At 43.4% G+C, this 72,089-nt stretch overlaps 2 protein-coding genes across 3 annotated transcripts; one reads left to right on the forward strand and one right to left on the reverse strand.

Moving 5' to 3' along the window:
* Positions 1-8,162: 8,162 nt before the first annotated feature.
* EED (embryonic ectoderm development) lies at positions 8,163-25,751 on the forward strand (the record flags this gene model as incomplete). Its single annotated transcript, XM_080613110.1, has 12 exons — positions 8,163-8,291; positions 10,965-11,117; positions 16,419-16,511; positions 17,411-17,476; positions 18,675-18,800; positions 18,917-18,998; positions 20,521-20,612; positions 21,532-21,665; positions 22,942-23,047; positions 23,789-23,947; positions 24,358-24,431; positions 25,625-25,751. The coding sequence occupies 12 exons, from the start codon at positions 8,163-8,165 to the stop codon at positions 25,749-25,751; spliced, it is 1,341 nt and encodes a 446-aa protein (XP_080469236.1).
* A 2,903-nt stretch (positions 25,752-28,654) lies between these two features.
* Positions 28,655-37,370, reverse strand: HIKESHI (heat shock protein nuclear import factor hikeshi; the record flags this gene model as incomplete). 2 transcript variants are annotated; one of them, XM_080613226.1, is made up of 5 exons in its annotated part: positions 37,271-37,370; positions 36,244-36,481; positions 31,025-31,176; positions 30,578-30,636; positions 28,655-28,709 (listed from the first exon to the last, which is right to left on the reverse strand). In XM_080613226.1, the coding sequence occupies exons 1-5, from the start codon at positions 37,298-37,300 to the stop codon at positions 28,655-28,657; spliced, it is 534 nt and encodes a 177-aa protein (XP_080469352.1). In that variant the 5' UTR covers positions 37,301-37,370. The 2 variants fall into 2 exon arrangements, with proteins under 2 accessions (XP_080469352.1, XP_080469351.1); XM_080613225.1 differs by having other exon boundaries at positions 30,578-30,696.
* Between the last annotated feature and the right edge of the window lie 34,719 nt (positions 37,371-72,089).

Here is a 72,089-nt window from a genome sequence, read left to right on the forward strand (position 1 = left end):
TTTCCTTTACTGCACCTTCCACCAGCTCAGTGTGTGGCAGCATGACTGATAACAAGGACATAGCAGTGTGTCCTGGGGTTGTGGCACCAGGGCCTGAGGTGCCTTCTGTGCTGCTAAAGGCCTTCCATCCACAACTCCAAACCTGCTTCCCACCCCAGCTCTGTTTCCTCTCCCACCAGCTGCCTTGGGAATCTTTCCTGGAGCTCCTGGGGCAGTATCTTTCCCTTGTCGTTCCCATGCTGTTTGTCCCATGCTGTTGTTCCCATGACCTTGCACCTGCAAATCCCTGATAGTGTGCTCGGCAGGTTCCCATGGGAAGTGATGGCCACCAGCGTGAGAATCACCCTTTCTTCCCCCCTTTCCCTGCCCTTTGCTTGTAGCTTTGTGTTTACATTTTAGGGGGCATAGAGCTTAACAACCATCCTCCATGCAGCACCTGCAACACAAGTGGTTACAGCCAACAGCATTTGTGTGGGTCTCAATTAACATCATATCACTACTATGGGAAAGGCACTACAAAGGGGCTGGAGAGAAGTGAGGATTCCCCTCACTTTTTCCTCAGCTGCCCACTTAAAAGAGTTCTTCCTTTGCCTTCCCTTTCCCAGTCTCTGGGTTTAGTTTATTTTCAGTCTTAGACTCAATGTATGGCCTCAGCTATGAACTCCACTAATAAATCTTGGTGCACATGTACTTGTCCTTACACTCTATTTGTGACAAGGGAAAGAAATCCCCCCGACACTCCTCTTGCTCAAGCAACAACACAGACATCTATTGCAGTGTTGTACAGACAAGCGTGCAGCTCCACACCATTTAAATTAATGGGTTACATGTAATGCAGGGGGAAGAACACATGGCTGAGGTTGGAGGGAGGGTGACAGTGGAATGGCAGCTGTTTTGGATAGGAATAGTGTGAAACCATTCTCTAAGTGGGAAGAAAAGCCATTAATACTCAAAGATTTCCCCTGCATAGAGGGTTAGCAAGGTTACCTGAACTGGTGTGATCACAGGAACAGTTCAGGACCAGAAAGCTGCTCAGGAACAGAGATAGGTAGGTCCTGGTGAGCAGGAGAAAGGAACAACAACAGAGTTGAGAGGTGACAGGACATGGAAGCTGCTCCAGCAGTGGCTGGTGTGGACTATTGTCCCCTCAGAACCCTGTTACGAGGTTTCACAGTTCCTTTGGAGCTTTTCCAGTACAACTACTGAAAAATTAAACTGAAACATGAGCTGAGAGAATAACCCACTTATTTAAATATAGATTAACCTTCGACATCAGGCCATTTGTCCCAGCAAACAATCCCTGCACCATGCAGTGAAAGAAAGCCTGAATTAGAAAGCAGAAGTATGTCTCTAAGGCATTTCTAAATCATCAGGTTTTGTTGCAGCTAATCATTGCACTGATGTTTTAGCAGTGAGTAGTTTCTGAAGGTGATGCCAACACAGTCATCATGGCTCTGTGTGTTTCAGTGGAAAATATTTGGGGTTAAGCATTGTGTGTGGTTCTTTCAGTAGAAATATATTTAAGAGGAAGTGTATTTTCATGGTAAATTGCATAGAAAAATAAGGGTGGAACATAGAAAAAGAGGCAAAAGTTACAAAGAGAAAAAGGCAAAAGCCACATTTTGCAAAAATCAGTTCAATTATCTGTATATTTTTTGCATTAGCTGCTCCTCTGGTTAGTGCTGCTTACAATGTGGTGTAAGGCCTGAGGCTGTACTAATTTCCCCATGGAGTGGCTGTGTAACAGGGTTGTTCATCTGAGGGGATGCCCTGGTGCTGAGGAGAGAGCCAGGCACAAGTAGCCTGCTCTAGAGGTCATGGAAGCCAGGGGCTTCCCTGGATGGTCCTGACTCCTTGCTCCTTTCCCAAGCTGAATACAAATTCTTAGAGGGTTCTTTGGGAAGACATGGAGAAAATCCTAGGGAAGTACCTGCACAGACTGCTGTTCACTGTATAGGCAGGGCAAGCGAAACACAGTTTGTCTCAATGTTAGTTTCTTATAGTGGTCTTGCAGATCCTTTCATGACATGGTGACCATACCATTTCATGACAGATTTAGTACTTCGCTATTCCTGCTTCTGGGATGGTCAAAAGGATGGATGTCAGCCAGCCCATAGCATTTAGGACATTTTTAACTGCTGCTGATACTACTCTGACACAGCAGCAGTGGAATTCCTGCTGATGATTGAGGTTACGCTGTTATCCGAGAGCCCCTGTAGGGCTGCAGATCCCCCCTATTTCTTCCATAAACTGAGGTGTAAAGTCCCCTTGTAAATACGCTTCAGACACTATAAATGTGCCTGGTTCAGGGAGAGCTGCTTCACACACAGAACACACTATTGGAAGAAAGGTTACTTTAAACTAGACTAAAGGCTCTGTTCACATGAGCTTTGGGTCCATGAGGATTTATTTGGTGACGATATCAGCTTAAGTCATTCTGGCTTGTTTTCTCCCACTTCCCTCTCTTCCCACCAATTGTTCATGTGCCCCTCCCTGCATTGGCCAGGAGAACTGTTTGTGTAGCTACATCGTTAACAAACAAGGGAACTGATCTAATACAACTAAGCAAAATGAAGAAGTGTTGTTTGTTTTCCCAGATTCTGTGTGATTCCTTACCCAGATATATCAATCACTCCTTGGTGGAGACCAGGACAGGTGTAAGCATGTGGTGGAACGGGACTGCCTGAGCATCACTGCTGCTGACCATGAAACCACAGACTGAGTTTAGGATTTACGGATGGTAACTGCATGTTGTTGCCTTTCTGTCATCTTGGCAGCAAAGTTGTTAGAGTAGGATAGACAGACCGACACCTCAGGGCATAGAATCATGTCACAGAATGGTTTGGGTTGGAAGGGACCTTAAAGCTCACCCAGCTCCAACCCTCTGCCATGGGCAGGGACACCTTCCACTAGAGCTGGTTGCTCCAAGCCCCTGTGTCCAACCTGGCCTTGAACACTGCAGAGGATGGGGCAGCCACAGCTTCTCTGGGCACCCTGTGCCAGCGCCTCAGCACCCTCACAGGGAAGAGCTTCTGCCTAAGATCTTTTTCCAATTTCCCCTCTGGCAGGTTAAAGCCATTCCCCTTGTCCTGTCCCTACAGGCCCTTGTCCAAAGCCCCTCTCCACGTTTCTTGTAGCCCCTTCGACCTGTTGCTCACACTATGGGGACACAGGCCAGCACACAGGGGAGGTTTCTGGGCTCAACCATGCATAGATGGTTCATGTTGACGTCCAAGTCCTTCTCCTGAGGGCTGCTCTCAATCCAGTCTCTGTAATTGTGCTTGGGATTGCCCCAGTCAAACTCTTTCACCCCTGAAGACAAACCACAAATGAAAGTGGCACACAGGGAGGCTTCAGGAGAATGCTGAGATGTAGTTCACTACCACCATCAGGATGAGCACCAGCCTTCCTTTGCACCAATTCTGGTGGTCTTCAGAGAGTTTGCAGAAGTCTGGTCTTGTTGCAGAGAAAAGTTCAAATTACTTTGTGCTGGACCAGTTTTCTTCTGTATTAGGGAGCTGAACTGCCTCGTTGGTAGCCTTTTGGAAAGCAGAGCCCATGAAGAACAGTGGTGAAAACACAGAACTAGGATCATGGAGGTTTGGAAAGGGGCGTGGGTGAGATATCTTCTCTTCAGTACTGCTGTGTCCTTACATCAACTCAGCTGTCTCATCTGATTCAGATACTCATTTCATTTCCATGCAGGTTGTTAGTGCCAGCAGATGGATAAAATATATGACATTTATCCATATCATCTGGAACTTCTGCAGCAAGATTTGAAGGCGTGAGCCATTCCTTGCTTTCAGAGCGTGAGTCAGCTGAAGGTTTGACCCATCAATCTTTCACAAGCGAGAGGGGAAAAAAGCCTGCAGCCTTTTCTGGCTGTTGCATTCCCATTATGCAAAAGGGATGCTACAGGTTTCTGTGTTCATGCTTTTTCATTGGTTTCTAAATTTTCATGAGGCAAAAAGTGCAGCGTTAGCTGCCTTACCAACTCAACTGGTGCTCAGAGACCCCAGCTGTGTTTTCAGAGTCTTAACACCAGTAAAACAGCCTCTGTAATTGGAGATTAACTGGCAGGGCTCTCGACAATGCATGGAGCGGAACAGAACCCACCCCAGTTGCCATGGCTGTGTTTTCCTATTCAGCTAATAGAATTTAAGAAATTACTTTTTTCAGTTAATTCAGCAGTTCTGACCTATACACAGTGAAAAAACTAGTTTCTATATAATAAGAACAAGCAATTTTTATACAGCAGATGCCAGTAGCGGGTAATGTAGGTGCAAGGTTATCTCTGTACACAAGTAAAATAACTCCTACCTAGGGCAGCAGAATATCAGGACAGCACAAAGGCCAGGGCCACACTGAAAATGCTGCAGCTGTAAGAAGTCAGACTTGTAGTTGCTCCACTGAGCAATGGGAGACATTTGAGGGCAATATGTACTGTTGGAGGAGAAGACCTCTCCAGCCTTTTCCATGCTGCCTGCAGCAGTGGGAACAAGCAGCTTAGTTTTCCAGGGCTCTGCTCCTTGTTCTGTCTGCCTATTAGCTCTCTAATTCAAGTATCCTCCTCTCCCAACACGGCCCCTTCATCCTTAGGATGGCAAAATCCAGCGTTGCCTACACCACTGAGAAACCCTGAGCAAATTCTAAGTGTCTTTAAACCACCTCTAGTTCTTACATTCATCTTATGTTCTCTTGGAGAAAAAAGTACTGCGTTATGTGGACCAGCTGACTGCCAGAACCACCACCAGAAGGATGCAAGAGGGTGGAGGTCCTGTTTTATATAGAATCCCTGTAGCATATCGAAAAATAAAAATGCCAGGGGAGATTGTCTCGTTAGACCTGCTACCAACAAGAGAGAACTGGTCAAAGATGTGAAGGTGTAGTCTTGGCTGCACAAACACAAGACTGTAGAATTGAAAATCTTGAGAGAAATGGGCAAGAAATGCAGTAGAATTACAAGTCTGGGCTTCAGAGAAGCAGATTTTGGCTTACTTGGGGATCTTCTTGACAGGATCCAATGGGATACTGCCCTGGGGGTCAATGGGGCTCAGGGCAACTGGCTGATCTTCAAGGAGAATCTCCTGTAAGAAAAAGAGCAGTTTGTTCTGATGTGCAGAAAATCAAGCAAGTGTGGCAGGAGGCCAATATGGATGTACAAGGGACTCCCAGCTGAGCTCCAACACGAAAAGGAAGTGTACAGCAAGTAGAAGCACAGATGGGCTGCCCAGGCGGAATACAGAGACGTTGCTTGAGCATGCAGGGCTCGTGTTAGGAAAGCCAAAGCTCAGCTGGAGTTGAAACCAGACAGGGAAGTGAAGGTTAAGAGGAAAGACTTCTACAGGTACAGTGGCAGCTAAAGGAAGGCTGAGGAAAATACACATCTGCTGCTCCATGGAGAAGATGACACAGTGACAAAGGACACGGGAAAGGCTGAGGTACTTAGTAGTCTCTTTGCTATGGTTTTCACTGATACAGTCTGCCCTTAGGCCTCCTGGTTCCCCAACCTAGTAGCAGTGTGCAGGTCTGAAGCAGTACCCAGCAGAGCAGTTAGGAAGCACTGAAGCCAAAGGGCCATGCACAAGTGCACAAGGCCAAATGGGATGCAACTGGATGGAGGAGCTGGCCAAGCCCACTTTCTATCATCTTTGAAAGGTTATGGTGATCTGAGGAGGCACACGATGATTGGAGATGATTAAAGATTACACCTGTCTTCAAGGAGGGCAAGGAGAAAGATCCAGGAAACGACAGAGCAGTCTGCCTAACCTTAGGCCCTGGGAAGGTGATGGAGCAAATCCTCCTGGAAGTCATGTCCAAGCACATGAATACAGGTAATTGCCAGCATGCATTTACCAGGTCAAATTGATGGTTTGCTCATAGCAGCCTTTCAGTATCTAAAGGGGGCCTATAAGGATGCTGGAGAGGGACTCTTCATCAAGGACTGTAGTGACAAGACAAGGGGTGATGAGTTTAATTTAAAACAGGGTAAGTTCAGGTTAGATATAAGGAAGAAGTTTGTTACTGTGAGGGTGCTGAGGCACTGGCAGAGGTTGCCCAAAGAAGTGGTGAATGCTCCATCCCTGGCAGTGCTCAAGGCCAGGTTGGACAGAGCTTTGGGCAACATGGTCCAGTGTAAGATGTCCCTGCCCACGGCAGGGGGGTGGAACTGGATGATCTTAAGGTCCTTTCCAACCCAAACCATTCTGTGATTCTATGATTCTATGGTTGTCACCAGGTGAAGAAAGTCCTCTAGCATCCAGAAGATGGGAGAAGGCATACACCAATCTGGGCCCAGGAAGTTGGTGATGGAGACAGAACTGGTTGATGCTGGGTGTGGGCATGAAGCCCAGGCTAGCTGAGGCTTTCACTTTCTGTCTGTTCTGGATGAGCCAGTGGAACATGGTGGACATGGACATATCTCTGGCCATCTGGAGGGTGTGAGCTGGCAGCTGCTGAATAGAGGGGAGCTCTCTTCAGTAGCTCAAGGGCACCAGTGGGGAGAAGTTAGGAGCTCTCACCACTAAAAACTTGGCGCCTGCCCTTCTTTCAGCACAGTCTGATGTAGCCTTAACTAAGATGTCAAGCTTTAAAAACAAGCCTGTGTAATTCCCCACAAACATTCATATCACAACCTCGATCTTGCAGCACAGACCCAGGCAGAGCTTTTATTACTTGTAAGCTACAACCTTTTGCTACATATTATGCAATGCTTCACTGGAGCCTTCAGTTCTGCAGAGAAAGAAAAAGGGCTTTTTATTGCTAAAACCACTACAATACATGCACCGTTTTAAGTGTATCTCTTCCCCTTTATCTCAGCAGCTTATGAGAGATTAAATTTTACATACAGGGCATGGTTGTCTCTGTCACTGCCCTCAAAGCTATCACTTTTTAGGGCTGGAATGACTCCTGAGGGGAGGAAAGACTTGTTTCTGCCCCTAAGAGCAGATAAGGCACTGTGCCTGTGGGCAGATTACTCTTCCCTTTTGGTAGTTTCTTTAATGTTCATAATTATGATGAATTTAGGACCTGTGGGTTCTGAAATAAGTAAATAAAACCCTGGCAACTGCAGTTATTTCATTTAGAACTGTAGTAGGAACTTGCCAGGGAGTACAGGAGCAGAGCGGAACCTTCTCCAGAAACACCATTTTCACAGAATCACACAGAACCGTTCGGGTTGGAAGGGTTGAACTGTAGGAGATCCTATAGTCCAATCCCCCTGCCAAGGCAGGGGCATCCAAAGCAGGTTACACAGGGACGTGGCCAGGTGGGGTTTGAATGTCCCCAGACAGGGAGACTCCACAACCCCCTGGGCAGCCTGTTCCATTGCTCTGCCACCCTCAACATAAAGAAGTTCTTCCTCACGTTGAAGTGAAACTTGTGGTTTAGTTTATGGCCAAAGCTCCTTGTGCCGTCACTGGGCACCACTGAAGAATCTGGCACCATCCTCCTAGCATCCACCTTTGAGATATTTATATGCACTACTGAGATCCCCCCTCAGTCTCCTCTTCTCCAGACTAAATAGACTGAGCTCACCCAGTCTCTCCTCATGAGAGATGTGCCAGACCCCTGATCATCCTTGTGGCCTCTGCTGGACCCTCTCCAGTACCTCCTTGTCTTTCTTGTATGGAGAAGCCCAGAATTGGACACAGCTCTCCAGATGTGGCGGTTTGTTGATGGATTTTTGTTTGGATGCTTCCAGTTGACGGGAAGCATCCCCTCTTTTGCCCTCTGGCCACACTCCCCCTGAAGCAGACTAAAGGACTTCTGTAGAGCAAGAGAAGAGCAAAACTAAAACCCCTTTAGGCATGAAAAGCAGTAGTCAACCACCGCGCGAATATGGATTGAGGGACCGTTAACACCTGTGACAACCGGGACTGCTTGTTTCTACCTCAGCCGGCCGCAACTCGCTACAAACAGCGATATAAAGTGCCACTGCGCTCCTATGCAGTTAAAACTGGGTTAATTTAACTCCCGGGTCAGTCTGTCCCCTCAGCGAGAGGCCCCTGAGGCGCCGCGGCGGGAAAAGCGCTTTTTCAGCAGTGTGGCAGCCTTCCCCTGCCCTGCTAGCTAACTGGACGCTGGCTTGCTTTACGGCAAGGCGTTTTCGACCTCCCCGTCCGCGCTTTCCGGCTGCGTGGCGGTGCCGGGGGGCGGGGAAGATGTCTGAGCGGGGAGAAGCCCCGGCGGTGGTGGCAGCGGCGGGAGGGGGGGGTGAGATGCCGGCCAAGAAGCAGAAGCTGAGCAGCGACGAGAACAGTAACCCCGGGGACCTGTCCGGCGATGAGAACGTGAGGCCGGGCCGGGGGACGGCCGGATGGGGCGCGGGGTAGGGGCGGTGAGGCGGGAGCGGGGCCTCGCTGCCGGGGGCGGGCGGGAACGCTGAGCCGAGGAGTGTGTGTGGGGGGGCGGCCCGGCTGGACCCGCTGTGAGTTGAGCGGCGGGAGCGGCCGCTTCGGGTGTCCTGAGGGAACCGGCAGACCCTACCCGGGTCTGGCATCCCGGGTGGGAGACGGGAGAAGGGCGAGAAAGAGGGGGGGGTGCCAGCCCGTCCTCCCCGTCTCTGTGTCCGCTCCGGCTCGGTGCCTGAGTCTCAAAAGAGACGGGCCGCTGTAGGGAGGGAGGCCCCGGTGGGAGAGGGACCCATGTGAGTCTTGGAGGAGAGACGGTCACTTTGCCTCCACGTGGGTGAGAGAGAATTTGAGGCCCGAACTCTAAGCGTGCTCTGTCTCCAAGCCCCCTTCAAGATGCCAGATTTGCAAACCGGCGAGGTTTGATATCTTTCTGGAAGTTTTATTTGTGTCTGTGTTTACCATCCCGTTGCAGCATAAGTTGATCTGTGGGGAATGAGGAGTAGGGTCGTGCTCGAGCTTCTGTCAGCCGAAAGCGGCAGCAGGGCATGAGGAGGGTAATCTCTAAGTTTGGCTAAAATCTAGTGTTGGGAACAAAGGTAACGTGATTGATACAGAATAACTTTATACTTGAACGATAACACAAGGTATCTAGCAGTCATTTTATGTAGCTACTGGAGTGGGGATGATGTTTGTGTGTTAGCTTTGTGCAGGTTTATTCCTTTATCCAGAATGTGAAGGATCTGCACCACATCCCTGATGTCCTGTGGAAGTGCTGCTTGTGAGGTGACAGCCAGGTTCAAGGTGTTCTGCACCACTGCTCAGCAGCATTTGTGTGTTAACTGTAGTTTGGTGAGAGGTATTCAGGTTTGCTGTGGTGCCTATGTTAGGCTGTCAGTGACCACGGATGTGGGCTGTCTGATTGTTGAAAGTGTGACCTGTCTCAGTGATGAAAGGATTTCCTTTTCAAGGTTTGTTACTGGATTCCACTGCTTCTGTAAGACAGGGATTCTATTTAAAAGTAGGCAGAATAGTGCTGATTTGGAGAAAGGGTCTGTTTTGTTCCACAGGTTTCTTGGGTGCAAGTTTGTGGTTATGTTGTAGTTGCATTGTAGCAGGTACCTGCTGTTCTTCTATTGACAATATCTGACTAGTCCAAGGAAAACTTCAGTCTTGTGAAGCATTACAACTCTGGCTAGCAAGTGCTCTTGGGAGACGAGGATTTGGTAAGCTCTGACATTTTTTAGGGTAAAGGAAAAGAAACTGGAAAATGTAAAACTTGTTCAACTTGGTTACATGTGTTAGAAGAGGGTTTGTTCTTTTAGGAGTGCAACATGAAGGGAATGACTCCACGTCTGGGTAGTTTGCTTACGGGCTTGTGTGTTGTATTCCCTCCTTTTTCTTCCCTCAGTGTCCTGATTTTCAGAGTCGTTGGTCAAACGAAGACCAGTGCACATCTACTTGCTTCTGTTGATATGATGTGAAACTAGGACACAGAATAAATGTTTGATGGGAATTGGTGTACTAATATTTAGAGCTGACCTTATTCCGTATTCCTAGGGGAGTTCCTAATGCAGCTTCGTGCTTAACCTCCAGTGACAGGCTGTTGTCTGCCTCTGCCTACCTTAGTTCAGATCCAGAAATCCCAAAGCCTTGGGATGAGCTGCTCTCCCTCCACTGCTCTGATGGGAAGTGAACAGACTGCCTTGCCAGGATATAAATAAAGGTTGATTTTTAGATTTTTAAGTATTTTTAAGCTGAAGATAATCCTATGGAAGCACAGGGTTGCCAGTTACAGTGCAGGTGAAGGTTGAAGAGCGCTGTGGTGAGTGATGCAAAGAACAGAAATGCCCTTTTGAGTCATGTCCTGCAGTCACAGTATGTGTGAAACTGAAGTTTCTATGAATTGTCTAAAGCTGATCTAAAACTGCTCACCAGCTGTCTGGCTTGTTTTGCTCATTCCCTTCTCCCATCCTTACCTTAGGTCTGGCTGCTGATGGTTGGAGGCCAGTTGGATTAGTTACCTGGTCAGACAGCCAGCTAACTTAATTTTTGGCTTTGTGGTTTGGCTTTTTACCTTAGCTTTTAGTTGAAGCAAGTATCTAGGAAAGAGCAGGAGGGAGAGGTGGGACTTCCTCTTCTAGTGGCAGTACTGACTTACTGCAGAACTAACTGTGCTGTGCCTGGTGCTGCTGTGGGTGTACACAAGTCTTAGGTTAGATTCTTGGTATGGCAAAGCATAATGTTTTTACACAACCAATCTCTTCCTTCAGTACTCATTCCACCTACGTCAAAGCTGTTTTTTAGTGACCACTTTAGCATTTTCTTAAGCGCAACTACCAGTATTCTGATGAAACTTCACTAGATCACAGTTCACATCTCTCCCTCTGGGATTAGTCCTCATGTGACTTATGTTCTGTTTCGAGGGAGGAATGCTATGATGTTAGTAATAGATTTAAATATGTGAATCTAAATAACATCAAGTGCTAGGAGATCTTCTGTTCCTACAGAGGAGAAGAGGAAGTGAAAAGGCCAAGTGCTGCAAAATGAGTTGAATTTATACAACAGTTAATGAAACCTTTATTACATTTTATATAACTTGAATATTTTCAGGATGATGCTGTTAGTATTGAAAGTGGTACTAACACTGAACGCCCCGATACACCAACAAACACTCCTAATGCACCCGGAAGGAAAAGCTGGGGGAAAGGAAAATGGAAGTCAAAGAAGTGCAAATATTCCTTCAAATGTGTAAATAGCCTGAAGGTAGGTATGTGTAAGCTTCCTACCATCCCTACCGGTATGGGAATGCTGGCAGTAATGCTAATGTTGACTGTAAGACAGTGCCAAGATAGGTATTTTTGAGTATCTATATACAATTTTGCTCACCTTTCTTATTTGGTATAGCTGAAGTTTGGGAGAAAAAGGATACTGAGAAATAGGAAACAGCAGATAATGCTGCAATTGACCCACTTTCTGTACAGGTTTGCAAAGTTCTGTGTGATCTAATGAGGTATTTCACTGAAGATGTAGTTGTTTGAGATAAAAACCTGAATAAAGAAATTCAAATAAATCCAAACCTGTGACAGCTTGATGCAAAGCACCTACAGATTTTTCTGCCTGTTGAAATGTTTTTAAAACAAACAGAACAAAACAACTCAACACTCTGGGAGTAGATTTTTCTCACACTTATCAGATGTTTTTTTCTGTCCTTTGGCAGTTGTCATATAGTATAATTTGATTAATTTATCATGAGTGTTGTGATTGTGCTTGCACCTCATCTAGGTCATATTTATCTTCCCACCTAATACCTGATGCTATAAAGGGATGTAGATTCACTGTCTTTACTCCCTGTTGTTGTATTTTAGGGTAGTATTGTTCTCTTCTGCACTAGTAACAGACTGGTGGATTGAATGGATTTTCTCTTTGATTCTTTTACACTGTCAGGATGTTGTTTTTCATTCCCAGGCCTTGTGTGGGATATTTATGTGGCAAAAGATGTAAATATGCCGTCTCACTTGAGTTTTACAAGATCTCTAAATAAAGAAAAGATTGTGTCTGGAACAAGATGGGAGTTCTGTTAAATTTTATATTTAGCTAACAAGAGGATGTGTGCAGCTCCAGAGTGGATAGTTTGTGCGGAATTGCTTTAAGAGGGTTTTGCTGTTCCCTCACAGTTGACTGTTGAGCTGTGCTGGTGTAGCTGTGCCTGAACTTTGGCTTCAGGTTGCCTGGAAGAAATGCTGGGGTAGCTGAGTGGGAGGGGATGAGAGCCTTGGAACATGGAAATCTCCTAAATGAGCTTTGTCACTGCAGAAATTGGGATACGAAATTACACTGGCAAAAGTATCTGGGAAACAAGTTGATCTTAATGTATTTTTTGAAGTACAAAAGTTATCTGGAGCTGTTTCAGCGTGTAGGAGGACGGAAGTTCTTTCATTTTCACCTAAGTAGGCAGCTGCTCCTGTGACTGCATGAATCGCCCCCACAGATAATGCTTTTTGTGGGTGGCTTCAAGTCATACTTCAAACACAGTCAGGGGCCTTTCAGCACCCAAACATTCAACAAGTTCTGCCTTTTGCTGAGCCTGTTCGTTTTCTGTCTGCAGACCAAATATCCCAAAGCAGTTAGGACTTTTCAAGTATCTTCTGGGGAAACAGAACATTCCCTCACCCCAGCTTCCACTCAGACCCCACTACAGGATGACCCAAAAGACTGCCCTGTGAAGTTAAGCAGTCCCTGACTTGTGTGGATTTGGATCCGGGCCTGGGAACAGATTCTTGTGCAAGTGGAATCAAGCTGTGAGGGAGTAAATATAGTGTTTCAGCTAAGTGGGGTAGTTTCTTTTCCCTGTTTCTCTTTGAACTGAAATTAATGCTCATAATAATAAAGTGCATGTTAATACAAAGCCTAGGTAGAGCCAAATTGGGTAACTCCTTTTTACTTCATGTTTGAGGAAGCCTCAATTCTTTTCTTTTTTCCTTTTTGTTGCTTACTAATTTTGCAGGTACTGTGGAGATAAACTCTAAGGATTGAATGTTGTGTATGGGGTCAGAAAGACTCTTTGGATATTGTGTCATATATCCCATAGTTTCTATGTCTGAGCTATGCTATAAAGTGCATGTACTGAAATTAATGAAGAGTCAACATAATTTAAAGACATGGAAATCAATTTTAATATTAAAATTCTTTAGGGATATATAAATTATGTGTTTTTCCACTTTTTTAGTCTTGTTTTTCCCCTCTTATGTTGCTTTTACTGTTTTTTTTCCCTTGGGGAAACAAAGAAATATGGCCATTACCATCTGCTTTGAATGTTAAATGGTTATGATTCAGCTTGAAAAACTCAGTGCTTGCTAAATATGCTTTTTAAACACTACTGTGCAAGTTATTTTGGGTGAAATTTAAGCAGCAGAAAACAAGAATATAACTTGGAAAATGACAGGAAAAAAAAAAGCTGCCTGTGTTTCTTTGCTTTTTGCAGCATAAAGTTCTTGTAAGGTATACTGAGAAATCTTTGCTCTCTGTGGGCTGAATGGAAATGTAGTTTATAAATGAGCATATGCAGCCAAGAGTTGCACATCCTTACATATATCCATAGATGTTTTGGTCATAGATCTTTCACCAAAGAGCTGTGTCTATTCTGCTTTGGTGTATTCCTTTTAAAGCAATGCAACTACCTGCCCTGTGCTCTTGCTTAGGCTGTGGCTCAGTGGTTGTCAGCAGCCTGATGTTGTCTCTCAGCTTCTACTCACTGTCCCCTGAGCTGGGAGTCAGTAACCAGCCACATGCAAGACTTTAGCTTGTTGATGGGTAAAGGAGAGGGAACTAAACCCACTGCCAGTAATGGCTTGCTTCCATTTCTGGGAACTGGAAATGCATGTGTGGTCACTTGGTTCCCCACTGGCAGTGTGGGTGACAGCGCATTAAAACGTGTTTGTTTAGTCACAGGCGATTATTTTTTGTGTTGGCATAATATTTACTTCACTTGCTTCAGTCTAAAAACAGGTCTAGTCTTATTCTCCGGCTGAGTTGGCACTGGGGTGAGGAAGGGCAGAACTAACCATTTATTATTCATTTGGTTTTGTGACAATTGTAAGTCTATTTTCTCCTCTGCCGCCTTTTTCTGTGGTATCAAGAACCTGAGTACTTTGGCTTTTGTGCCCTTTATTCATACCAGGGTCAAGATGGCATTGCACAATTCTGCTTTTTGACCAGCATCTGGGTCACTCTTCTGTCTATACAAACCAGTGGTCAGATTTGTGTGACATACTTGGCAGCTCAGGATAGCCAGAATGTGTAGTGCCTAAAAGTGCAATGTTTAAAAACCTGCTTCAGTGTTCAGCACTTGGGACAAGAATTAGAGCAGATGAGTGTCATCAAATAGCTATGTGCTGTCTTTGACCAGTGAGGATGATGGTAGTTTAAAGGAGGTGAGCACAACTTCTTCAGATACCCCAGTGACCCTGCAAGAGCCTCTGCCTGACTCCTTCAGCCATTAAACACCAAAAAAACCCTTGGAGATATATGGTCAAGCTCCTGGAGGTTGTAGCACTCAATGTGAGGAATGTAGTGCTGAAGATGTCTTTAGACTACTTACATTTGTCTTGCAGAGTAATCTTGCCAGGGAAATAGGTTGTCTTTGAAAAAGCTTACCAAATACTTAAGGCATGTACTCAAACATGGAAACAGTGGAGACCTCAGTTGTATGTACCTCTTATCACCCTAGTCTGGGTCCTATCTAGAAAATCACAAACTTATTCACAGCTTGTGCTGGAAAAGTATCTTATCCTGAGGGGAAAAACATCTTCCTCTTCACTCTTCCCATTTCACTAAATTTATCAGAAACAGTGCACATGCCAGAGAACAAGGTTATTCCAGAAAAACAAGTGCAGAACCTGCTAATGCATCTCTAAAAAAGCAGTAAGAATCTGTGCCTTGTACCTGTGTTATCTTCATGCAGCATGTCCAAAGCCCTCAGTATTTATCAGAGTGAACTTTTATCACTCAGAAATTCAAAACCAATGAATTCTTAGTGGAAAATATCTTACAGTATTCTGTATTTGACCTCTCAGCTGTTCTCTTCAAGGAAAACTGAAGTACACTCAAAAAATAAGCCTAGAAAGTAAAATTTATAACTTTATTAAACACTAAAAATCATGTGTGTAATTTTATGGCATACCGTTTTCCTCATTTTTCATCTGTAATTAAACTATAATGCTTTCCAGATGCTCGATACCTGCTTTTTCTTTCTGTCCTGGGATCACTCATAAGCTTACTACTTTTCCCTTTGCTAATATCCCATATCCCTCATCCCCTACAGCCATTAGTCTGTTCTTTCCCCGTGTTCTGATAGGTAATACTTTGAGGTAAACTTTGAACAATTCTTTTTAGCCTGTATTCAGCTTTGCAAGTTGTTACCTCTCTTTGGTGTTTGCAGAACGGCCTTCATCTCTGAAAGATTTTCTCCCTTCTCTTTCTAGCCCTTTTGGCTACTTCTGTTCACAACAGATAATGCTTTTCTCAGTAAATAATGCTATTTTAAATTCTTCCAGACTTCCTAACTTTTCCTGAGTAGTGTTGGACTCCTTCCCCATACCCCCCTCCTCAGATTCACTCTTTGGGTCTGGGCTAGGCCAGAGCTGCCAGGGCTGACATTCCTGGGGGTGTCTCTGAAGCACTGCCATTTGAAGGCTGTCGTGAGACACTTCCTTCCTGCCTGCTCTGTCCCAGACAGTCCCCTGTGGGGAGGCACTTTAGTGAGCATTATTCTTACTGAAAACATCCTGTCAGGACAGGCCAAAATACTGTTATCAATTATTAACAAGCACCACCACATTCATCACAATTCATAAACATATCTGCTGCTTTTTTCTCTATTAAACTGATGTAAGCTGTATAAAAATAAGATTTGGCATTTCTCTGGTGTTTGCGAAGGCAATCTGAAAACACTTTGTAGACATGAACTTTGCAGCAGCATTGTGACATGCTAGAGAGATTTCACTGTGTCTGTAACAGAGTTGCAAGACCTGTGTTGTAATAGTTAAATGTAGCCCTTCTCCACCCTTACACTAGTATAAGTCTTTTTCTGTCCTTATGATTTTCCTCCGTGAAGTTGTAAATCTTTTGTGTGGAAGTAATTCTAACAATATAAAGTACATATAGATGTGGCCTTAGATGCAGAGGTTGCCTTGTTGAAAATTGCAAAACAAAGTAGTAGAACTGCAAATATAGCTCAGGAATTCTGCCAGCTTCTGGCCATAACAGCTTCTGAGACATAACAGTTCTTCACCCTTTTAAAAGCTTGCTGGAGGAAGAAAGGGAGGGGGTGTCAGAATATTCCTTTAACCTCCTTTAAGATAGCCAAGTTAAAATGTGATGTTACAAAACTGCTCGTTTTAACTCTTCTCTATCTGAAATTATACTGGATGTGAACCCAGTAGTTTGAGGAGGAAAACATCTCAGTTAAACTGTTTTACCACCATAGCTGAATTTCACAGAAATAATAATAATATGGTGGCTCTTGTTTTATCTTTTTTGGTCTCTCATCTTACTTTACCTCTCCAGGAGGACCATGGGCAGCCTTTGTTTGGAGTCCAGTTTAACTGGCACAGTAAAGAAGGTGATCCTCTTGTTTTTGCTACCGTAGGCAGCAACAGAGTGAGTATAATCTCTTTTTAACCATCAGCTCTTCCACTTGGTTCCGCTTGCATGCTTTTTTCTCCAACCAGTCCGTTTGCCTGTGGTTAGTATGGGTGGAGGATACTGCATAGAAAAGCTTTATTTCTGAGGTATGTAGCATCTGGGAAAGTTGCATCCTCTGAATTGTTTCATGAAGTTGTGTGTTAGCTATTTGGGAATCAGCCTATGCAGTAAAGAAAAAAAATCCTTCAGGAATATAAACATGGGATAAGGAGACAAGAGACATAAATGCATCTTCTCACTAAAATTACTTTTCACAGATGTTAATATTTCCAGAGGGTCGTATGCTCTAAAATGGGATGAGAAGCGTCTGCAATGATGCCAGGCAGCTCAGTAGCTAAATTAAGGTCCTGTGTGGAGTGAACTTACAGGTTTTTTCTGAACAAGGATTTATGTCATTTCAGACTTGAAAATAACTCCTGAAGTGCATTCTATGCCAGTGTTATGTATGAATAAGCAAGCAGCCTTTCATTTCCAGGTTTGTTTCAACTGTCAGTCACCAAAAGTGCTAAACTAAGAGGGAACAAGGTATCAGTGCTTCATTAAAAGACCAAGCCATGTTAGAGATGGTTACAGTAGCTAATTTCAAAGAGAGTTTAATTATGCTTAGACAGTTCAAATAATAGATTTGCATACCTGGGAAGAACAGCTGAGAAGGCCTGGAGTGGTGCTTTATTGTAACTGCCCTCAGCATTCCTTTATCAAACCATTTACACCCGCTGGAAACAAATGGAAGATGAATGAGATTAAACCGTAAAGGCACACTACCTGTCCCTATAAGCAGTCAGTGCACAGGTACTTTTCCTTTTGAAGTGCCACAAGTAAGCAGCAATCTCTCCACTTGTTTTTTCTTCCAGGTTACTTTATATGAGTGTCATTCCCAAGGAGAGATCCGCCTGTTGCAGTCCTACGTGGATGCTGATGTATCCTCTTAAAAAGCCACTTGTTTGCTTTCTCTTCATCAAAAATGAAGAGGCTTTGTAGGAAAAAGCATACAAAGGTTTGGTCTGTGATTCAATACTTTGCTCATGTGGCACATTCCTTACGTTAGGTCCAAGTGTTACGTCTTTCCCACATCCTAGACTCTCTCCTATTAAAAACATTAAAAACACACATTCATGGCCAGTGCTGTATTAAAATATTTGAAAACTGATTCTCCATCAGGTTAGTCTTCCCAACACTAATATTTGTCTAATGTTTCACATCCACTGCTTTACAGTGGTCTTAGTTTCCCTGTCAATTGGAGCTGGGTTTAAAGCCTAAGTATTAATGTTTCATGCTGTGAAGTGGGAACAACTTGTGTTGTTCATTTGCACTATACAAGCCAATAACTTGTGAACTCAAGTCTTGATTCATTATTCCCAATCTCTGGATGTTTTGGACAAAGAGGTTGAAAAGTGGTGCAAAGAGAGAATTCCTTGCATGTTATAGAACAGAAGTGAAGAAACTGGCGTCTATAGAACAGGCAACATTGCTTGTATTTGCAGATGTAGAAATGAATCATAGAAACACAGAATGGTTTGGGTTGGAAAGGACCTTAAGATCATCCAGTTCCAACCCTCCTGCCACGGGCAGGGACACTTCACACTAGACCATGTTGCCCAAGGCTCTATCCAACCTGACCTTGAACACTACCAGGGATGGAGCATTTACCACTTCTTTGGGCAACCCTTTCCAGTGCCTCACCACCCTTACAGTAAAGAATTTCTCCCTTATATCTAACCTGAACCTCCCCTGTTTCAGTTTAGCCCCATCACCCCTTGTCCTGTTGCTACAGTCCCTGGTGAAGAGTCCTTCCCCAGCATCCTTGTAGGCCCCTTCAGATACTGAAAGCTGCTCTGAGGTCTCCACGCAGCCTTCTCTTCTCAAGGCTGAACAGCCCCAACTTTCTCATCCTGCCTTCTTATGGGAGGTGCTCCAGCCTCTGATCATCCTCGTGGCCTCCTCTGCACTTGCTCCAGCAGCTCCATGTCCTTATATGTGTCTGTTTCTTATTGGGTCCAGCAGAGTCTCCTGAGCACTTGCATAAAATACCAACAAGTTTACTTAAAAATCACATTTAAAAAAAAAAAAAAAAGAATCTCCTGTTTGTTCTGTGTTCCTTAACATAAGATGTTGTAGGCAGATGAAAACTTCTATACCTGTGCATGGACATACGACAGCAATACAAGCCATCCTCTCCTGGCTGTGGCAGGCTCCAGGGGGATTATTAGGATAATTAATCCTATTACAATGCAGTGCATAAAGGTGAGTGCTCAGAACTTGAAATACAGCTTATGTTTCAGTAAGGCATGAAATTTATGTCTTTATATACATATGAGCATGAGGGGAAATGATAACTTGGTCTCTGAATTCTATCCTAGCACTACGTGGGCCATGGAAATGCAATCAATGAACTGAAATTCCATCCAAGAGATCCAAATCTCCTTTTATCTGTAAGCAAAGGTGAGGAAAAAACCCTCTTTTGTTTTTGTGTAAGTCAGGATACTTTGAATTTTGGTCTTGAAAATGGCCAAAACCTCCTTAATTTTTTAATGAATGGTACTGAACAAGTTTACCTTAAAAATTGAGAGCAAATCTTGTTCTTTTATGGCTGTATGTCTTGTATGGATTAAATCCATGGCCTGCAATAAGCATAACTCCACCTGTGGTGCAAAGGGATTGTGAGCAGTGCTGCTTTTAGGAAAGAAGAAACACGAGCTTTGGGGTTGCACTTTACTTTCTACAGGGAGTTAAATGTTTATCAGTTGTTGAATCCTGTTGCCATCCAGTGGGAAATTCTTAACATCGCAGGCAGCATTCGCCGTGTTTGTGGGGAAAACTTCCGTTCTCCATGGCTCGGGAACAGCTCTGACTTTATTTGGACTTTGTACAAAAAGCCTATTAGTGAAGGGAGAAATGAGTTTTTTGTATGGTGCCTTATGGGCTTGTTCAGAACGTCTAACCAGTTGGCTGTTTTGTTAAGTACGGGAATACTTGATCTGCTGCAGGAGCAAGCCTTCAGGTGTGTTTGAGTTGGAAACCTTCACATAAGGGGACTTTTGACTTTAGCATATTTAGGTGATGAATCTACATGAGAATGAGAGTTGCAACCTCTCTGATTCTTGCACTTGTCTTTGTACTGTGGGTCTGTAAAGCTGAATTTCATGAGTTCTGTATATTTTTTAGGTTCTTTTTTTAATCACATCTTGATATCAGCCATAATACCACAGATTCTAAGGTGCAACCTCTGGACTAGGTGCTATATCTGAGAAGGCAGCAGAATACTGAGGTCTCAGAATTGCTTGGCTGAGAGATGTGTAGGAAAAGAGGAAAATATTTGGGGCTGTGTGGCCTTCCAGTTGGTGCTGCTCTAATTCAATGCAATGTATTTGTGGAATCCAAAAGGGAGATATGCTAGAGCTTCCCATTCCCAAATGGGAAATACAGTAGAGGTTCTTCATTAGATATTGTTAAAACTTTCTTTTAACAAGTGGATTAGTCTGATTGACCTTGGGATACATATTGTTTCTAGAAACAGTTTTTCCCATCCATATAGGCTGTGGTTCAGAAAGAGTAATATTGTGAAGGTTAAATGGAAAATCAAAACATCTCTGTAAGAATTGCTGAAAGGAATTCCAGCATTTTTTGATACATAAAATTGTTTCTGAGATCAGAATAAAAACATATATGTCCAAGATCAGACTCTGCTTTTTGGATGATCTAAAGATCCAAGTCTCTTTCTGCTAGAAGCTGTCCCCAGGGATGGGGGTGGTCACACTTTCTTAACTACAGCCTTACTCTTAACAGTAGTTTAGTTGTAATAGCAGTTTTAGTTAATGCAGTCCTGTGATTTCTCCCAAGTGAAGAATTAAGTGCCTTCTTGATGTTTACGTGAACCCCTGTTATTGAAAGTGGTTTAAGCTGAAATATATTATTCATATGTACCTATAAAAAAGCAGCATGTAATTTTATTTGTTCTTTATAGATCATGCATTGAGACTGTGGAACATCCAGACAGACACGCTGGTTGCAATATTTGGAGGAGTAGAAGGGCACAGGGATGAGGTGTTAAGTGCAGTAAGTGGAAGACTGTGGGGCAGTGATTTAGTTTTACAAAGGGTAGTAAGCCTACAGTATGCAACTTTTTATCCTCTTGTGCACTGGTTTGATATTATACCTACTTAAAACCCCCTGAAGTGCATAAATACTATTTTAAGGGGATAGAGAAGTTTAAATCTAAGGTGATTTGCTTGATGTTTTGGCTACTTCTCAATATACAGGCAAGGTGTTCACTTTGTATGTCTCAGGAGCTGGTTCCCTCCCAGTGCAGCCTAGAAGTAAACAAAATAGAGCTCAGTGGGGCTAGAAAGAGTAGAAAGTTTTCATCATGGTCCCACTTTTGAAGTTCTTGAGGTGTTATCAAAGCAGCATCAGCAAATAAACCTTGAGAGACATGGTAGTGAAGGAAAGAAGTTACCTTAGGTGAGTTATGCTGCTTTTCAGTGGCTGTGAACAGACGCTGGTATCCAGCATGTACCAGCTAGAATAGTTGACTTCTAATGCCCTGCTCTTGAGCTGTTTCTGTTCCTCTAGCGTGACCTGAAAGGTGAGGGATGGATCTATATGGAACCTTGACACTGTATTACCCTTTTGTGGTTCTAAAGTGTCATCACCCATGTCGTAGCCCTGGGATTCTGTCAAAGTTGCTTCATAAACTGAAACTTGAGGAATTCACTGAAGGGGGAGAATTAGGTTTAGACTCATTGTTCATCAGTGCTATTGAATATACCTCTCTTTCTTGAGAGATAGTAAATACAATTATTAAATATTGTGCTTTGCAGTGAGCAGGATTATGTTATTAGTAGTTTTGGGAATAGGCAGTTTTATTGCATTCTTTACACAGAAAATGCTGCTTTGATGGAAATTATGGAATAAAATGTGAGTTGATAGAATATGGCTTAGGCTGGGGGTGCTCAAAATTCTTTTATATACACAGGATTATGATCTTCTTGGTGAGAAAATCATGTCCTGTGGGATGGATCACTCTCTCAAACTCTGGAGAATTAATTCCAAGAGAATGATAAATGCCATCAAAGAGTCTTATGAATACAACCCAAATAAAACCAACAGGTATGTAGCCTTCATCATCTTGGGTGGCTTGGAAAACACAAATACTGTCATAGAATCATAGAATGGTTTGGGTTGGAAAGGACCTTAAGATCATCCAATTCCAACCCCCTGCCGTGGGCAGGGACATCTCGCACTAGACTATAGCGCCTTGAACACTGCCAGGGATGGAGCATTTACCACTTCTCTGGGCACCCTGTGCCAGTGCCTCACCACCCTTGCAGTAAAGCATTTCTTCCTTATATCCAACCTGAACTTTCCCTGTTTAAGTTTAAACATCAGTGGCCCAGGTTAATTCCTATCCAAACTGGGATGTCTTGGGAATAGCGAGTGACCTGGGTCTTGTGCTGGGTACTGAAGCTCTCTTGTTTGCCTCATGATGTTTGCCTCAGTAGAATTTTATTCAATTAAAAGTCCTGAGCCTTTTATTTTATCTTAATTATTTCTTATCTGCTTGACTAGAAAATGTCTGGAATTATCTTTATCATTCTTAGAGTTTGTATTTCATTGTGTTTCCAGATGTTAGTCGCTTTTCTTCCTCTCACCTTGAAGTTTCTAGGTTGGCATCAAATCTGCGTAATTAAATGTAGCCAAGAGTTTTATATTGAGTAGTTTATACTGGTTATTGTCTTTGTTATTTGGCAAACTGTTTTACATAGTAATAACCTTAATTTTCATCATTCTCTGATCTGACCTAGGATATGAGTAAATTGTCAAGTAAGAGACATGATAGATAAATCCTCCTTTACAAAGCTTCTCAACTTCTTAATCTTAACTTCCAGTTATAAGCCACTGGGAGAACTAAACCACACTGAACATGTTCAGCAGTGAGACTAGCTGTGAAAATACTCTGGCTTTTTTTGGTAATGTTACCAAATATTAAATGATGCCTTTCTAGTGTATTCTTATTTTTAATAGTGTGGATTTCTGTTTGACAATTTAGGTGGTGCAGAAGCAGCATCAAGTAAAGTGAGCTTTAGTTCTTGAATTGTTTGGCAACAGGAGCTGTATTCAGCATCTGAAGAACTGGTTTTGCTCAGCACTGTCTCTGCACAGTCTTGTACACGGGAAACCAGTTATTTCATCAGGAAAGAGGATGAAAACAGGGATTGTTCTTATTACTAATAAAAAAGAAAGCATACAAAATCTACTTTGTTATAAATCTGTTAAAAAAGACAGGATTGTCCTTTTATCATGGAGATAGGTTAAAGCTGGCTGTTAAAAATGAGACTTGTGCTTTTGTGTTTCTCTGAACCTCACTTGGTAATTCTCTCCATAGGCCTTTTATTTCCCAGAAAATTCACTTTCCTGACTTCTCTACCAGAGACATACATAGAAACTATGTTGACTGTGTACGATGGTTGGGAGATCTAATTCTTTCCAAGGTAATGTTGCAGCTTTTTAAGCCACGTTACTCTTATTTGCTTGTTTTGAGGATCTTAACGGAAGTTTTACTAGCATTTGGGTCTTAGGTTAAATTACTCTGCTTTGTCAACTGGTTTTATGTAGTGAGTTGTTTCAGCTATCAGGATGTGTGGATAAGCAGCTTGTGCTTAAAAAGTAAAATTGCTACTACAGCTGTACCCCTGCTAAAAGTACAAGTGTATCAGCTAATCAGAATCTGCATGGAACCTATATAGGTACTAATGAGGGATCCTGCTGCTAGAGGGAGAAATTAGGGTTCCCATGATGGACTACCTTTGATTAATGTGTTGAGTCCATTAGTAACATTGGCTTGCAGATATTAAACTAGGTGGTCCAACTGCCTTATTGCCAGAAATTGGAGCATGCATGGTCAAAGGGATTGGGTAGAAGAGCCTTAAACCAAGGTGAATTGAAACACACATGACAGTGTGTTTGAGCACATCTGGCTGACACTGAAGCAAGGAAGGGAAGGCTCCTGCATTCCAATTGTCTGGCAAAGCTGTGAGGGCAGCAGGCTCCTGGCGATGAGCAGTGATTTCTGTTGGTGTTGTGGCTGTGATAGAGGGACATTTTCACTTGTTCTTTTTTTAATGTCATTGGGGAAGCTGTGAAATTAATTGTTGGGTTATAATTATAATCAGACTGAATGTGCAGCATAAATTATATAGGTGATTTTTTTTCCCTCCATTGTTTCACCTCAGTCTTGTGAAAATGCCATTGTGTGCTGGAAACCTGGCAAAATGGAAGATGATATCGATAAAATCAAGCCCAGTGAGTCAAATGTGACCATACTTGGGAGATTTGATTACAGCCAGTGTGATATATGGTACATGAGGTTTTCAATGGATTTCTGGCAAAAGGTATGTGTTGGCTTTGACTTTGCTGCATTTGAAGTGTCTAGCTTTTCATGTTTATGGGCATGGGAAAATGTTCATGTGAGGTTTTGGAAGCAGATTGGCTGCTGTGGAATTGGAGGAGCTCCAGAGTTTTCGATCTGGGTTCTTCCTGGTGGAAAAAGCTTCACTGAATAAATACTGATTTTCCACCAAAGGGATGTTCACTGATGCCTTCCTCCCCCATCTGCAGAGATGGATAATAACATGGAAGAAAGAAGGCAAATTGTATAGCCCTTCTCACTCCTCCAACAACCTCATGAGTCATTCATGTCCAAACACTCACGGTTTAGCAGCTCTAGAGCCTTTATAAAATTCTTACTTTATTCTCTGAGGTAGTATCTTAAAATTTTGGTATCCTTTGCTTTCTTTTAAAGATGCTTGCTCTGGGCAATCAGGTTGGCAAACTTTATGTGTGGGATTTAGAAATAGAGGATCCTCATAAAGCCAAGTGAGTACTTACTTTTTAATTTCATCTTTGTTAAGACAGGGAGTTGGGACTTTTCTCTTTTTCCTTTACTGGTAACTACAGAAATTCTTCAACAGAACTTGTCACTTCCCATTTTAACTACCGGGAAAATAAACAGCCCCTGAAGGTTAACATTTGTCATTTTATACTTGTATATTGTCTATAGTACAGTGGGGCTAAGAGGCCCCAGTCAGATCCTGCTGGGTACCACTTACAGATATAGTAAAAGACAATTTGTTTCTCAAAGAGCTTGCAAGTTAATTAGGTGGATAACTTACAAAGTGATTAAGAGAAGATGCACTGGGTGGGTGAAGCACATCACAAAGGAGGAACAGGTGAAAGGACTGGAGTAATGAGAGTGCAAAGGTATCTCTGAGCACAATGTGGCTTTCCAGTTCCTCACCTGTGTGGCTAGGCAGTTTTACAGCAGGTCTTTATAAGTATATATATATACATATATATTTATATAGGTATGATTTTATATATATATATATATAAAATCATAGAATGGTTTGGGTTGAAAAGGACCTTAAGATCATGTAGTTCCAAACACCCTGCCATGGGCAGGGAAACCTCGCACTAGACCATGAATAAGCATACTAGAGCATATATAAAAATAGAGATGCAAAAAAACCCCAAACACACAAACCATTATGTGTATAAAATGCGTATATACTATGTATATAAATAATATATGCATTATTTGTGTATATACTATGTAATAAATTATATATATACTTGTGTTTATATATAATCTATAGAAATGTGTGTGCCTATATATATGTGTGTAGACATACATATATATATATGAAGTTCCTGAAAATGCTGCAGTCTTTAATCACCCAATTACATACAATATTTTATCCATATTTATATTTATATTATATACAATATTTATAACCACTGGGAAAGAACATTGATTCTGAAGCCCTAAATAATGTGATGAAACAACCTGTCAGTCAGTGCTTCAGTACGAAATGGCTGTGGGTGAACAGGAAATTACTGCATTCCTAAGTCCACATTTAGAACACAGAATACACCATGAAGGGCATAATCCTGTTCCCGTCAGTTCCTCCTAGCTCACAAAAGGAAGAGGCTGGAGAATGAGCAGTCTGTACGTGTGGCACCAAGTACAGATTTAACATTGCAGCTGAATGATTTTCTTTTACTTCTAGGTGTACGACTCTTACTCATCCGAAATGTGTCGCTGCCATTCGACAAACCAGTTTTAGCAGGGACAGCAGTATCCTTATAGCTGTGTGTGACGATGCCAGTATCTGGCGCTGGGACAGACTAAGATAAATGTACTTTTTCTTAACTCAAAGTAGAAAATCTATTTTCAAATTCTAATAGAGTCAGTTAAATCGCTTAGTGCTGTAGGTGCGTTTAGTGTAGACTTCCTCGGAGGTTCGGCGGGCTGGAGCTGACCTTAGTGATGTTTACATTCCGTGTATTGTCCTGCTTGGAATTGTTGCTTTTAATAAAAAGAAGTATTTTTGTAAAGTTTTCTGAATTGTCCATTTTAATTATTTCCCACAGTCAGTTTTCATTTCCAGCCTGTGAAAGTGCTTTGCATACAGAAATATATGGGAACTTGCTAGAAATTTGGGGGTTGTGTGTGTGCTTGTAGCTGTATTTGGGGCTTTTTGACTGGAAACCTAATGAAGTTGTTAAATATTAGCCAGGAACCATGCAAAAGAAATACTACCCTTAGGAATATTGTATAAATATATGTTAAATTGCTGCTAAAAATATTTTGAACTCATTCCTCAAATGAATTGCACATTTAAGTGAGTCTTAGAGTCATGGTTTGGCTGAAAGGGACCTTAAAGCTCATCCAGTTCCAACCCCCTGCCATGGGCAGGGACACCTTCCACTAGAGCAGGTTACTCCAAGCCCCTGTGTCCAACCTGGCCTTGAACACTGCCAGGGATGGGGCAGCCACAGCTTCTCTGGACACCCTGTGCCAGCGCCTCAGCACCCTCACAGGGAAGAGCTTCTGCCTAAGAGCTCATCTCAATCTCCCCTCTGTCAGGTTAAAGCCATTCCCCTTGGCCTGTCCCTACAGGCCCTTGTCCAAAGCCCCTCTCCAGGTTTCCTGGAGCCCCTTTAGGCACTGGAGCTGCTCTAAGGTCTCCCCTTAAGGAGCCTTCTCCAGTCTGAACCAGCCCAGCTCTCAGCCCATCTTCAGGAAGTACCTGTGGAGCTGAACGCAGATCAGCTGAAGAGAGACATGAGACTGGAGACAGGTTTTAACCTCCAGTGCTGCATCTATGGCATTGCTGGTGCAGTATCCCTGTACCTAATAGTTATTTCTGTGGGAAGTGTGGGGTTGGCACAGTCTGGAAGACTCTGGTGGTGGGGATGTGGTTGGGGGAACCCTGCAAAGAGGCAATAGGAGTGCTCAAAGCCTCCAAGGAAAGAGCTTTGATCAGATGAGCTGAACTGTTGAGAACACTAGGGCTGGAGGCTTTGCAATCGCTTTAAGGTAGCATGTCATTAACTGGGTCTGCTGTGTTTTCCATCTCCAGAGCTGAGCGAAACAGGATACCCAAGCAGGATTGTTCAGCTGTGGTTGGGTTTTGGTATGTAATGTTCTGACAAATGAGCTGCTCTGCTGGAGGGAACGGGAAGGAAGGGTGGTGCCAGGCTGGCGAGAGGCCTAAGCACAGTCAGGGGCAGCTTTAACTTCTGTCTTAACTTATGCATGTGCTGAAGACTTCTCTTTAAATGCAGACAGATGTTCCAGTAGGTTTGCCTTGAAGAAAGCTGGATGGATGGAGCTTGGATCAGATTCAAGGTGTTCATGAAGGAAAGAACTAGAGAATGTGAAATTGCAAAAGCAGAGCTGGAGCAGGCCACAAGGAAGAAGTTCTCCTTTACAACAGTCAGCCCCATCTGCTTTTAGGATTAAAAATATCTTGAATATATACCACAAGGAAAACACCTCCTTGGTTCAGACAAAAAAAGCTCAAGTGAACATGAAAGTTGACTATTTATTTCATTGAGGTGTTTTCTTCTTCCTGTTGCCTGGTTCTAGATGAAAAAAGGGCAAAAATCAAATTATTGTGCATCTGCTGAAAAATCCAGTGCTCATAGGGTTGTAATCATTGCAAAAGGATTTAGAGTTTAATAATCTCCAAAACCTTTTAACCTTTAAGATGTTTTTAATACATCTTTAATATACCTTTAAGATGTTACATTTGTGTAACATGAAAGCTCTAGTGCCCAGGTTCTTTAGCAAAAGAATCAGAATGGTTTGGGTTGGAAGGGACCTTAAAAGCTCATCCAGTTCCAACCCCTGCACGGGCAGGGACACCTTCCACTAGAGCTGGTTGCTCCAAGCCCCTGTGTCCAACCTGGCCTTGAACACTGCCAGGGATGGGGCAGCCACAGCTTCTCTGGGCACCCTGTGCCAGCGCCTCAGCACCCTCACAGGGAAGAGCTTCTGCCTAAGAGCTCATCTCAAGCTGTGTCAGTCTAAAGCCATCTTCAGGGCTGCAGCTCCTGTTTGCTGGGGTTTTACTCCATCTGGTGGTGACTGAGTAAAACCGTTACTACAATGTACTCTCAAACCAGGTTCTTCTCGAAGCAGAGAAACACCACTAAACCACTTTTATACCTGAAACAGGAAAATGCAGGAAGAGGTTTATTCCCTTCCTCAACAGGGACCCTGAAGTGAAGCTCAACCGTGTCTTCACACCCAAAAGGGGGGAATGCCCCTGTACTATTTGTACAAGCTGGTGACACCAATAGTGGTTGTCCACAGCGTACGAACTTAGTGTGGGTACCCATTCAGTATCTTTTTATAGCTGCCTGATCACCCTTCAGAATGAGGTGAAGGAAAAACTCCACTTACTTTGTTCACAACTAAACACACACAAGTACAAAACACTGCTTCTGTTTTTAATCTTGTATTTTCTTTCACTTCAAATGCAGTTTCAAGACAGTATTCCTACACATGCACATGGAACAGTGGTTTATTGCAGCCAAGTACTTCAGTTAAAAAACCCCAACATAGGCAAGCAGTTTTCACTGATTTTAATTTTAAATAAGTTCCAAGAGTAATACAAATGATCCAGGTCTGTCTCTCTGGACTAATCGTTTGTGGTTTCCTTTCCCAAAAGTTCTCCAATGGAGTTAACTGCTGCTGTTATCCTTCTGGTAAACACTGTTTGGAAAGCACTTCAAATGACAGTGTCAGCTTATGTTTTCCAGAAGAGAGGGTTCTGTGTCAGACGTCTCTGGAAGTTCTCATACCTGGAAAAAAGTCCAACCAAGAAATAAGAACTGCTGCAAATAAAGGAGGACACAAATCAGTCTATGTGGAGAACATGGTAAGTTATGTGTACTCTAAGGCCAGGCTGGATGGAGTCTTGGGAACATGGTTTAAGTGTGCGGTGTCCCTGCCACCTGGGCAGGTACAGCTGTCCCTGTACTACCCCCTCAGTGCTGCTCCACCTGGGATGCAGCCGGTCCCCTCGGCACTTCCCAATCCATGGGGACAGTGGACAGGAGCCAGCAGCTTGACAGACACGAGCAGACTGACACAGGGACTGCAGCCTCCAATTCCAGAGTGCTTCCTAGCAGGGTACGTGTAACCTGCTCACAGGTAAGGAAGAGGGGTCCTGCAGATAATTCTGTACCTGAGGCTACTATTCCATGATTTCTATAATTCTACACAACAATTTGCTTTGTAGTTCTAACAGAATCCTTGAGACAAAGTAGTCTCCATTATCTTTCCACCCTTAACAAATGATTCCAACTTCCACATCTTTACTGTGAGGGTGCTAAGGCGCTGGCACAGGGTGCCCAGAGAAGCTGTGGCTGCCCCATCCCTGGCAGTGTTCAAGGCCAGGCTGGACGGGGCTTGGAGCAATCTGCTCTAGTGGAAGGTGTCCCTGCCCGTGGCAGGGGGTTGGAAGTGGATGAGCTTTAAGGTCCCTTGCAACCCAAACCATTCTATGGTTCTATGATTCTATAGGAGTTTAAACCCACTCAAGTTAGAGAAAGGCTTATTTATGAATGAGTTTCTAAGCCAACTATTGAATTTCCATGGCAGCCAGCCCACTGCAGACACCCAAGATATTTTACCTATTACAAGTGATCATTAAACACATTGTAATGACTCAGCAACATACAAACTGAGCCAAAAAGTGGTGTTTTTCCTGTGGCAGTAATCACACTAATAGATTTCTACACAGAGTTACACCTCCCTTCACTCTACTGCTTTGAACCAACAGCCAAAAGCAAATTCAGCATCATGTAGGTAGTGCCCAGCCATTATCCTGCTTCTTTAGCCTGTTTTCCCTTTGGTTTCTCTCATCAGAGACCTTACCTATATGTGTTCACGGAGTGTGTAGTTACCTTTTAAATAGAAAGGGTTAGACTCCCAAAGAAAAAACACTGCTGTTGTTAACTGCCTGCATATTCAGTACTAGTGATAAAACTATTCAGAGAGCCCAGAACACTGTTTTAAGAAGGGTTTTGGTTGATACTGTAGAAGCTAGAGGGGGTTAAACTGATAAACTGTAGGGCAGACTTTGTCAGGCATCCTAAAGGACTGCCTCCATCTCACAAGTTATCTCCACACTACATGGGCTATCCTCCAAGCTGTTATTTCTTAAACCAGGCCCTGGAAAACCGCTCTTAAGACTCCTGTATTTGTGCACAAAGGTGTTGGTAACAGAACCAGGTCAATGAAGAACATGGTTTCTCCACATCTCCCATGTTCTCAAGCAATGTTAACTATGCTGGAATTATGTCTAGGAAGAGACAGAGCATAACAAATAAGCACATATTGACAAGTATCAGCATGTTCTGTCTTCCCATGACTCCAGAGCATTTGCATAACCGGCAACATAGTGCAAATCACATATGTCAAGGGTGACATTTCTAGAAGCAAAGAAAACATCATAGGCTGTACAGCACACTTTTCTAATTAGAAAATGGTATGAAGATGGTGACAAACATGAAAACAGTGGCAGAACCTCTTTTTACTTGAGATAAACTGCAAACACTTTCAAACATGAAACACTAAATAACATGAGAGTAGTTCAATGCTGAGAAATTGGCTGGTTTAATGCCTGGAAGAAAGAACCTTTGTCACTAGAGATCCCTGCCCTTACCATTTCAGGACTACATTTGCAGGAATGAAAGCTTCAGAGGGGTTTGGGGTCATTTGTGCCTGAGTAACCGCAAACGAGGAAGCGAAGTTATAGAAGTTGTCCAACATCTTCTGAGTGAACTGAAATAAAAAAAGACATTTTCAATAAGGTCTTTTTCTCAGTTTAAATTTTTGTGCAAAAGTTGCATGGATTTACAAGTCCTACATGAAGTAAAATGAGCCTTGTAGCTCGAACTAAATGATCTTAAGGTCTCTTTCAACCCAAACCATTTTGTGATCCTGTGATTTCAAAATATCAAAGCCAAATGGTTTGACAATGATTATGTTGGTTCCAATCCTGCAGCCACCCATCACTGCATCTTTTCCCCCTCCATTAGTCTTTCAGAGGCTCAATTCTTAAAGACTTTCATAGTACAGAGAATATCTGAAAACAGAACGTCCAAACTACCTCTGTGAATGAATCTACTGATGACACAGCAGCACTTGCAACAGGAGTCTGCTGGGCCAGGTTCTCCAGCAGTTCCACTGAGATTCCAATCTGCGCCACTGTGGGTGTCTGAGGCAGGTTCATGGCACCAAAGGGATGCTGACTTCCCTTCCCTGAAAGCACCACAAATAACACGCGTTAGAGTTGGCACACATGCAGAGACTGTGTTACTTAAATCACCCCGTTTCTTCTGTAGAGAGAATTCCACAACTCCCATCAGAAATGTCTCTATCTTAGACGTGCAGAAGATTCACACAGCCCAAGCACAGGTACAGGTACACACAAGAGATGAAACAGTGTGATCAGTACATCAAAAAACACAACAGATCTTAAGGAAGTCCTTAAAAAAAACCCCGAGAACATAACTGACATCGACCTGGACTTGTTACTGACATCAGCCACCTGGACTTGTGCAAAGCACTGGACAATGTCCTTGTCCCTAACCTAGAGAGATATGGATTTGACAGATGGAGCACTCATTGATAAGAAACTGGCTGGATGGCTGCACTCAGAGAGTTGTGGTCAATGGCTTGATGTCCCTGTGAAGACCAGTGATGAGTGGTGCTCCTCAGGCGCTGGTACATGGTTATAAGGTCTACCCTGAGCCGCCTTTTCTCCAGGCTGAATAGTCCCAGCTCTCTCACCCTTTCCTCATACAGCTTCCCAGTCCTTGGATCATCTTTGTGACCCTTGTCTGGACCCTCTCCGGCCCGCCCACATCTTTTTGTACAGTGGGGACCAAAACTGAACACAGTATTCCAGGTGTGGCCCAACAGGTGCTGAGTAGTGGGACAATGACATCTTTATCTGCTGGTGATGCCCTTCTTGATGTACCTCAGCACCCTGCTGGCTTTCTTTGCTATATCTGCACGCTGTTCTCTCCTAATGTTCACCAGGACAGCAAGGTCCTTTTCTACAGAGCAGCTCCCCAGCCCCGCAGATTCCAGCCTGTCTTTGTGTCATCCTTCGATTGTGTCTTCCCAGGTGTAAGACCTTACACATATTGTTGAACTTAATAAGTTCAACACCTTCTTGTTGGCCAACACCTTCAGCCTATCCAGGTCATACTGCAGGGTGGCTCTCTCTTCGAAGTGGCCACTTCCCCACTCGGTTTGGTTCCCTATCAGCAAACATCACCAGGGTACGCTGGATCCCATCATGCAGATCATTTATGAAGACACTGAACAGGGCTGTGCCCAGTGTCAATCCCCTGGGGACCCCACTAGTGACAGGTTGCCAATTTGAGAAGGAGTCATTTACCACCACGCTCTGGGTGCAGCTGGTCTACCAGTGGTCCACCACACTGACCACTTATCAAGACTGTATGGATTGCCAGCAGCCCTGAGGAGAAGGATTTAGGGGTGTTGATTGACAGAAGCTCAACATGACCTGGCCATGTGTGCTTGAACCCAGAAACCAACCATGTCCTGGGCTGCATCAAAGCAAGTGTAAGCAGCAGGTCAAGGGAGGGGATTCTTCCCCTTTAGCCTGCTCTTGTGAGATGCCTCCTGCGGCTCTGCATCCAGCTCTGGGGCTCCCAACATAAGCAGCATGCTGAGCTGTTGGAGCGAGTACAGAGGCCACAGAGATGCTGCGAGGGCTGGAGCAGCTCTGCTCTGGAGCCAGGCTGAGAGAGCTGGGCTGGTTCAGCCTGAAGAGGAGGCGGCTCCTTAAGGGGAGACCTTAGAGCAGCTCCAGTGCCTAAAGGAGCTACAGGAAACCTGGAGAGGGGCTTTGGACAAGGGCCTGTAGGGACAGGACAAGGGGAATGGCTTTAACCTGACAGAGGGGAGACTGAGATGAGCTCTTAGGCAGAAGCTCTTCCCTGTGAGGGTGCTGAGGCGCTGGCACAGGGTGCCCAGAGAAGCTGTGGCTGCCCCATCCCTGGCAGTGTTCAAGGCCAGGCTGGACACAGGGGCTTGGAGCAACCAGCTCTAGTGGAAGGTGTCCCTGCCCGTGGCAGGGGTTGGAACTGAATGAGCTTTAAGGTACCTTTCACCCAAACCATTTTAAAGCTCCCTGTGAAGTAAATGGATTCAACAGCAAACATGACCTGTGAGTAAAAGACAGCAGAACCTTTCTCTATAGGAACCAAGCCTTTAATTTATATTTCAGTAATTGGACAGAACTGGGAAGAATAAGAGCCTGGAAGATTGCCCACTGACTGTCATCCCACTGGGGGTGGGGAAATGCACCGAAAAAGCCCTAAACCTCACAAACTTTATTCAGCACAAAATCTAACTAGAAATTTTGGTTGGCGGGAGTGTGTGGTTGGTTTAATAAGCCTTATTCCCAGCAAACATGAAGACTGCATCTGAAGAGATGCAAAATAATTCAGATTTAATGCTTATTACAAAGCCACTCACCACCTTACATGACAGTTAATCCTCAAAAAGAAACATGTAATTTTGAGGCCTTTGACTCCTAGACTTATTATCAATATCACAGCAGATAATAGACTTAATTTGCTAAATCAAGGGGTCAAAACAACAAAAACACCAACACAAGAAATACACCAACAGGTATATTTCTAACCTCCCAGCACAGATTTTTAAGAATGGTTAAATGTTAGCAAGAAGAGCAACCTGAAAAGCCTGCTTTTAGATATATTAAGTTTGTACCAAGGATACTAAGAACTACAATTCAACAAACTGCCTGATTATACAGAAGCAACAAAGGAATATTTTAGAGGGAATGATGGCATTCCTGTGAGACACCTTGAAGAGCCAATCTGGAAATCACTTATTCTAAGGTTACCCAAGTATAAATAGCACCCGTAGTCAAGGATCAGCACCTAGGTTCATAATTTAGTGTCTATTCCACAAATCACTTTCATGTTGAAGACTGTATTCCACAAACGTGATTTCCCCTTTAGTTCATCTATGGAGACAACCTTCTGGTATTCCACTTGGAAACACCGCAGGGTTCGCCTGCATTGGCTGTCCTAAGTGAGCATGGGACAGGAAGGAGGAGAGAAGCAAGGAAAAAGAACTGGGGCAATGCCATTTTACTTGACCCTCATTGTCGAGAAGCGTCATACCACACCCCCAGCTACTGTATTTAACAGCCCAGCCAGTGCTTACAACAACATGCAATGTGGGTGAGTTACACACACCACAAACCCTGTATGGTTCCAAGGCATTTCAGACATTAGACATAAAGAGTTAGAAATGATACATTTAACCTTTCCCAAAGTCTGTGTAATAGAGCACTGTGACACCTCAGCTGGCCACTCACACTCACGTAAGAAACATCACACAGCAAGAACACTCTGCCAGAGCCCCGGTTTCACAGGGAGGTGGCAAACACGGACACAAACCTGTTCCTCTCAACAAGGGACTGAACCCAAACCACAGATTTCAACAGTCAGTAATTCTTTCAACAATTCCAGCTCTTTTTCCCACCTCACCTTTCTACAGCCTCCATCATACATCTCCATCATACAACTGTTTATGGCCATGGAAACTAAGGATGTGTAGCTTATACTGACTCTACAGCCTGAAATCAGCCGTAAACAGGAACAAGGGAGCTCTCTGCTGTTCACATAGAGACAGCACTGCCGCACTGCACTGCAAATGCATTCAACCATAGAATCATAGAATCAACCAGGTTGGAAAAGACCTTTAAGATCATCAAATCCAACCCTTCCCCAGCACTGCCAAGGCCACCACTAAACCATATCACCAAGGACCTCATCTAAACGGTTTGTCAACACTTCCATGTCTCAGAGTTCTTCCTCGAGAGCAGCCCTTACTTGGAAATTATGGCTTATCATGCAAGAAGCATTTGAAAATGAACTGACCTACATGCCTGTCTGAAAGCATACATAATACAGTCTTTTAAGCATAAGAAACATATGGCTTCTTCATAAGAAGAATGGGCAATACCCTTTACTGTTTCACTAACAACACAACTTTGTAATACATAAACCCATGCCTCCACCAAGCTTTCTGTGGCTGTTCTCTCTCCTGCTGAAAGCCCAGTTTTTGAGGCTGTACCTGATAGGAATTAATTTTGCTCTGCACATCAGGAGGCCTTATCTCATATCACAATGCCACCCAGGACTGACTCAAAAAAGAGCATGCCACATTAATAATTAATACATTTTATTACAGCAACCTCAATGCTTACCTAAGCAGAAATTCAAGTTAAGGCTGTAGATCACACTGAAACCTATAAAAGATGTGCATTATTTTATCACTCTAACATTTCAAGCTGCTTGACTGACATACACAGAATCATAGAATGGTTTCGGTTGGAAAGGACCTTAAGACCATCCAGTTCCAACCTTGTGCCATGAGCAGGGACATCTCACACTAAACAATGCCACCCAAGGCTCTGACCAACCTGGCCTTGAACACTGCCAGGGACGGAGCACTTACCACTTCTTTGGGCACCCTGTTCCAGTGCCTCACCACCCTCACAGTAAAGAACTTCTTCCTTATATCCAACCTGAACTTCCCCTGTTTCAGTCTGAACCCATCACCCTTTGTCCTATTGCTGTCCCTTTAATACTTAAGACAAAACTGTGCCATTGGGGTGCTTCATCATTTCTACAATATGCATGGCAACATTCCCATCTATTTAGGAAAACACACCCACACCTATTTAAGACAGCACCAGCATTCCCTGGCTCCCTCATGAGTCAAACTTCTCCGTCTCGGGTCTGTATCAAAAATACTAAAACAGTGGGAAAGCTGCTTTCCAATGTCCACTCTCTACTGGACAATTACAGAGTGCAACAGCACCTGAATGGGAAGAATTAGCTGTCTGACACCACATCAGACTTTACTCACTGCAAAGCCTGTCTCTGTTTATAAGGATTATAACTGCTTAACAGTGGAAGCTGAAAGAAAACGCTTCAAGCACGTCCAGAAGACCTAAAAACATGCCAAGGAAGCTACAGGGTCATTCTTCCTCAGGTTCTCCATGGGAACACATGCCAAACGTGCTGAATGGAATTCCCAGATCAACATTACATGCAACAAAGGACGAGTGAGGAATTTCTCTGGGAACATTGACAGACAGACTTCCACGAAGCTGACAGACTGCTTCTAGCACCACATCTGCTCAGGACCATCTGAACACACACAGCAGCTTTGTGTTCAAAACCACCTTCATCCCTTTACACATGCAGGAGCACATCCCCTTCGCTGACTGCAACCTTTTACCAATCTTACCAGATTTCAGACCAGAAATCTTGAAGATGGCACTTGGCTTCTCATTAGTGACAAACCCCAGCAGCTGCCACACTGCCATCCCAGTCTGGTCCGGATAACAAAAATAGACAGATCCTCCCATTCCATCTGGAAATGGTATAGTTCCCAGCATGAAGACCACTACGTGATTGATGTTTTCATAGTCCGGTAAATCAAACACAAACTTGTCTTCAGCCACTTGCTGGGGAGCTGCTTGTACCTAAAGAGAACAAAGCCTTTATTAGCATGACTATAGTCTTCATCCCCGACTGTAACTGCGAACTGCCCTTCACAGAAACACACCTAAAGTGGAACATAACAGAAAGTGAGGAACGCAGCAACCTAAACAGCAGATAGCCAGAGAAAAAGTCAAACACAGCAGAAGAACAACTGCAGAATACATTACTAGAAAGGCACAACAGTCTCGTTCTACCTGCACTGCACAGATATCCCACCCGGGACTAACAGGATCAGAATACCTTCGCTCCCCATGTGCGTAGGAGGAAAATAGGGTGCAGAAGAGGTTGCCAAGTCTATAAGCAGTGGCTGTTGACCACCTGGGCTGGCACAACCCCAGGATCATGGAAACCTGTTCACATAGGAAATACAATAGACCTTGAGACAGGCAGCAGAAGGACGGCTGAATGCCAGAGCAAAAGATACCCTCCTCTTTACCCGAGATGCCACATCCCTGCAGCCAACGCACAATCTAGCCTTAAAACGCTTCTTTTTAAGCTCCCAGCTTGTCTCTGAGAAGCCCAAGCAGAGGAGATGGCAACTCTCTGAGGAGCCCAAGCCTCTCCATCAGCAACTACCTCCCGGCAATGAGGCTCTACAACGCAGCTGCCTCTGGGGATGAGGGGCAGGAGCCAGCCGAGCCGGGCAGGCGGGAGGAGGGCACCGAGGCCCCTCGGAGGAACCCAGCGAGGGGAAGGACGAGCCCCAGCGGCAGCTCCACCCCGGCCCCGGGCGGGTTGAGGGCCCCGGCCGCGGCCCGGGCCGCGCTCACCAGCCTGCCCGCCACCAGGCAGCCGAACATGGCGGCGGCCGCCGAACCCCCTTCAGGCGCTCCGCTGCTGCCGACCCTTCATGGGCGCCGGCTCCCGGATATCACAGGCGGAAAGCGGCCGCGCCGCCAGCGAGTCATATCCGGAGCGCGGCCGGAACGGGACGGAAACGCGTTAAGGGTGCTGGGGTGGCGGGGGAAGGGATGGGAGGGAAGGGGGGGTACAACGGGGCACACTGCAGCGGACACGTCCAGCGGGCCATAGTGGTTAGGAACGCATAGAGTGTGCACTCCAGAGAAGGCCCCGAGGACGATCAGGGGCTGGAGCATCTCCCGTACGGAGACAGGATGAGAAAGTTGGGGCTGTTCAGCCTGGAGAAGAGAAGGCTGCGTGGAGACCTCAGAGCAGCTTCCAGTGTCTGAAGGGGGCCTACAAGGATCCTGGGGGGTGGGAGGGAGCTCTTCATTAGCGACTGCAGTGATAGGACAAGGGCTAACGGGTTGAAACTGAAACGGAAGATTTAGGTTAGATCTCAAGGCAGAAGCTCTTCCCTGTGAGGGTGCTGAGGCGCTGGCCCAGGGTGCCCAGAGAAGCTGTGGCTGCCCCATCCCTGGCAGTGTTCAAGGCCAGGTTGGACACAGGGGCTTGGAGCAACCTGCTCTAGTGGAAGGTGTCCCTGCCCGTGGCAGGGGTTGGAGCTGGATGGGCTTTAAGGCCCCTTCCAACCCAAACCAGTCTGGGATTCTATGAAAAGGGAAAAGTTAGTCAGAAAAACCACCTGATTAAACCCACTGACACACAACAGGTTTATTGAGCCAGCTGTGGCACTGTGTGATGGTGCATCACTGGGCAAACTTGATTTCTCCTCCTGGATGCAGGTCAGGTTCTGGAAGTTCACGCTGGAGAAGTGAGCATCATGTACATTCGCTGTGTAGGCTGATCTTTGGTGCCATTTCAGAGTACCGACCACTGCAGTTGGTGCTGAGCACAGCCCTCCTTAAGGTCATTAGGAGATTCCCACAGTGAGATTTCCAAGGCTATATCAAACCTTCCACGTCTGTAAGACGAGCTGATGGCCGGGTTAACATCACATAGGAACACAGAGGCACAAAGGCAAGCCCACAGATGGTGTTTGGTATGCCATCACCCTCTGCCTCTCAATGTCCCCCACTATTTGCAAAAGCAGGGTATGGTTGTGACAGCAATAGGAGACTCCAAACAGCAATGCCATGTGCCAGTGGGAAGGGGACTGGAAACCCATGTTTGTGTTTCACAGACATCTGTGGAGCTAAGAGATGAAAAGTGGCAGAGCTTGTGCTATGTAAAAAGGAAGAATCTTCTAATGGGTGGCAGCATGTGCTCAGTGCCCTCGGACCCAGTCCCCTCTTCTGTCTCTGCTGCAGGTTCTCTCTCCAGGTTTGTCTGTCCAGTTGTCCCCTATGTTTCTAAGACTGTCACCCCACAGACAACCATTTCCAATTGCTCTGTCCATCCAGAGCCAACAGCCAGGACCCTTGCTATTCACAGCTATCCCTTTCTGTATCCCTTTTAGCCTCTGTCTTTCTGCCACCTCTTTCAGTCTCCATCTGGGGTATCTCATTTTTTCCACTGCCTTCCTGCTACCTGTACTATTCCTGGCAGCATTTCTCACGGAAGAGCAGCTTCCAGTACCTAAACAGGCTACAAGAAACCTGGAGAGGGGCTTTGGACAAGAGCCTGTAGGGACAGGACAAGGGGAATGGCTTTAACCTGACAGAAGGGAGATTGAGATGAGCTCTTAGGCAGAAGCTCTTCCCTGTGAGGGTGCTGAGGCGCTGGCACAGGGTGCCCAGAGAAGCTGTGGCTGCCCCATCCCTGGCAGTGTTCAAGGTCAGGTTGGACACAGGGGCTTGGAGCAACCTGGTCTAGTGGAAGGTGTCCCTGCCCGTGGCAGGGGTTGGAACTGGATGAGCTTTACGGTCCTTTCCAACCCAAACCGTTCTATGATTATATGATTCTATGATATGATATTGCCCTCAATCATATTTGTGACATTTTGATCTCCACTTGAGCCCCTTGTTTGATTCGTGGCTTAGTGCCATTTAGGTGAAAGGAGGTTGTATGGAGCAGGCATGTTCCCTGTGTGCAGTAAGTGAAAGTATTTCCCATTCTGTATTAAGAGGTAGTGACACAACACATGAAACAGTTATTTAGAGAGAACCTTCAAGAAGAAAGTAGCTGTTCTGGGTGAGGGAAAGGCATGAGAAAGAGAAGGAAACCCAGGCAGGTTGAGTCCATGCTGACCATATGATATTAATCTTCACCGTTTAGGAGCCAGAGAACATTCTGGTTACAGAAACAGTGATCAAGAAAACCCACCAGGTCAACCTGCAGAGCTTGAATATTTACTTGGAGACTGAAAAAATAGAGCTGAGGTACCCAAATTAATCTACATAAGAACATAGAATAACTATATTCTTTTGGGTTTGTTCAAATAACTGCGTAAAGCAATCAAAATCCAGAGACAGTGAACACGGGTGCAATTGGTGACACTGTTTTACATTGAAAAGATTTTAATTTGCATTATAATTTGCCATTTTCATAACCTTTCCTTGGCTGCTTCTCAACTTGTCCGAACTTTAGCTGTTATGTCTAAAGTTCTTTCCACTGTGTGCCTGCCTTATGTTACATTTTTATACATGGAAGTTTTGGCCAGAATATTTCAGTTGTTTCCAAGCCATGGGTCAAAAATTGAATTGTTTTGCTGAAGATAAAAGAATAAAATTGGATGAGCTGTTTTTCCAGCAGCTCCAATTGCGTTATGTTGTGAACGAAGGACTTGGAATTTGCTGGCAGGTAGCCTTGAGTGAGAAACGATGCTGTGAAAATAAGCTCACCTCTATCTAGACATGAAATGTTTGTAGAACCCCAGTTTGTAGATGCTCAGGAGCATTTTAGATAGCACCACAGGTTCCATCCATGCTGAAGAGGTCTCACCAGGCGCTGCAGCCATTCCTCTGTATCTGCTTCTAGGTTGAGCACCAGACCAAGAAGAGCATACTCAGGCTTTCTCACCTAACTTGACAACTGAAGGAAGTACCTCAATTAAAAACATGGTTTCCTTCTGTTCTTCCTTTATAGCAGCTTCTCTAAGACAGTCTTGTCCTCTGGAGAGAGTCTTTGTTTCCAGTAACTACAGAAGACTTCCTGGTGGTCCAGTCGTCTAATGCAGGAGCCCCAATTATGTTGAAATTCAAATGGGGTGAATCCAGTCAGTTCTCCAGCTCTTAGTGCTGCTGTTTAGACATCGTAGGAGGTATAAAAGGGGAAAGAAGGAATAGTGAGGCTGGAGGAAGCAACAAGGGCATTAGTTTGCAGCATGGGGCAGGAAGGAGGGAGAATATAGTTTCCTTTTCAGTTGTGCTGCTTTTCTGAGGTTTGAGAAGCACATTTAAGGGCAACTGAAAGAGATGGTCACAGGTCTGATGGTGAAAAAGTATGTGGCTTACTGACCTTGCGTGGTCTTTCATTTTCCAGTGGTAGAGAGGAAATCGATGTCTGTACAGTGAATTTTATTTCCCTTACCAACAGCTTTGAAGCCTTTGCTGTGATGGTGATCATTTGACAGCACCTGACTTTGGTTCAGTGAAAGATTTAGCAGAGACAGATTAATTCTGGGAGGATATAGGAGATAGTGTAATTTCCATCTGTTCCTCAAATGACTTTCTGGGACCTGAGTTCCATGGAGGTCTTCCTAGTCCTTGGTGCCTTTAAGAATTTCGACTCTATGAAGGGGATTATTTCGTCCATGAAGTCAAGGCTGAATATCTAAGTGAATTACACTCCATCTCCAGCAGATGGTGGTAAAATACCAGGGTTTGGCCTATTTAAAACCCAGCTGTTTGTGCCACAAATTGAGACTGGCTCTGACTGTATCTCAGGGGAAAAACTGCTCCGTTCAGTTTAAACCATAATCGGGATGAAACAGTTGATAAATGTATTAATGCCATGTAATTAACAGGCAACCAGTGAAATAAGATCAAAACTAGTGATACAGCAGATAAACCGTACTGCTAGACCCTTAGGGAATGTTACTTGAGTCCCAAACACCTTTTTGTAACTAATCCCAAGAAGCCTCAGTTTTTCTCTTTAGCCCCTATTCCCCACATACACGTGTTCCCCCCCCTTCCAAGGTCTGGGTTACAAGCAAACCAGCCTTGTCTGGGTGTGCTATCATGCTTTATTTCCGTCTGCATTTAGAATTTGAAATCCATTTCACAGCAAAATTCCTTTCTGTAGATCACTATGTATGTATTTTTTGGAAGACATTTCAGTTTGGTTATGTAAAATGCCCTAAGTTACACAACCCCATTTGAGACCTACACTGTCTGAGTATCTCTCCAAGCATGGCTCTCCTTAAACACTTCAAACGCCCAAGTCTGCCTTCCCCAAGGTCGTCAGCATCAGTTTAATTCTGTTTCATCTGCAGTTGCTCTGCCTTTTCCTGTATACATGAATAAAAAGAAACTAGCACACAACTGCTTAAGGAAAAAGTTAGGATTGATTGATAGTGAAAGCAAGACACTCATCCAATGGACTTTTTTGATGGATGACAGCCAAAGGTGTCATCCAAGCATAGTTTGTATTTTCTGAACATAGTTTTCTAGGTCCAGCCATGCTGGCTCATGTGCCAGGTTTATGTCTTCTGCCCACCTGTAGATATTCACCACTCCTTCTGTTAAAGCTTTTTTCTCTTTCAGGCTGCCTGCTGTTTCCTGAACCGTTTTCGGACAAATCAGGTAGTAAGTTCAGGACTGTAAGTTCAAAGTCTGTGATAGTACCCAGAAACCCATGGGATATCCTGGGCTGCATCAAAAGGAGCGTGACCAGCAGGTCAAAGGAGGTGATCCTGCCCCTCTACTCTGCTCTCGGGAGACCTCACTTGGAGCATTGTGTGCAGTTCTGGTGTCCTCAACATCAAAAGGACATGGAACTGTTGGAACAAGTCCAGAGGAGGCCACGAGGATGATCAGGGGACTGGAGCACTTCCCGTATGAAGACAGGCTGAGAAAGTTGGGGCTGTTCAGCCTGGAGAAGAGAAGGCTGCGTGGAGACCTCAGAGCAGCCTTCCAGTATCTGAAGGGGGCCTATAAGGAGGAACTCTTTATTAGGGACTGTAGTGATAGGACAAGGGGTAACGGGTTCAAACTGAAACAGGGGAAGTTTAGTTTGGATCTAAGGAAGAAATTCTTTACTGTAAGGGTGGTGAGGCACTGGAATGGGTTGCCCAGGGAAGTTGTGAATGCTCCATCCCTGGCAGTGTTCAAGGCCAGGTTGGACAGAGCCTTGGGTGACATGGTTTAGTGTGAGGTGCCCCTGCCCAAGGCAGGGGGGTTGGAACTAGTTGATCTTAAGGTCCTTTCCAACCCTAACTATTCTATGATTCTATGGAAGTCTGGAAAATCAGTGAGGGTACAAAACCCCTGTTTTTTCTTTGGGAAAACTTACCTGCATTCCAGTCAGGCCAAACTGTAAGTGGCTGCTGGCAAAGGCAAACACCATCTTACCAGGGGGATCAGTATTAGCAACTTGGACAGACTAATGCTTCCTGCCCAGTTCTGGAGAAGGGACACAGAACTGAAAAATGTTCTATGTCTGTAGCCATTGACTTCAGTAAAAGGTGGCAGTTTCCATCAGGAGAGATTATTGTCCATGTTTTCCCAAGCTTCCTTCAAAAAAGCAATGCTTGTGCTGACAGAGATCTTTGTATTTAACAGTCTGTGCTACTACGGTGCTCATGAAGCAGTTTGGTTGGTATCTGTGTACTGGGCACAGGACGAAGCAGCCTGAGTTCAGAACTTTCAGTTTTGCAGCCAAATTGTGGATCTCTCCCATGAAGAGACTTTCTAGTTCTTTCTTCCTGTACTCCAGCTCAGAGAGCTCACTATAACTTTGCTCTATTATAAACTCCTTTTAAACTCTGTGTGTGTGTGTATATGTGGTGTCTGTATTTCAAATATGACTAATGCTATTTAAGTGTTTGCGTGCATCACTGGAAGAGATGGGCAGTCCCACCCAGCCAGCATTTATAAGCTCCCTTAGGAAGAAGTGATGCTTTTTCCTGCTCATCTGACAAACCCCTGTCCATGGTCAAAGATGTTGTAATTGATCTTTGTCATTAAATTCAATAATGTCCAAATTTACAGATCTACCTTGTTTCAGGCTAATGTAGATAAATGAGGTTCATGGTAAAATATTAACTTTCACTTGGCACCTATGCACCTCAGCACTTTATGCCTTTGATTAACATACAAGCAAGGCTGTAAAATCAGGTAAGTGAATGCAAGGAGTAATGTTTTATTCTCCTTAAATGATATATGAGACTTAGCTATTTATAGCAAGGGGTTGGGAGAGAAATGTAAAGCTAAGCCAGTTTGAGGAATGCTGATGCAGGAGATGCAGTGAAAAATTGATATTCATTTGAGGAAACTTCTGTAGTGAAAGTCAGAACACCTTATAACGGTGTAAAGGTAATTTGTTTGTGCCTTGATCATGGTCTCTGCCTAATGCAGCCAAAAATTGCATTGAAGCATTTGGGAGAAATAAAACACATGTTTTTGTGCTTAGTTACCAGAATACCTTTGTAGGGGCTGTGTTAGATCATTTGTGTGGAGGTCTGTAAAGCAGGATGTCTGCAGGCAGTGCTGCAGCTCAGCATCCACACTGGGTGTACTAAAGAAGCTTCTCCAGCAGATGATCATTGTGCAGGAAACCAGACTGGACAATCATCCTGATCCCTGCGCAATGTGACTCACTCCAATCAGAGAAGGCTTTTTATGCAAATGTGATGTGTCTAAGCTAAGAATAAGCAGAATTTAAGGAAGGATCCCCTCAGAGAGACAATTCCCTTGAAAAAGGGGAATAAAAAAAGAAGGGATAAAAAAAGATTTATCCATTGCAAGGGGAACTGCTCAGATCTCAATGAATCCACACCAGGGGAGTTTTCAAAGCACCTCACTTGAGCACAGCAAAAATACTGACTCATCAGACTTGTTTTCTCACTGTTTTTGACCCATGGGAAATACAAATAGGCAGACCTTCTAGTGATGCCAATCAGTAAAGCTTCATTGGCACTAAGGGAAAATCTGTAACAGATGACAAGGATGCTGCATCTCTGAGGAGGCTGTGCAGAAGCCATTTTTCTCCACAAATAATGAGAACATGAAGAGTCTGACCAAGGTAATCACAAACAACTTGTCTGTTTTCCTTGATGGCAGAATCACTGTTGAAAAAGCAAGTTTAGACAGCAATCAGAGAATCCCATTTGAAGAGGGGAGGGTTTTCAGCGCAGACACAGTGGAAAATGGTAGAGAACATGAGCAGAACAGCTCTCCCGCTGGAGTAATCTTGAAGTAGATTACTATGCGGATACTCCTGTTTCAGAGTGAAGTTTTCTTCCGTTGCAGATACTTAGTTTGCTGCCAGAACAGAATCCATTTCAGGAATAGAAACTTATGTTTTGCAATAAGGAGCCTACAAGGGAAGATGCTGTAGAAGAGCAATCATCCACCTGTGTATTTTGACTGGCCTGTATTTACAGAGGGTCAGAAAAGTGTGCAATGAGTTGCTGTAGTGGCACTGCTGCTTCCCACCTCCTTAGCCATGGGGCTGCCCTGGCCCTGTGCTCCAGAATAGCTTTCCTGGACAATTTTCTCCTACTGCCAAGCTCTGAAATGAGGAGTCCCTGGTTTAAACTGCTTTCAGAAAACAGAGAAGAAAGAAAAGGTATTCAGAAGGGTCGTGTCTCCTCCTGAACCCATTTTGCAGATCAGTATCTCTGTGATGTCTTCCCAAAGGATTCCTCTTTGTCATGCTGTTTCTTCTGTGGATGTTTTCTCCCTGTTGGATTCTAAAGGGAATTTAGAATTTTCAAAAGGGAAGTGACTTTGCTTCAATGGGAAAGTGCTGTATTGAAATGTCACAGGAGTCAGCACCATTTTCTTTCCTGAAGTTAGGAATGAGAGAACAATACACAAGTATCTTCAGTATCTGAAGGGGGCCTACAAGGATGCTGCAAAGGGACTCTTTATCAGGGACTGTAATGATAGGACAAGGGGTGATGGCTTCAAACTGAAACAGGGGAAGTTCAGCTCAGATAAAAGGAAGAAGTTCTTTACTGTGAGGGTGCTGAGGCAGTGGCACAGGGTGCCCAAAGAAGTGGTGAATGCTCCATCCCTGGCAGTGTTCAAGGACAGGCTGGACAGAGCCATCAGCGACATGGTCTAGGGTGAGGTGTCCCTGCCTGTGACACGGCGCTGGAACTGGATGATCTTTTGATGATGGAACTGGTGGATAGTCCTTTCCAACCCAAACCGTTCTATGATTCTAAGTGAGTCCTGGGAGGTGTCGGTCCATTACCAGGTCTGTCAGACCTCTGTGAATCCTGGGGCAACAGCACAGGATCCACCACAACTACCAAATACAGACATCTACTAAGCCACTGGACCCGGCAGACTGGACTGCCTTTGCAGCTGATGGAAAGAAACAAATGCTTTCACCTGAGCTATTCTAGATACTTGCTGTAGGATGTGATACCCCACAAAGATAAAGTGCCTCTTTGTTTCCACCTGTTACAAAGCTAACCCAGGATGATTAGCTCAGGTGTAGCAGACATCTGCAGTTAAGTGAATTAGGCTGAAACCCTGGTGTCTTTTAATACCCTTTATATAGTGAACCTATGTCTTTTAGTTGTGATCCTCAAAGGGGGATAAAAGGGTGTGAACATAGACCATGATGGGCTTCAGATCAGGACATCTGAGGCTCTGAGAAGGATTATCTCCTCTTCTATCATGAGAAAATCTAAAGAGTTTTGGAAATATATCTATGGAAAAAAAACTGTAAAAGAAATCCTGACAGTCCTTCACTCTGTGGTTTCCTTTCAAGGTCATCATGAATTAATTTTGGAGATCTGTGCAATCAGTTGTCGATGTCCAACAAATTATGGCAGGCAATTAAGCTATTCATTTTAACTCCAGTGCTTCACTCTAGTGCCCTTGTGGGTCTGTTATTCTGGGTGCTTTTTTCTTCCAATAGAACACTTGGATGGATATTTCCCTGTTATCTTGATAAAGGTGTTGGTGGAATGGTGTCCTGTGATTTTTTTTTGTGTGACAAGTTGCTGTGATTGGTTCCCTGAGCAGATATATATTTTCCCTTTCTTTTTATAAAAGCTGTTCCCTTTCTACCCAGCTTTTGATTCATTGGTGCTACAGGATGGTTTGAACACCCACATCTCTAGAACTGATTTTATTTGTGCATTTGGAGCTCTGTGGCTCTTATCTCCTCATGATCTTCAGCAAGTTTACACAAGTAAGACTATTGATGAGATAAATCTGAGCCATTACCTTCATTTTACAAGTAGAAAAGTGAGACACATAAGGACTTGCATTGGCTGCAGTGAACTTTGTATCAGGCTGCAAGTATTTCGGTCAAGATGTAACAAAGTTTATGGCACATTTGGGAAAAGAATTTAGAAAATCTAAATCTTATTTAGATGTGCAGAAGGTAACGTGGGTCATGAGGATGAATGAGGATGGCACTCAACCTTGAGTAGCCCTTGCTTTCTGTTTTAGATCACCAGCGTACATGACATTTAGATCACCACTGTTGTCATAGTGATTGAAACCAGGACCAGTGTCCACTGGCATTTTAGACTGGAGCAGCACAGCTCTGAAAGGCTCAGCAGGGCTAAAACATTGAGGCATGCATCCATTTCAACTGGTGCAGTGTTGCTTGTATCCCCAGCTGCAGTAACACCCACAAACAGGTTAGCATCCCAGTTTCACAGAGCATAGGCATGTGCATCAGGCAGTCTCCCCACCCTTTGAGTTCCCTTACCTCAGGAAAAAGTAAGAATGGGTCAGTTGCGCGTGGGGCTGATTCAGAACAGCAGCATAAGGCAGAAAGAAGTCATGCAAACCTGATGGCTTTTTACATTGAAGCTAGTCAAAGGCGGTTTCCTCTGGTAACATCCTGGTCCAGCCAGATTTGCCCACTTGCAGGTGTACTCTTTCTGGAAATCCTTTTCTCCAGTCCTTCCAACTCATTTCTGCAGATGATGCCTTCAGCTGAGCAGAACTAAACGGTGCTATTCACCTTCTCCATGAGACTTTTCATTTCATAGACCATTATCATTGTCTCATTGTTTTGACTTTTTTTCCAGGCTGAAGTCTATTTAATTTCTCCTTGTACAGAAACTGTTCTCCATCTCTCATTGTCTCTGTGCATTCCCTCCTTTGTCTGTCATCTAGCTGAGACGGGGTGAAGGCGCAGCACTGACAATGGAATTTAGCACTGTTCAAATAAAGGAGAGCAAAAGGGGCCTTATAACTCCCAGGACGGGGCTTTGTCTGCCTTGGGTTGGTCAGAGTAAGTTCACTTTAAACTAAAAGAAAAGAAATAGAGATGAAAAAAGGACAAAAAAAAAAAAATCCAAGTGAATAACATCATCTTCATCACGACCCCATTAAGGTTGATAAAATGTTAAAATGAGACAGTGCTCACCCACTGTTTTATCTTTACTTCATTGCTTTTTCCTACTAGCAGTGCATCAATAACCTGCAGTATATTCTAACTGATTGAATAAAAAGTTATATTTAATTGGGAAATCAATGAGCAGGAATAGGGCACTGAGGTCATATAGATTATATCATCCTGACCAATCTAACTCACTTGCCCTTTGAGCTGGTCTTTCGTCATTATATTTCACTTGCCAATTCCTCAACGGTCTTAATTATGGCCACAGCAATTTGTCTTCAAATATCACACTACGGTGAAATCTATGCATCAATAAATACAGCTCAAAAGTGGTTTTCCACTCTGCTGGAGAGTTAATTGCTTCTATGGTTAAAGCAAATGCTGTAATTTTTTACATCTGCGGTGCTTTTCAACATCTTCAAGTGGCTGGAGACCATTCAGAATGGCCAAATCAAAGGAAAACATGTCTTTCAATGTGAAGATGGGGTTTGAGCAATTTTGGACACTTTATCTGCACAGAACATCCTGCCTTGTGCTGCAGTTGGAGCATGGCGAAGAAATAGCAGAGGACAATTTAGAAAGCAGAGTACAATCAGAAGGATCTGCTGGCTGTTCATTTTTTACCTCCTTCTTTCGAATACCAGCCCTGTGGAGGGGAAGTGGTGAATGCGTGTACAGATTTTGCCCAATCTAGGAAAAACCAGCTTTTTCTGTTCAGAAAAGTGCAATTCCAGTGCTGTCCTTGTGTTTGTCCTCTCCAAAGCAGGGATGTGTGAATGCCACCTGGAAAGCAGTGGGTGCAAGCGAGCCTTGAAAAATCAGTCTGTGAGCAATAGTGGGGAAGTCCATCACTATGCAAGATGTTGGGCTGAGTGATTTCCTTGCAGGCTTTTGTGAGGTTATGGCAGCCAGCCCTGCAGGCCATATAAAGCATTTGAAATGTGTTTTAATGTGCTGTTCTTTTTGCATGCAGTAGCTGTTGTGCTCCCTGACTCCTAAACTGCTTGTAAGCTACAGCATTGGTTTCAGTACTGGCAGCTTGCCTCAAGCTGATTTCTGACTGCCTGTCAATATTTTCTGCCCCTGTAATAGGCAGCCTAAGGTCCTTCTAGGAAAGATTTTGGCATATCTGAAAGGAAAGATGTCATTTCTGCCTTGATGTTATCTTACCAAGGGTGGATGGGACAGAAACACACCTAAGGCCACCCATACTGTGTTGTAAGTATGCTCTAGACACTGGGGTCTCTTAAGTTCCTTTACCAGGAACATGGAATCATAGAATAGTTAGGGTTGGAAAGGACCTTAAGATCATCCAGTTCCAACCCCCCTGCCATGGGCAGGGACACCTCACACTAAACCATGGCACCCAAGTCCTCATCCAACCTGGCCTTGAACACTGCCAGGGATGGAGCATTCACAGCTTCCCTGGGCAACCCATTCCAGTGCCTCACCACCCTCACAGTAAAGAACTTCCTTGTTAAATCCAATCTAAACTTCCCCTGTTTAAGTTTGAACCCGTTACCCCTTGTCCTGTCACTACAGTCCCTGATGAAGAGTCCCTCCCCAGCATCCCTATAGCCCCCCTTCAGATACTGGAAGGCTGCTTTGTTGCCTGGAAAAAAGCATTTCAAGTGAAGCAGTGTACATGCTTCATGTACATGATTAATTTAACCTGCAGCCCACGGGAGATTCAAGTCCCCATTGTGTTGTGGATGCAAACAGGGCGTCAGTTCTGAGGCAGAGAACCCAGCAATGTGCTCAAGGGTGAAGAACAACACCTGGGCATTCATGTTACCTTAACTCCTTCTCTGCAGACAAAGATGGCAATGATTCCTTCTCCGAATGTTTGAGGCTGCCATTTGAGGAACAGGCAAGCAAACATTATTGGTTTAATCTGTGGGTTTCCGAACTCCTGCTCAACAATATCTTGAGCAGGAGTGGCTTGGCTGTATGTGAATAACTATTCATTGGTCCCACTTGGTGCTACATTCCAAGGTCTGTTAAACATGCTTGGCATTGAAGTGAGCCAAGGTCAAATCCTAGGTCTTGACTGTAGTAAACCCCTCACTTTATCAGGCAGAACACCCATTATTTTGCCTTTTCTTTAGCTAAAACCTCAGTCATGCAGCTGAGGAACCCCTCCTGACCAAAATGTTTCATGAAAACAGGAAGATGGTTGTGTGAAGTTTTGATTTTGATGCTTCAGCTTTTCCTGACAAAGCCCCTCTATTGAGACACTTCTGACAAGCTGTAAACTCTATCTCTGAAATATCTGGACGCATGTTATCTTCTGGGCATTGTTCTCTGTGCAGGATGTAGCCTGCTCTGAGCTGTTACTAGAAGGGCACCAGGAGCACCTGATTCCAAAAAACACATGTAGAAATAATCCCTGTCTTCTTAAAATAGTTCTTAAAGATGCTCTTTAACGTCTGAGGCGTGTATTGCAATAAGCTTTTTATCTGAGCCAAGCAGAGTGGAGCAATTGAATAACTGTGCTGCTGCATGCATAAATATAGTGAAGACAAATCAATTATGTCTACATTAGACGTTAGACATAATGGAAATACAGCTACTGTAATTGAACATCATCACAAGTTTTGACGTTCTTGGCTTGGAGAGCAGATATCTCAGCTTCTGCTTGGAGGATCATCTTGGAAAGCTATCAGCCCCCCCAAGGGTATTGGCAAGAGCAATAACCACAGCACACTGTTTGTCCTCAAAGTCTATCACAAAAAATGACAGCCTTAGGAGAGGGTTGGACTTCTGCCTTGGCTGTCTGTTTTCAACTTTGGAAAGCCTTTCCATGGAATTTTCATACATAAAGCAATGTGTTGGACATACCTCACATTATGCTTATGCCATAGAGAATCATAGTTTGGGTTGGAAGGGACCTTAAAGCTCATCCAGTTCCAACCCCCTGCCACGGGCAGGGACACCTTCCACTAGACCAGGTTGCTCCAAGCCCCTGTGTCCAACCTGGCCTTGAACACTGCCAGGGATGGGGCAGCCACAGCTTCTCTGGGCACCCTGTGCCAGCGCCTCAGCACCCTCACAATCCCTGTGGTTGGTCCCCTGCCTCTGCACATAGAATTTACTTACCAAAAAGCTACATCAGCAGGTGATGACCTCTCTCCTGGTCTGTGACTCAGCCCATGGAGTTGCAGAGTGGAGAAGGGCAACAGAGGTCTGAGATGATGGTCACGGTCCCTGGGGGTCATGCTCTGCTGCTGTTCCTCCTCCCACGTGGCCGGACACACCAGTGGTAACCATGAATATCCAGTTTCAGAGAGCAGTGGCCAGGTTTTCCCTAAAATGGCTAGAAAGAACATCTATGGAAAGAACAGGTACTGAAGAAAAATGGCGTTTTGGAGCAGTTTGACTTTATGTTGCATCACAGAATGAAACTGTGTCCTGGAAGAAACTCAGACACAGCTGGGATACATCCTGAGCTTGGGAAACAGCTGGCTAGCTTACCTGCAAGAAATTAGGAAGGAAGCACACAGAATACTGTATGAGAAGAGTAATCCTCTGCTCAGCTCTATATGAAGGCTTAACAGGCATTGGCTTTATATTAAATTTACAGGCCCTTTTTTCCCCACAATGGTGATCTCTCCCCTGTGAAGCAATTAGCTATTAAGAATCAGTTTCATCTTTGTCCTCTTGATTCATGGCACACATTTGTGTTCATTGCAGAAAGAAAGTCCCTTTTGGAGAGAGCCCTATATAATTTTATAGTCATCTGCAGAAAGACCATAACTCAGTGTAATTTGTGTTGCACAGCTCACCTATTGCGTAGCACTGGGTACTCTCGCTAAGCTCTCTGTAGCAGAGCTGTTGTGATGGTTGTTCAGCAGTATGAGCTGAGTAGCTGTTTTTGGGAGGTGATCTGGTAAGACTGTGTTGTGCTCAGTGAATAAGGATGCTCAGAAGATGTCTCCATAGGCAAACAGTTTGCACTGAGAGACTGGAAAATGATGAGTCTCTGTCTTCTGCAGCACAAGAATTAAGAGGCACACAATAAAATTGCCAGATAGTAGATTTAAAAGCAAACAAAGTGCATAATGAAAATGTCGACTCATTGCCCCAACTTATTTTAGATGCCCAGAAATAAAGAATTTTAAAAAGAGATAAAAGGAATTAATGGAAAAGGGATCAGCTACAGGTTGGGCAGAGAAGAGATTCAGAGCAGCCCTGCAGAGAAGGACTTGGGGGTGTTGGTCGATGAGAAAATGAACATGAGCCGGCTGCAGTGTGCGCTCGCAGCCCAGAAAGCAACCGTATCCTGGGCTGCATCAAGAGGAGCGTGACCAGCAGGTCGAAGGAGGTGATCCTGCCCCTCTACTCTGCTCTCGTGAGACCTCCCTTGGAGCATTGTGTGCAGTTCTGGTGTCCTCAACATCAAAAGGACATGGAACTGTTGGAACAAGTCCAGAGGAGGCCACGAGGATGATCAGGGGACTGGAGCACCTCCTGTATGGAGACAGGCTGAGAAAGTTGGGGCTGTTCAGCCTGGAGAAGAGAAGGCTGCGTGGAGACCTCAGAGCAGCCTTCCAGTATCTGAAGGGGGCCTACAAGGATGCTGGGGAAGGACTTTTCATTAGGGACGGTAGTGACAGGACAAGGGGTAACGGGTTCAAACTGAAACAGGGGAAGTTTAGATTGGATCTAAGGAAGAAATTCTTTCCTGAGAGGGTGGTGAGGCACTGGAATGGGTTGCCCAGGGAAGTTGTGAATGCTCCATCCCTGGTGGTGTTCAAGGCCAGGTTGGATGAGGCCTTGGGTGAGATGTCCCTGCCCATGGCAGGGGGTTGGAACTTGATGATCTTAAGGTCCTTTTCAACCCTAACTATTCTGTGATTCTATGATTGCTTCCCAGTTTTTCAAAGTCTTTTTCTAAGCATCTGCACTGCTTTCTGCCAAAGATCATGGGTATGACCCTCTGTTGCTCATTTGAGGGTCTTAATGGCTCTATGCATTCAAAACAGATCCTTCCTTGTCTCTTACTACAGTCACTGGGTTTGATCCACTTTTCCATGCTGACTCTTTCTAACCCTCAATGAGGACAGGGAAGCACAATCTGAAGATTATTCTTATTCATCCCATGAGATTATTAAATCATGTTGTTTTCTTCAGGATGGAATCACTTCCACAGTTGAGAAATGAAAAGTGACTATTCTGAAATGCTTTGCTAAGTAAATGTTGGATTTGGGTTTCAGTGGGCATCTGGCTGCACTGGTCACTCTCAGAGAGAAGAGGCTGAAATGGACACTAACTTATGTATTCCAGATGAACTGATATCTGGACATTACATTTTGGTCTAAAAGATTAAACTGCTATATTTCATCTGTTTGAAGGACAATAAGCTTTGTTTCCTTTAATAGCAAGCCCAATATTTCTGTAATGTCTTCAGATCCTTTTTGACTTTCTTCTTTTTTGTTCCACTTAGCGATAGGTCTCCCAGATAAGCAGCGCTGCCATTTAACTCCCAGCAGACCAGGCTTTTCTGCTCTGGAACACTGGAGCTTATTAACTTGGAAGATATTTAAGCTAACATTCATTTTAGCACATCTCATACTACTTGGCTAATACTTCCTTAATAGAAAATGAACCACGTAGTCCGTCCTAGTGTTTTCTTGAATCTCGGTTAAGTCACAATTTCTTTCTGTTTGTTAATTGTATTTAGCTAATTGACACTGCTATTGGCTGTATTGCAAATGAAAAGTGCTTCATGTGTCAGCTCAGCTGAATATACATTTTTTACATGCTAGCAGAAAAATACAGTTCCTTTGACAGATGTAATCTCTAATTCTACAAAAGCTGTAGTTTTAAAGAGTCTCTCTTCTTGTACTGTTCTCCTGAGTAAGGTAGAGTGAGATTCACTTCTACTCAGAAGATATCTACCATTTAAGAACTTACTCCCAAGCTAATTGCCCTGGGTTCCCCTTGTAGGCAGTGCAGCATTTGTAGATCATGCTTCTCAGGAGCAAACATCGACCTCTGCTTAGGCTGCAGTGAATTTCAGAAGAGGCTGTAACATGCTTGCACTGTAATGTCTGTGTTTGATCAGGTAAATCTTACCTTAGTTTATTGGTGCTTTGCTGAGAATGACAGAATGTTGCAGCATGAATGGGGTCCCTGATGGACAGGACATCTGTAACTCCCAGGACGTTGAGTCCAGAATGGGGTTAGAAATGGATGGGTGAACTGGTTACCACCCTGCTTTGTTCCCAAGCTAAATATCCCTCAACTCTTTTTCTCTTTTCTTGACCTTGGGTTCTTTTTACTGTACTTTGTTCAAAGGTCTACATCTTTCCTGAAATGCAGAGTGAGAGAACAGATCAGCTGAATCTGTCACCATAGGATGTTTTCTCAGCTTTTGCCTGCTTATGTCTCCTAATACTGTTTGCCTTGCTCTTGCCATTACTGTCTTATTTTCAGACCCCAATCCAATGTATAGATCCTCCCAGCTTAGTGTCATGTGCTTATTTTAAACAGTCATCCTTCATCAAGCTCTTTAGCAGCAGTGTTACAAGACCTGAGACCTGAAGTAGTACAAGACCTGAACTAGTACAAGACCTAAGGCAAACCTCTGCTGAACAGCATGGTGTATGTCCTCCTTTTTGTCCACAAGCCATTTTTCTACTCATAGTGAGAACCTTCATTGCACAGAGGCTGAAAATCCAGAGGTGATAGATATGGCAACAGTGGGGGCAGCAAGGAAGCTGACATCCAAAACCAGTTTGACCGTCCCAGGGAGTTGCTGCCGCACTGAGCCAAGACCCGTAAATGGTCCTTCCTTTACAACCCTGTTTACAAGTCTAGTCAGATGCTGGTTTAATTTAAGCAGAAAAGTTCCTAAAACAAGATATGAAAATAAGGGTCAGATATAGATGTTAAAGCTTCAACTGCTTGTTCCAGACCTGAGCTTGGGCACAGACGCAATTGGTTACTCTCATTTGAATAATTCTATTCCACTGCAGCCTGGGAAAAATCAAGTTATAACTTGTTTCTAAATTCTCCTATTCTGCCTTAGATCCATCTTTCAAAAGAAAATACGTAGTAAATAAAATTTCAAGGAGAAAATATTACCTCATACATAGGACAAAGGAGGACTCAGAAAACAGAGCCTTCCAGAATATCCAACACCCTGGATCTGGAATATGTTCACTTGAACAGAAATAGGGGGGTTTTGTTTTACACAGCATATTTTATGCAAAGATATTTGATTCTAAATAACTTGTGTTATTTCGTTGGGATTTTTTTGAGTAGATAATTTTCTAATTCAATTTTCTGTAAAACTTTTAGAACATTTTTCAGGACAAAAAATGTCCTTGTTTGACTGAATTAGTTTAATTCAAAGTGATGTAAATTGCCAATTCTAATAATAACTGAAATCAGTAAGTGGGGAGCCTTGATTTAAATAATCTATTATAATCTTGTTTTGAATTTATAATTATAATTATTTTACCAAAGATAGCTTAGTCCTTACAGACAAACAACCATAAAAACATCCTGATTTGGGAATGAATAGATCCTTAGAATAAATGTGGTATTTTTCTGCTAACCAAGACTATATTTGTATAGATACAGAGACATATAGCTATACCCATATAGATAAATGTCTGGGGTCTTGTATGTGTCAGTAAGTAGTAACATAGCTTGACATATACTTATTCTGCTCTTTATGTCTCATATTTTCACTGTATAAGATGATGGATAATACATTTCGTTTCTACCAGATGATTAATGTTCTATGTGCAATTTGTGTCAAATTACATTTAAATGGCAATAAAATTCAAATAAATGCACAGAAACATTTTAATGATTAATCTAATAAAACCACCTTCAGCCTGCTACATATATCAGGGAAAGAAGTTAATGAAAAAGGTTTCATATTCAAAACATTTTTTAATACACAAGTGAAATATTACCATTCATTAGCTAGCAAATCTTGTTATTTATTGTCATCATGCACCTTATGATTTTAAAACTACTGGATATCTTCTCCTTTGATGGCAGCTGTTGTTCCAAACCAGAAGAAGAAGAGAAACTGTGCTACTTTTTCTATCTGTATTTAGAAGCAAATAATTATTGAACTGATACTTGATTAAGTTATTTTTGTTTTCTTTGGAAAGTTGATATTTGCACCTGGAAAAGAGAGTCCAAATGTACAAAGTAGTTTTATAACCGGAGAATATTCTAGTTTCAGGTAAGAAGTTGGTAACTTCAAGCGATTCAGCAGTTTGCTTTTCTGTAAAAATATAAGCAGTAAACCTTTATTTCAGCATAATAGAATCATTTAGGTTGGAAAAGACCTTTAAGATCATTGAACCCAACCATTAACCCAGCACTGCCAAGGCCACCAGTAAACCACATCCTCAAGCACCACATCTACATGTCTTCTAAATACCTTCAGGGATGGTGACTCCAGCACTGCTCTGGGCAGCCTGTTCCAATGCCTGAGCACCCTCTCTGTGAAGAAATTGTTCCTCATCTCCATCTAAACCTCCCCTGGTGCAACTTGAGGCCATTTCGTCTTGTCCCATCACTTGTTCCTTGGGAGAAGAGACCGAACTCACCTCACTCCATCCTCCTTTCAGGCAGTTGTAGGCAGCAATAAGGTTCCCCCTGAACCTTCTCTTCTCCAGACTAAGCCCTGCAAGGTCCCTCAGCCATGACTCATAAGATTTAGTCTCCAGACCCTTCACCAGCTCTGTTCCCTCCTCTGGCCCTGTTCCAGCATCTCAAGGTCTCTCTTGTAGTGAGGGGCCCAGAACTGAATACAAGATTTGAGGTGCGGCCTCACCAGTGGCCCGTGCATTTAATTATATTGGCTTAGACTTCAGTCTAATATATCTAATATAGAGAGTCATAATTTCAAATGACTTATTTTAAGGCAAAACACATTTCTCTGAAGAAAAAACATTTTAAATAATAACCGGTTTTTATCTTTAGTAACACACAAACTTAAAGCAATTGAAAATGACAATTAAAGTGAAGAGCATTCATTTCATTGGAGAGCAGATCACCAGGTCATCCAAAACACATCGACAAGGGGAAGAAATACATGAACAAAACAAACCCATGCTGGGTGACACTAGACATCCAGGTTTAACTGCTTAATGCAGGCCATTTGTTAGGAGTATCTGACGTTTATTTGATTCTGAAAAAAACTATGATAGATGAGTCATTTTTCTTTAGTCTTGCTGTAACAGAGAGGGGTTTATGATCTGGTTTTGTTAGTGTGAATGTAGCTTCCATATCCTTATGGGTAATTATATCCAACTGGAGGAGAGGGTGGGCGCAGGAAGGGGGCTCAGTTTGGGCATCTGGTCGCTGCCCTGGCTGTATCCATCAAACTCAAACGCCAGGCCATGAGGATGTGAACAAGCTGGATTCATCAACTGGGTGATTAGTTTGATATAACAAGCACTATGATGAATATAACGGGTTTGAATGGGAGCTGGTGTGTCCAGCTTGATTTGGAGTCCAACAGCGAGCAGGGAAATGGCTGCAGAATTCAGTGCAGATTGACTGCTTGCTATGGCTGTTCTCAGGTTAGGAGCTGATGTTGTCCCTACGTTGTGCTTACTTCACCTTTGCTTCTGCTGGACACTGCTGTCCTTTGTTCGAAGGCTCCCTGCATGTGTGGTCATGGGTTTGCTTGGTGGCGGCTTCCTTTTGGGTCCTGCTGGCCTGTAAGAGAGGCAGTGTTCATAAGATCAATGCCTGTTTAGTCAGGCATTGGAATGGGCTTCCCAGGGAGGTATTACAGGAATCACTGTCCCTGGATGTGTTCAGAAAATGTGTAGATGAGGCCCTTAGTAACATAGGTTAGTGGTGGACTGGACATTCCTGTGGTAACAATTGGACTTGATGACCTTAAAGGTCTTTTCCAACCTTGCTGATTCTATGATTCTGTGGTTTTATGATTCTGAAGCCATACAGACAGATTGTTACCAGCATAAAGCAGAAGCTCAAGAAAGTCCAGCACTTTTCCTTCAGACCTTGACTTTTGAAGTAAATTCAAGTTGGGATTTTTCCTGGGAATCTTTTAAATCCCAATCGATGTGCGGTGTGGAGGGCAGCTTGAAATACATGTGTCTGTTGTATAAATGTCCCTCTTATGGATGTAAATGTGGTGTGAGCAAGTGGCGGGCATTTGCAGACATTTGCAGGTCACATTGGAATTCTTTCTGGTGCTGAGATAGTGCTCTTGGAGCATACGATCAATAGCACATTTCACAATGTCTTTCCTGCTCAACATAGTATTGCAGGTAAATAAGGGCCTTTCAAGGGGCATCTTCTTTTGGGTGAGATGTAAGGAGGTTGATATTTCCATGGGCAGCACCTTAGAAAGATGCTCTTCTTGAAGGAATCAAGTTTCCTGTCACCCAGGTACCAGAAAGGATTCTGCTGCAATAGAAATCTTCTGTTGTGCTTTGCCTGCAGACTCACAGGGGTGACACTGTGTGAAAACCTCAGATCTGGAGGGCTTGGGTTGCCCAGGGAAGTTGTGAATGCTCCATCCCTGGTGGTGTTCAAGTCCAGGTTGGACAGAGCCTTGGGTGACATGGTTTAGTGTGAGGTGTCCCTGCTCGTGACAGGGGGTTTGAACTGGATGACTTTAAGGTCCTTTCCAACCCTAAGTGTTCTATGATTCTATGATTAAGCAAAAGAGAAATAATAGGGGAGGAAAAAGCTATATAGAAAAATGAGTGGGCTTTTTTCACTGGACAGTGTCCTGTCTCAAAGACAGTGTTCTCCAAGGAGCGTTCCACAGGAGTATAAGAAATTACTGCAGGAGGAGAAGTCAAGGTGATTTTTCCTATACAGGGAATAGAGGAAAACATCTTCAAGGTATAACTTTTATTAGTACAGCTAAGGTTCAGTTTCACAATTTGAACCCTATTACACAGCTATTTTGGGGCCCAAAAGAGTGAATTTGTGGATGACATTTAAAATATGGTAAACATAAAGTTAGAGAACTCATTTAATGTGTAATAATCTCATAATTTGTTTTACTCCAATGTCAGCAAAACCGAAAAGACCTGAAGTACAAGGAAAATGCAATGATCTGGATTTCCAGCTGCTTACTTTGCTCTTGTTATCAGGTAGCTGGAAACGATGCAGTCAGATTGATGCCCGTAGTTAACAGTAGATGTGAAAACGCAACCCCACATCATGCGTGCAAATGAAAATGTGCTTTATAGAACTTCAGTGCAGCCCTGACCACAACAGTAGAGCGGTCCTTTAGGATGTGATCACCAAGGTCGGCTCAGCTCCTTGTGCTTTAGAGCAGATAGGAAGGTCTGTCTGTTAGCTGGTTTCTTACTTCTGGTTCTAAGTAATATTTTATCTTGCTCAAAACTTTAGGTTTTGGCACAGAAAAGTTTCTGGGAATTTAGGTGATGCTGATTGACTTGTGGAGAGGTGCTGATGGATACCTGCTCACTCTCCTGTCCTCCTGTTTGCTTTTACAGTGGTGGCAAATGTAACCCCTTGCTGTAGCTCTGCACTTAGCAGTTGCAATTTCCTTTGGCTTTCCTTTCTGCCCTTATTTTCTAATCTAATGGCTGGCTGAATGACATATGGAGCCTTCCAGGTTTTAATCCTGCCTAGCTGGCTGGGAAAAAGTCTGTACATTTCAGTAGTAATCTACTAAAGAAATCTATTGTAGATAAAACAATTATGTCTTTCATTTGTTCTTTTTTTTTCCCTTGAGCTGACATCCAGTTCTTTCCAACTCTATAAAGGTGTTTTATTGCACTTACTAAAAATGTCAAGGATACTAAACAGCAATGAATAATTTACAATAGACTTTGTAGGCAATGGAGTCCTTACAGCCACAGCTTCCTGAGGATATATTTATTACTATTTTACTACTTGCTGTAGTATCCAGGCTCAACTTCCAGTGTTTGATGAAAAAACAGAAGGGAGATAGGGACTGCTGGTAGAAACTAGTGGGTGATAACTGGACATTTGCCAGTTTACCCAAGATAAATGGATATTATTAACGTTGTTGAGCACACTGAAGTGCTTTAATTACATAGAAATGCAGGCAGGAAAACATTAAGCCAAAGAAATGTGCTTGAATTAAAGAGGTGCTAAGAAAAAGAAGTCATCCCATTCCAGCCAGTTTCAAGTGACCTCTGTTATCAGTTAAAAAGGCAAAGTGAAGATAGGAGACTTTTGTTCACTTATAATATCTCAGCTCTTGACTGGAGCTGGAGTGGGTTAGTAATGAAGTGCAAGGTTCAGATGTATAATAATGATGACATGATATTATGTTGATGTCAGCTTGGCAAAAATAATCTGTGTAGGCACCATGATGTTAACCCGTAAGGTTAAGAAGTCCCTGGGAAAAGAATGCACAGGTAGGTAAAACAGCTTGAGAGCTGTGTTTGAAGAGTGATGTTTTTGGAGCAATGTTTCTAAGTACCTATGCCTACGCTTTCCTAAAAGAAAGCTACCATTGTGATTTCAGTCACAAATAGCACTTTCTGTCTGTATTGATTTCTGCTTAAGCAGCATGCACAGGTTTGTCATCGTTTCAGCGTGTTTGTTCAGAAATAAAACTAGCAAAAGCAACAAGTGTTAATTGGGCCTCGTTTAATTTTAATTTACTCTGACAGTCAATACCTCACGCTCTGTGTAACAGCCCTTTATTTACCATGGGAAGTGTCTTAAATGCTGAGAGGAGTCAGCCTGAGCAGAGGAATAGCAAGGTAATGTGTTCATGTTAGTGACTCCCTGGGCTTGTGGTAGCCCTGAGCAAGCCAGCGTGTAGCTGTTTCACCCTGGCTCACAGCCCAGTCACAGTCTCTTGAGTCTAGATGCCTTTTCTGATAGAGGATTGCAAGGTATCTCGTCTTGTGATCCTGTTAGCTGTTATTAGAGCAGGGAATGGTGGCATAGCACCTGGATGGAGGCATCGTGCTCCCCGCTGACATCATCTTGAAGTAGGAACAGAGGATCAGCCAGCCTTTGGGAATGAAGTGCCTATTTAGCTTTGCTTGAAGAATCCATAACTACACTTTGGGACCACTTGAATGTATGATGCTAAATACTTCAGTTAGTGCTTGCATGATTGAAGCCATTGACTAGAAATGGCACAGAAAAAAGCTTAGACGGTATTAATATCGTGGAGCCATTACCTCTTGCACATCAGATTTCCTTCTTCCATAACAAATCCTGCATGGTAAAAATGTGCAAGGTAATCAAAGTAAGCCAAGCATTTCCTTTCGTATTTTCCTCACTTCATTCACTTTATATCTCTAGCTAGAGGTAATAAGGTGTGGCTATCAGCAATCAAAAGGGGTCTGAGCCATGGATTCACAGAATGGTTTGAGTTGGAAAGGACCTTAAGATTATCCAGTTCCAACCCTCTGGCATCGTCAGGGGTGCCTCACACCAGACCATGTTGCCCAAGATTCTGTCCAATCTGGCCTTGAACACTGCCAGGGATGGAGCATTTACCACTTGTTTGGGCATAATATAATAAATATTATTATAATAAAATTATATTAATCGTCAATTAGATAAATATATTAATATAATAAAATTATAAAATAAATTAAATAAATGAATAAAATTCTTCTGAAAACTGTAGCTGTATAGACCCGCACTATGGTATTGCCCTTGCTGGTAACAGGACATAAGCTTTGTGCTGAATTTGCAAGACTGCAGGACTGAGGAGTGTCAGGTTTGCTTTGTCTGAACTCTTCCTGACCCGCCTGAGCTTTGTTTTACTGGCTGTAGCCGCAACAGCAATTCTTCTAATTGACCAGGTGTCTACGGCCAATTTGTTTTACTTCTGTTTGTCTTTCTATTGTACCTCTATGGTTTTATGACTTTAACGCAGTGATGGAGTATAGAGAAATACAAGGCTGGTAGGAGAGCAGAGAAGTGAGACACAGGACATGGAGGAGCACAGGGAGGGATTGTTAAGAGATGAGGCACTGCAGACCCAACAGCTATAAACAACTCAGCCATGGTCTGTTAAAAGAAATGCAGACCTGGAGCTGGTCAAACCTAGTTTTAGGGATAGCAAAGAGAACAATGAACATGTATCTAATATATGTAAAAGGCATAATATGTAGTAAATTTAGGTGTGATGTTGAGCTGCAGGCAGTATAAAAAAGAGCAAAGTGTAAAAGCATGTTAACAAACGTATCAAATGGATCCTCAAACAGATCCATAAATCCCATATGGATCCTAAAGAGAGGAAAAAGAAACCATCAATATGAAAACAATATTCCTCCCAGCCAAGGAATCCAGATGCCGATGGCTTGCCTTAACATGCCCCATTCCCACCTCTGGAATGAAACTACCAACACTGTGACCCAGAAGAGCAGGGTAAGGGCGAGAATGACATCAGGAAAAGGTGTATGTATATGACAATTTAAATTCTATTATTATGATTACTATGAGACCTTTTTTTGCATGGAAGTATTCTTTTTCCTGTAATAATTAGGTCTGGACTAGTAGTAATTATACTGTCAAGATTTTGGTTATACTAACGGTAGGTTCTTGGACTTATATGTGTCAGGTATGCTTCCTTTTTTATCCTAAACAAAATTTTGAGCATAACAAAATACAACAGGTCTTAGGACCATCAGGAGGATAAAAGAACTGCACTTTTACCCAACGTGGCTGAAGAAAAAAAACGCACAATGCTTATTAAAAGCCAGGCTAGAGAAAATAAGTAGAAAAATTACGTATTTTGGAGTCCCTTTTGGGCTTTTTTTGCAGAGTGAAACTTCTTATGTCCCCACATAGAATAGAATCATAGAATCATAGAATAGTTAGGGTTGGAAAGGACCTTAAGATCATCCAGTTCCAACCCCCCTGCCATGGGCAGGGACACCTCACACTAAACCATGTCACCCAAGGCTCTGTCCAACCTGGCCTTGAACATCACTAGGGATGGAGCATTCACAACTTCCTTGGGCAACCCATTCCAGTGCCTCACCACCCTCACAGGAAAGGATTTCTTCCTTATATCCAATCTAAACTTCCCCTGTTTAAGTTTGAACCTGTCATCCCTTGTCCTGTCGCTAAATTCCCTAATGAAGAGTCCATCCCCAGCATCCCTATAGCCCCCCAGCATATATTCCCCCAAAGGAATGATCTTTGGACATTAGGGCTGACTTCTCAGGGGCATATGAACTCTACGCTCACTGCTGTTTTCTGAAGTGCATAAAGCCACCATGGATCTGTAGCATCCTTTAGGAATCTAACTCAGGTTTCAGGTCCAGCCGCTCAAACTGGACTCTCAGGTGTATTGTACATATGTAAGTCTCACATGGAATGCACGTGGAGCAACTGGCATACACCTCTGAGAAAAGACAATTAAAAAGCCAGAATTTCAGAGTATTCTGATATCAGTGTTAGGTGAGATGTTCTGCTGGATGGTTTTTATGTTTCAAAGACAGTTACTTCATTCCTTCTAAAGTGTGTAACATGTATACACAAGGGAAAATCAGACTTCCAGTAGCCCTGGTGACATTAAAATCTCTGCCCCCTTCTGCCTAATACAAAAAGCATCTGATTCAACTGGTTTCACATGGTTACCAACAGGTAGTTGTAACAAGATTATAGCTAAACAGAAAAAGCCCCACAACCTATAGGGAGATCGTTCTTTATTCTTTAAAAGAGCATTGTTCCTTTCAGGAAAAATCATCTTCATCTTTGTGATGGCACGATAAAAGATTCATGCCTCCCTGCTGTCGCATTCCAAACATGAACATGTATGTGTTAGCACTCTTGCCACCGGAGCCGGTGGGTGTCAATAAATTCTCAGCCTGAAGCCTCCCTGTTGAAGGGTATCACTCTGGATGTCAATTATCCATGATGTCCTTATATCTCGTTTCACACCGTTTCCCCCTCCTAAATTAAGTGAGGCAGCTGCATTTCCAGAGGCTGTTAACTTTACAGGCGGTGCTACCCCCCTGGAGATATGTGCTTCTTGAGCACTGATTCTCTTCAATTAAGCTTCCTAGATCATGCTGCATTGATCAGGCCATTAATTGATTTCTGAAGATATACCTGAAACAATGAGTCAGCTGTTTCTGTTCCCTATGAGTTACTAACCCCCCATGTTTTAAACTCAGTACAAGTCAGAAACAGGGCATCCATTTGTAGTTTGGTGTACAGGCACCCTAAACAGGCACACTTTGGTGTATAGAGCATCTTGTTGCTCATCTTTGTTTCGCAACTCAAAGGAAAGCGCAGCCTTCCAACATCACAGAAAGCTGATAGATGGAGGGCAGTAAATTGCTCTGAGTTTCTCTATTTTAAGCAATGCAAAATTCAAGTGTCTGTTAGATGAGGTCTGGAACTGCGAGCCTCATTCAGCTGTGCTGTGTTGTGAATAGATAACGTTTCATCTTTCCTCCTGTTATGGGTTAAGAGCATCTTGTTTCTTCTGATGCTGCGGGAAGTTATTTCTCCTATAGAAGCTATTTGTTTAAAATAAAAACTTGGAGAGCCCTAGGATAAAAGAAACAGAATAGAAAAAGACGTCAGGCTGCAGCTAACTAGAATAATTGCACATTCAACCTTTGCTCTCTCACTTAGAACAAACCTAAAGCTTAGTAGCTTTCAAACATGGGACTCGGGAGAGCTTGTATCTGGGAGGCCAGCCACATTAGCACGTTGTGCTTTCTGTTCTCCAGAGTTTCAAAGCAAATTTAAAATATCAGGGACTAGAAGATAATGTCTGCAGTAATAAAAACCTGAAAGGAATGGTGGCTAAAGAATATAGTCCGGTGAGTGTTTGAATACTACAGACAGCTTTCCTGAGGTCGGCTGCAGCCAGTGGGAATCCTTTCGTAGTCTTCTGAGGGTTTTGGTTTGGACTGCTCACGAGATGGAGAAAGGGTAATGTAAACAGTGATATTCAGATCCATGGTGGAAGCTGCTGAGACACATAAAGAGAAGGAATTAATGACACAGTGAATTCAGACCAAAGTTTAATTTCTGTTGGATCCATCATCAGAAGTAGCTGAATGATCAAGCTCAGGGAGATGTCTGCGCACAAGCACAGGCACAAGTCTGTGGCTCTAGATGGAGCCAAAACCAGGATTCATCCCTTTTTTGACACTAAGTTCCAAATTGGAAATGTAAATAGCAAGTGAACGCTACTTGCTTGGGCAATATGTTGTCACAGATACATGTCTGGCTGGCTCACTACAGAGTAAACACAGCTGTGGGACTAGTTACACACATGAGTACAAGCATGCCCTAAATGTCTGTACTACTACTACTACCACCACCACTACAACTACTACTACTTACTACTACTACTACTACACCACCACAACAACCTGACTGTGACTGTTGCTCAGCTCCAATTGCTCCAGTTGTGTGTTTGCTCATCTTAGTTACCCACAAGGAGAAGATTCCTCCCAAATCTGATAATTATTTTAGAGACAGAAGGTGAGCAATGAGGTAGGATTTTGCTTTCATGCTAGTTGTTGTAAGCAGGAAATAACTCAGACAATGTTTGGAGGTCTTATGGTGATGACAGTTAAGAGTGAATCCTCGGGCTCAGAGGATTTCTGCTGGCACAAAAATAACTTGAGGAAGAGGTGGGTGAGGTTGAGCATCTCCATTCCTCTCCTTCTGCCATATAATTGAAAATAGAAACAAGAACGGTGCGTTATATCCATGATTATTGATTGAACAGATGTGCATGACATACTTATTTAGGCACGTATAGGTTTTGTTTCTGGTTAAGATCAGGATGGAAGGAAGAAATCCTCTGAGAACTCTGTGTCTGAACTTTCAAAGACTTTGTGTAAACCTATCTTGCAGAATTACTGCACATTGGATTTTGTTTTATTTTGCTTCCAGAAGGCATACTTTATAAGTATTCTCATTTGTAAGGCTTATTTTAGTTGAACCCAAATTCCAAATCTTTTGTGCTCTATTTATCTTTGCCTTTAATATGAAAGGAAGTCGTAAGGGCTGTTCTTGGTCTTGTCCTTTTGTTCTGCAAGAGTCAGGAAAATTAATATGAATGAGATTTTAGACGGAGTCTATGGTGATGACCTGTCAGACTTCTGTGAATGTGGCTTGTACCCATTTTGATTTAAAGCAAATGATTTGTTCCAAACCAAAGGGGCAGAGAACTAGCTCCTAAGGGAGGAATCACAGAATCATGGAATATGTCAAATTGGAAGGGACCTGTAGCTGTCTTTGACTACCATCGTTTGTGTCCCTACAGTTAAGTTCTTGACTAATAACTGCTTTGTCCTACTTGTGCATGCATAACACATGCTCCCCTGCTTTATGTCCTCATGTTTATTCCTTGACATCCTCAGGGGCTTCATTTGTGGCCACACAGAGTGAAACATCACCAACGACAGCAACCTTGCCACTCCACTTCTCCTGCAGAGAATGTATTAATGTATTAGTGGTATGTGACAGTTTAATCAGTCCTACCTGTCTGTCCAGCCATGTCCTTCACTTGTGACACCTAATCTGAGAGGAGCAAAAGTGGCTTAAGAAATGACCTGTGTCAAACTACATTTCTACCTACGTTTGCTATTTTCCTCTGTGAATACAAAATAGCTTCCGTATTAACTGGAGAGGGCTATCTCTTGTATTTGGGCCTGTCTGCTGCTAAAATGCTTAGTGTAAGGAAGGGATTGCTTGTTGAAAGACCCACTCATCTTAATCTTGGATATTTCCAAAATTGCTTTTTGGGCATCTTTTTGATGCTTCCTTCAAGCTTACAACAAGGTGATATGTATGGAAATAGCTGTGAGGTGTCTATAAATGTTTCTGGGCTGAGTGCTTACTACACAGCACTTAGAAGACGCATATGTTTAAAAGATGTGTTTTTATCCTAAAGAGGTGAAGCTTGGTCCAGTTACTGACATTCATGAGTTCTTGGATTGTACCAGTCATCTGCTACTCTAAATGTTACACATACATGAACTCTCCACAGCAATATATTCAATGCAGTATTATTGGGGCAGCTCCAAAGATCCATAACAAGGGGGAATGGCCTTAAACTCATAGAGGAAATCTGGGAGTAGGGAAGCCTGCTGAAATACTGTTGGAAGACTCTAGGGTGGGGGAACCCAAGCTGGTGCAATCTCACTCCTGCTGCCATTTAGAAGCTGTGCTTGCAGGGAAAGACTTTCCAGACTGTTGCTGCAGTTTATCTTGGAAAGCGAGTTATTTGGGTTGCTCAATGTAAGCAGATGGGATCCAATATCCAAGCTTGCTCCTTGGCTGTCTGTTACTTATTCATCAGTATCTGCCTACTAAGTTCACATATTGGCAGATGGAAGTCAGTGAAGAACAATGAGAGAACAAGAAGAATAGAAACAGAAACAAAGAATGGCAATGGAATTGCTTTCGATGGTTCATGAAGAAGATGGTGGCTCAGAATTCATGTGCAAGAGGTGCCTGAAGAGGATTATGGGCTGCCAGACAGACTGGCAGTAACTGAAATGATTATCAGTGGTATTCTAGTCCAGAAGAACATGAGGAAGAAGCCCAGCCAAACTATGATGACATTGCTCATAGATGCAGGAACACAGCTTGATCCATTTAAAGTAAACGGATTAGTTTGGTCTCATCTTAGGAAAAAAGACTCAGTGGACCTGATCCAATTGAAGTGGAAGCGGTGAAGCAGGGAGGACTGAAGTAAATCTTACTGCTGTTCGTGAGCAGTAGCAAGGGCAATGTGCTCTCCAAAGCTCTTCATTAGGTGAGGGAGAAGGATGAAGCATCTGGGTATCTTCCATGTCAGTGTCGCTCTGGGGAGAAAAAGAATTGTGACATGAGAAAGTTCAAGTCTGAAAAGAAACTGAAAATGAGATATATGGACAGATGCAACAGAAGGAAGTGATTAGTCCTGAGACACTTTTCTCTTTGCAAGGTGAAGAGGTTAGAGAAGGTGGTTAGAGGAAGGTCAGTGGCCTCTTGGCACTTTGATTTCTGTAACCTCTTCACAGAAATAAGCATTTACCCACACTGTTTCAGTCTAAATATGACAGAAATGCAGTCAACTTCTCCTAGGCTTGTTGTGCAGTCTACCTCTTCATCCTCAAGGCAACTTGAGAAGAATGGTCTTTAGTTGTCTGACTTTTATATTTAGACTTCATAAGGAAGTAAAAACCTTGGAGGAACAGAGAACTGGACTAAAGGTTGGCTTTAGAGCTCAGAGTCACTTCAGATTTGCAAAGGGCATTGTCATTCTTGCAGAAGCCCTGGAAAGACAGGGAAAGAGTAATTAGGGAGGAGTTCATAGGAGGTGAGGAATAATTAGGAGCTGATGAGAGAAAAGCTGATGAGGACAACTTGGAGAGTGCCTGTGAAAAAGAACACTAGAGCTGGTACACACATAAATGAGGTACGCTTGTGACCAGGGGTTAGAGTTCAGCTATAGGGTCTCTTTTTGTATCTGTCAGCAGTCCTTAATTCATACACCCTTCCTTGCTCTTGAACCCCAGTACCTTCCATCTGCTGAAGCATTCTCATTACGGTAATAGTTGAACCTGTTCTTCAAAATGGGGACCAGACATGAGGAGGCAGCTGAACTCAGATGTTACCAGGATATTAATGCTGCCTTGGTGTAAGGATTCTCAAGTTTGGCTCTAAATGCTGTCCTCTGTGCTGTTTGGGAGCTTGTCACTAATGGATGTCATAGTGCTCTCACAAGTACACTCGAGCTGATGTGACAGTGCAGGCAGAAGAAAGATGCAGCCCTAGCACTACTTTTCATACAGGGATCATGCTGATGAACAGGAGTGACTGAGGAGATGGCATCAACCAATACCTATAATCCTTGTGATGATGCACGCTTACTGATTTAACGTGAGAATACAGCCCTGGCCATCACAGGCCACCTTATCTTACCAATCGGACTAAATGTGTCAACAGTTCTTACTGTGAGTAAGAGTTGTACAACCAATGTGAAATCCAACCATTATATATTTTTCCATTAAACTGGCACATAGACTTAATGTGACAAGTTGATTGTCCATACTTGGTTATACCTAACAAAGAGGTAAGAGATGATAGATTCCCAAAAGAGGGAGATTCTCTATTCAGACGATCAAGAGCACTCTTGTTTTACTATTGAAAGACAGAACCAGGAGTTACTGGATCTTCCTGAAGATGAGAGCTGATTTTTTTATTCATCAGCTCAAGTGATTCCTATAATGCTTGGATTTACAATGCTGCTATACTGAAAAACCCCCAGAGAAGTAATGTAGTCAGTCAGTATAGTATAAAGGCAATATGAACACAAGCAAAGAAGTTGTTCATTAGAATACGATCTCTGAGCAGTATTTGTGGAGTGAAATTCTCACCTATGGAGAGTCTAGAGGCAGTAGGTTGGCACATGTGACTACTTGAGGGTAATATTTCCAGCCAGAATTACGGCTTCTAGCTGGGGTCCCTATGGCTGTGGTAATGTCTGGAAGTGTTTTTAGATCATCCAAGCAGGATTTGAACTATGGTGTCAGTATCATTGAACTCAGGAAATCCAAGGGTCAGTTGTAGGGATGAGATAGGTATGCGTCTGACACAGCTGAAGCTGAGGTCTGGATGACCACGCTCTGGGGTTTTGTACTTATAAGCACTAGAGCAGATGCCCCAGACTCCTTCTCTGCTTCTGGTCCGCTCTGTGAAAGGGAAAGGAAGTCATTGTCATGCTGGCAATGAAAATGGGATAAGGCAGTCCTATGGAAGTTGCTCAGAGGAATAAAGAGAGGGGTAATCAGTTGTGCAGACCAGGTAACTTCTCTTCATCTTGACTTAACGCTGGCAAAGATCCCTGATGAGACCATCAAATGATCATTCTTGAGACTGCTCTAAGGTTCTCCATGTGTTATGTGTCCTGTCTCCTGTCCCTTACTCAGGTGGATGTGTAATTATTACACCCATGAGGGTGAAATTCACTTGACCATATCAAAAAGATAGGCCTTGTAGCTCAAGAACAACATTTTCTTTGCCACTAAAGCCTTACATTGATATGACAGACGTTATAATATTATTACAGTGGCTAAAAATGCAGACTGAAAATGATGTTATTGTCATCTTAGAATTATGCATCATGAAAATTCAGCTTCTTTGAGTAATCTGATATTGTCATTTAGGAATCACGATTTCACTTTAGCAACTTGTGATGTTTTAGGCAATTTCATGCTCTTCAATTTACATTTATTTATATCAGTAGGAAGAAAACTAGTTTTCTTCTACACAAGAATCCAGAGACAAAAATCTGTACCTGTCCATTCTTATGATAGATGATCTTCCTATTTTCGTTAGACTTTTATGAGATGAGCTTATTAAAATGTGAAAATAAAGCTGAGCACATCCACCATATCAAATAAAATGCATCAATGCTTTTTTACAATCAACATGGACAAGCTTTTTTTCTCCATCCGGCTTCCTTGCTTTTCAAATTAAATGTCAAGTGTCATGTCTCCTCCAGAGAGTTGAGCTATAGAGCAAAGTTTATATTCGTCAACTACAGAGTTATATTTCCCTTAATGCTTATTACATATCAAATAACTGTGCTGTAACATGAATAAATATTGGATTTTAATGTTGTTCCATTCAGAGCTTTACTGAAAGAAATTGCACTGCTTAAGTGCAGCTATTTGCAGGCCAAAAAGGTCATGTATTTTTAAGGTAACATTCAGCTAAAAGTATGGCTGTCCTCAAAGGAAGCAGTATTTCTTTTGCCTAGTTACTCAGCACATTTGTTGTTGGAGTGTTCCACTGGGGCTCCTGCAATCCACATTGCAATTCCACTCAGAATGCTGTGACAAAGTAAATAGGTGCTGCATTTCTTGTTTTACCAAAGGAGGAATTGTAGTACAAGGACCAGTACTCACAGTAACAACTTGACATAGCTAACGAAAGCAGGAGGCTGCTCTGCTCATGCCCAGGATGAGAATGGTTGAGATCTTATGTTTGGTTCCTATGTTCAAAGCTTGGACTTTGGAGGTGACAAGCCATGTGGCTCAGATTGGGTTGTGAGTGGCCCATGCACTGAGGATGGGAAAACCTTGGCCCAGAGCTGTCTGGAGTATTAGGCCCCACTGTGGGTGTGGAGTCAAGAATCATGAGAGGACATCATAATCTAGACCCAATAGTCTTTCTCACCTCTTCTCTTGACCAAACATCGTCATTGTATCTGCTGCTTATTCACAAGCTACCACTTAATTATCCCAGACTGGTTTGGGTTGGAAGGGGCCTTAAAGCTCATCCAGTTCCAATCCCCTGCTACAGGCAGGGACACCTTCCACTAGAGCAGGTTGCTCCAAGCCCCTGTGTCCAACCTGGCCTTGAACACTGCCAGGGATGGGGCAGCCACAGCTTCTCTGGGCACCCTGTGCCAGCGCCTCAGCACCCTCACAGGGAAGAGCTTCTGCCTGAGAGCTCAGCTCAGTCTCCCTTCTATAAGTCTAAAGCCATTCCCCCTTGTCCTATCACCACATGCCCTTGTAAAAACTCTCTCTCTTATTGGACAATCTTTGCTGGTTTGGCTTTGATATATGTTTCCTTCTCCATTCCTAGGCTCATCCTGTTAAGCATAGGGCTGTGGGTCAAACTTTATGCTAAACTCACTGCTCCTTTATTATTTGTATGGCGGGAGGGCAGTGTAGAAACAAATGGTTCTGCCAGTTTCTCAGTTTCCTTCCAGTCCTGGTTTGATTAAGGTCTCCTGCAAGTTGAAGTAGATATGAGCACAGAATGAGGCAATGTTACTTGTCAGAGATCATGTTGAACTAGGAATAAATATGAGGAAAATGGTGTTTGCCAGCTGCTCAGACTAACATATCCTAATCTGCTGTTTCAGGCTTCCTGGGACATGTACATTGGTATCTTTCAGGGTGAAGATCTTATAGGGCTTAAATTGGCCTCGGTTGATTAACTTCTGCTTTATGTAAAACCACCTTTAAGTTTGCCTTTTTGTTTGCCTCTGAAAAGGACTGCTTTAATCCTGTTACCTAATATCGAACGTTAAGTCGGGGGTCATGGTTGCTTGGTAATACTGCCTTGGATAAAAATAGTGTGACATTATTCCAACAATATTAATCTTAATGAGATGTGCAATCTTACCGTGTTTGTATCAAGGGCACTGTGTTTAAATGTTAACTTTATTACGCCAGTTAATGCAATTAGTGTAGTGTTGCTAATGCAGTTAAAAGTTTTATCAGTAATCATATAATCTCCAATAGGATAAGTATAAAGGGTTATTAATGCAGTAATTTATTACTAGCAAGTAGAGAAGCAGCCGAGCAGTAAATTTAGCCTTGCCACTGTGAT

The sequence above is a fragment of the Psittacula echo genome (genome assembly GCF_963264785.1).
Source record: "Psittacula echo genome assembly, chromosome: 3".
In the NCBI taxonomy this organism is placed as follows: domain Eukaryota; kingdom Metazoa; phylum Chordata; class Aves; order Psittaciformes; family Psittacidae; genus Psittacula; species Psittacula echo.